This window comes from Brachionichthys hirsutus, chromosome 2, assembly GCF_040956055.1.
Source record: "Brachionichthys hirsutus isolate HB-005 chromosome 2, CSIRO-AGI_Bhir_v1, whole genome shotgun sequence".
Classification (NCBI taxonomy): Eukaryota; Metazoa; Chordata; class Actinopteri; order Lophiiformes; family Brachionichthyidae; genus Brachionichthys; species Brachionichthys hirsutus.
This window is the reverse complement of record NC_090898.1, coordinates 2,016,340-2,085,872: the sequence shown is the minus strand read 5'-3', so window position 1 is coordinate 2,085,872 and position 69,533 is coordinate 2,016,340. Positions and strand designations below refer to the sequence as shown.

The following is a 69,533-nucleotide window of genomic DNA, read 5'->3' as shown; positions in this document are numbered from 1 at the left end:
CCTTTATGGTTTTGTGTCTGTAATGTAATGCAATGAAAAGAATTACAGATTTATATTCTTTTCCTGCATTTAATATATGCAGGAAACGATCAGGTCGATTAGGAAATGTTTTCGAATTTGAGAGGCATTTGAAACTTTATCCAGTGAATAAACATGGGGCTCTCATACATGTACTGGGGCTAATGACCCCCCCCCCCCCCGCCTAAAAACATTACAAACATGTTTACAGCAACACACATTACACATCGTCTTGAAGTCTTCACATAAAGTCTTCCAGACACTCGGTGACGCTCAGGTTTTGCCTCCCAAGGCAAGCACTACCTTGCAATCAACGCCGCCGTGCCCCCACCATGGAGGGGCTCTTATCACTGGCATCTGCCGGCAATTTCAGCCATCACACATGAACTATTTGATGGATTTTCATGAAATTTGTCAGAAGATTGGGGCTAGTGCCAGAAACAGAACTGTTTAATTTATGAGTTGATTCAGATAAGGAGGTGGAGTCGAGTTGGTTTCACTTTTACGTACTTTAACAAAAAACGTGAAGACATTTTGATGACACACATCTTGTGGGAATTTAGGTAAATTAATTTAATTTAATTTAATTCCAATGTAATTAAAAGGGAACTGTCGGGCCACAGTGGAGGTATGTGATATGACTCTTTATTTATCCATCCATCTAGTTTTAACCGCTTATCTGGAAGGAGTTGCGGAGGCAACAGTCTGAGCAGAGATTTAGGTGCTCCATGAATCTGGTTATTCTTATGAAGCTTTTTAAAGGCTTGTCTCCTTTTTTCTCAGTGGGTCAAGTGTTGCCTTTCATTGCTCCATTTGGAGACATATTCTGTACGCATTAGTTTAACTTTCTCTGATCATTTGTTAAATATCATAGCCAAACAGTTACTAATGATTGTGTAAATAAAATGTCAAAATGTCAGTATTTCATTATATTTTTCAAATATTAATATTCTATCCCCCTGACTCGAATATGTCTGAATTTACTGATAATATCCAGGCATCTACACTATCTCAATAAACCTGCCCGCCTTCACGGCCTCTCACTCTTGTATCTCTTCACGTGGGCTCTGTGAGGTTCCTGTGTTAGTAGCGACACCTGGTGGTGAGATGTGAGAAATGCACTCGGTGAGGCCGAGTTAAACAGTTGAGCACTTATTTTGATATTTCTCGCCTTTTGTTGACATCTATCTTTCTCATAGTTGTATTGCTTGAAAAAAAACATGCACTGAACATTTCTTGATAGTTTCATTTTCAGAAACAAAGACAGCGGCTCACTTATTCTGAACAGAAAATCACTTCATATGGACTGCATTTTGTTTAGTCCTTGCCAAACTATCTGCTCATGGTTGTGATTATATTCAATTTGTGCCAATCTGTGCACAAAGGTCCGTCCATTCCGCCTTTCAAAATTGTTATCCCATAATATTCCCAGAGGGCCCGACGTAATGCATGGAGAGTTTTTTCTGTCTGCCGCCTCGGCCTGTTAGTCATTTCCATATGTGTTAGACTGGGTTGCAGGTATGGAGGCTGTGCAGCATATCCCCACCAATCAGTGCACATTGTGAGTCATGACAGTGCAGTAATCCAAACCAAAAACAACACGTGCAGTAATGCAGTCCATTCCGTTGGCTCACAAAGCAAGAATGTCCGTCTCAAGACAGAAAAAAAAGGAGGGATAGTATGGTGGTCTTTGGGAGTTGAGTTGTTTCGGAGATGTTCACCCTCTCTATTTAAGATAATTAGTGATGATGATGAAGTTGCAGAGAAGAGATTCGTTCGGTAAAAAGGCATCAGAGGGGGCTGCGTGACGGAATAACAGAATCGGGGGAGACCATGAGAGACAGGAAACGGGTTCTTGGGATTGGAATGAGGGGTTGAGTCAGGGAGAAAAGTGGGGGGAGGGTTACAGCGCAAGAAAGATGGAGAGGAGGAAAGAAGCTCAACATCTTTAAGAATCACAGAAGAAAATACTTTGTGCATACTTTCTGTCACGTGTTCCTGCTAAGGGGGTCTCTTTTGTTGGAGGTGGGGTTTATCGACTGACTGAGGGAGGAAAAGGTTCATGCCTTTCCCTTGAGCCTTGATCAGCTTTCTTCTGCACGCTCGCCACACACAACAAAAAGCATTCCTCAGTTCCTGCTCAGAGTTTGGGAGACATCCAGCCTCAGGAATCCAGTCGATGCGAGCCACCCCTGAGTCTGGATCTTTCTTAGGATCGCACCATTTCCTCTCCCAAATGGAGGAATGTGATAATTACTCGTGCTTCTTTCCCGTCTAGTGTCTGTTGTGGACATTGAGTGGATCTATATTTAAGCGTGTGTTGGGTGTGTTTGTATGGAATGCCTGTGGCTCAAGGCCGCACTATTTTTCACGGCCAATGTAAACTTTTTTGCTCATGACAAATTACAGGGAAGCTAGACAAGCACATATAAACCCACAATGGCAGGCTAAGAACACAACTCGAGTGAATGGAGACGTATTTTTTATTCACACAGCGGGGTTAAGAGTCCTGAACACACTCCCACTAGTTGTGTGGAGACGGCCGGATCAGTGTCCGCTTCGAGCTGAGGACTACAGACAGACAGGGAAGAACTACAACAGGACCAATCGTCTTGAAGCTGCTCTGATTAGCATACTAATCCTGCTAGCTCCATTTCTTGTGAGGTGTTAAATATAATAAAATACAATCTTCTTTTGCCTCTTAATATTCTCTGCGTGCCAACATGAATACCTTCGCCTGTGCCTTAGGCTGCCGACCCCTGTGCTACAGCCAAGATGGCCACGCTGTGAGGCTGTAGTGCAGGGGTCGGGAACCTTTTTGGCTGAGAGAGCCATGAACACCACATATTTTTAAATGTAACTGTAAAAAATGAGTGTGGAGCCTTTTATTTACTGTTGTCTTTAGGACAACACCCAGATTATCACCCCGTGCTGTATGTAGGACAACACCCAGATTATCACCCCGTGCTTTGGGACAACACCCAGATTATCACCCCGTGCTTTAGGACAACACCCAGATTATCACCCCGTGCTTTAGGACAACACCCAGATTATCACCCCGTGCTGTAGGACAACACCCAGATTATCACCCCGTGCTGTAGGACAACACCCAGATTATCACCCCGTGCTTTAGGACAACACCCAGATTATCACCCCGTGCTTTAGGACAACACCCAGATTATCACCCCGTGCTTTAGGACAACACCCAGATTATCACCCCGTGCTTTAGGACAACACCCAGATTATCACCCCGTGCTGTAGGAAAACACCCAGATTATCACCCCGTGCTTTAGGACAACACCCATATTATCACCCCGTGCTGTAGGACAACACCCAGATTATCACCCCGTGCTTTAGGACAACACCCAGATTATCACCCCGTGCTTTAGGACAACACCCAGATTATCACCCCGTGCTTTAGGACAACACTCAGATTATCACCCCGTGCTGTAGGACAACACCCAGATTATTACCCCGTGCTGTAGGACAACACCCAGATTATCACCCCGTGCTTTAGGACAACACCCAGATTATCACACCGTGCTGTAGGACAACACCCAGATTATCACCCCGTGCTGTAGGACAACACCCAGATTATCACCCCGTGCTTTAGGACAACACCCAGATTATCACCCCGTGTCCCAGTAACGGAGGTCGTGTGTGAGAATAAGTCTCCCATCAATAATCAGATGCAGAAATATGAATTATACACAATTTCATGATGTTTGCTGAGATTTTTAAACATTTAATGGTCTCTCAGACATATTATGGCATGACATAAATATATACTCTCATCTAGTTTCAATACTTCAATCTAAAATGTACTTAGATGTATCCTACACTTATTTTTACCTACTTCTCCACAATATGTATTTTGGTTTATGCAAATATTGTATTGATTGTGTTTCAGAGGGTGAAATTAAAACATACTTTTTGTTTATTTGGGGCTTTATTCCTTTTGCACATCGCGAGCGCCTCAATATACCCATAATATCTCATGTTCACTAATATGAGTCACAAATGGTAAAACGTTCACATTTATTTTGTTGTTTTGAGAAATGTAATTGAATAAATGCCATTTTTTGTAAGGCAACCTCAATCTTTCATTGCTTAATTATAACATCTACTCTTACAAGCTTGTCAAAACAATGCTATTAATGCTTTTTTTCTTTTGTTTTTTTTTTATAAAGAATTGAATTCAGCCTTTTGGCCCGGCCCTCCAGAATATTTTCTGTTTCTCATGTGGCCCCATGGAAAAGATTATTGCCCACCTATCATATGGAATATCTCTTTGTGAGTTCATAATCCCAATTAAAAACAAGATAGCGAACAAATTTGTAAAATAACATCCACTCGAACAAAAACAGACAAAACTAGAAAGACAATCAGAGATTGCAGACCCCGCCTCCAATAGACTATTGGATCTCTGATCCGGAAGCCCTGTTCCGGATCAGAGGGGCCAAACCTGCTCTAGCTTGCTGCTGCGGAACGTACTACAAGACTCCTTCTGGACTCTTTTTCCCATCATGCCATTCGTGTCCCTCCCTCTTAAAGTGGCACTTTACAGCACAGGCACAATTCCAGATGTAAAAATAATTCTAGAATCTGGATCCAGATCCGGATCAACGCCATTCTCGGGGAGGACCGAGCCACGGACAGAACCCTGCTTGTGTAAAAATTTCAAGTCGATTTGGTTACTAGTTTTTGAGTTATGCGCTTGGACAGACAAACAAGCAAACAAACAAACAAACAGACAAACAGACAGACAGACAAACAGACAAACAAACGCACCCAATTGCAATACCCTCGCCTCCTCTTCGGCGAGGGTAATCAAGGCAGCATTTTGACAGATATTTCCGAGCCCCCTGCTCCTCATTGCTTCAGTGAACAAAATGTTTCTGGACCACGTGAGGTTTGAAAATTCACAAATTCCTGACAGAGCAGCAGTAAATGATCGAATCACTCACAGCATCATGAGAAACATTATATTCTGCTGCTAAGTGTTCCCAGTAAGGACTTGGCTCGTCTCGTACTTGTGAGCTGATCTGTTCTGCTCGTCCAAGGAAAAGCACTAAAAGTAATGGCAAGAGGGCAAGTTCTTCATACAGGCCATGAATAAATACATTTCCCTGAGGATAGTCGCTGGGATCTAACATCTAACTGGTTCCCATAGCCCTGTGGTGGGGGGGGGCACGGCCATTACATGACATCATACAGTCGCCTCCACATTCCCACACTGCTCAGCATGTGATACATGACACTGGGACTGTGGCGTATCCAAGCACGCTCACAAACACACACACACACAGACACACACACACGAACACACACACACAGACACACACACACACACACCCACACACAGAGAGAGAGAGAGAGAGAGGAAAAGCACTTTTTGCCTTTGGGACAGAATTCATTTGATTGATTCCACTTGATGAAGACAGGACAGAGGTCAGAGTTCATCATCTCCTCTTGATGGATCAGCACTGATCTCTGATCAGCATTGATCTCTGCTGCTGTCCAACCCACCTCTGTCACGTCACGCAACCTCATTATGAGGTCATCACAACGACGGCATGTTGCATCTGAGCAGACGTGACCTCAGCCCCTAAACTGAAGATAACCTTTGACCTCTCTTCAGAGCAGCAGCATTTCATCCAGTAGCAAAAGTATAGCAAGAATAGCTTTTCTAGATTGCCAAGTGCGGAATTCATTTTCTGATCGTAATTCATTACATTCGTTACATTCTTGTAACAGTGTTGGACTCAGGATGAGTCTGCCTTCCTCTTCCTCATCAAACCCTGGGATCGACATGCCTATAAGACAACCGCCACCTAATATTCTCTCTCTATGAGCTCAGACGGCTTCTGAAATCAGGTTTCATCACTGAATGATACGACTTTAATCTCCAGCAGGGCTCCACACGCTACGGGATTAAATGAGGACTCTCATGCCAAAGCCGACGTGAATGCACAGCTTTACTTTGGAGAAGCAGCCCTGCAGCGAGACAAAAGGAGCGTGGACGAGGAAAGGTCTGTGACAGAGGTGGGATTTGAACCATTTAAACACGTCAGCACTCCATGCTAGCTAAGGTTGGTCCTAAATCACCAGGGTTTGCTCGTCTGCAAACAGATTGAGCGGCGTGAAACCGGATCTGTAAACGGACGCCATTAAATCCTGCCCACTGGCCATTGGACTGCAGACGACTCAGGTGGAGCTTCCTCCAGGCCCTCGCCGCCACCTTCTCCAGTTCCAACTGGCTCCCACTCAAGTGACATCACAAAAGGCGACTAGAAAAGCACTCGGAGAGCACAGACCCCCCCCGAGCCCCTCGGTCTCCCTATATTGTGATTTACACCAAAGATAACGGCCCTACATTTATTTTATCTATATTTTTAGATTCCTTAACCATGAAAACACAGATTTAGAAATTGGATTCATGTTCGTTGAGAAGTTATTCACTAAAAGTACACTTTCAGTAATGGTGGCTTCTTCTGGATCTAGATCCAGAGCGTCTGACCAGTCGGATCAATCAGTAATCAACCGACATATTGAGAAACACATTTTGAAAGAAACACACTGCAATGCTAGCAAACATTTCAAAGTGATCCAGAATTCAGGATCCCTTGTGGGTCATCTCCAAAATGTAATCAACTGTTTCCGGTAACATTCCCAACATTTCCTGAAAATTTCATCAATCCGTCCCGAACATTTTGAGTTATCTTGCTACCAAATCAATGCAGGCAAATGGCAGAGATAATTATCATCCATGCATGCATGCATCCATCCATCCATGCATCCATCCATCCATGCATCCATCCATCCATCCATGCATCCATCCATCCATCCATGCATCCATCCATGCATCCATCCATGCATGCATCCATCCATCCATCCATGCATCCATCCATGCATCCATCCATCCATCCATCCATCCATCCATGCATCCATCCATGCATGCATCCATCCATCCATCCATGCATCCATCCATGCATGCATGCATCCATCCATCCATCCATCCATCCATCCATGCATCCATCCATGCATGCATCCATCCATCCATCCATGCATCCATCCATCCATCCATCCATCCATCCATGCATCCATCCATCCATCCATCCATGCATCCATCCATCCATCCATCCATGCATCCATCTTCTGTCGACAGCCGAGCCAACTGCCTTGCGGGTCACGGGTCCTGCCGGAGCCTATCCCAGCTGACTACAGGCGAGAAGCGGGGTACACCCCAGATGTGTCGCCAGTGCATCATGAGGCCATTCATATCGTCCTTAGAGAAGAGTAGCGCTCTCTTCCTGCGGCAGATGTGATGTGAGGAATGTCTCGCGGGTCCCGTGACCTCCTGGTGAACCCCACGCTCACTGACCTTTGCCGGCCTCATCCTGCCGCTGTCGCTCCTCTCCAGGCTCCTTCGCGTCAGAGAGGGGTTTCTGACCACCGGCACCGGTTGCACCTCTTCCTCCCCGCACCGCTCCGAACCCAGGATGCAACCCATATAGATGGACGGTTCCCACACTCGGGACTTGCTCCTCTTCCTCCGCCTCCTCCTCCGCTCTTCTCCTCTCCTTCTGTCTGTCCTCCCCTCTCCCTGTGTTTCCTCTAAAGAGACGCCAGCTGTTTTTGTCAGCAGGAGCGGAGGAGAGGGAGGCCCTTCCCCTTTTCCTGGCTCCCGTTCAGCCCTGCTCCAGGGACACTCCCTGGCCCCCGTCTTTCTACGCGCACTTTAAAAGCACCTTCCTCACGCGTGGACAACCTTCAACACAGCCTCCCCTGCTCCTCTTTGTTTCCCATTACATTACTTCTATTTCAAACACATAACGACATTCTCATTTCCTGTGCTCACACATGCTGTTTGACCTTTGACCCTCACATCAATTCGCAGTCATTTTCCTCGCCATCCCGTGAAGCCCGCTGCTATTTCTTCTCCGCCTTCAGCATCCTTTCTTCGTTTGTTATTCTCCCCCAGTCCGACCAGCCCAACAGCACATCTGTCCCTTCCTTCTGTCTCCCTCTCCTCCTGCTTCTACCCCTTGGCCAGCGTTGCCTCACTCTTACATATACAATTGCCTCTCTGTCCTCACCCCCGCCCATTTCTCCTCCTCCAGATCGAGGGAGTCTCTCCCTAACCTCGACACATGGCGGATATTGTCCCAAAAACACGCGAGAGGACCAACCAGGGACGGCAGCTGTCTGGAGACCGGGACAAACGATGGCTCAGCGTGGACTGAGTCATCCAGGAATGTCACACCTGACACAACGGATGTGACAAGGAGGACTTTTGCGTTGCTAAAGTGTGAAAAGAATTAGCATTGCTAGCTGTTTGCGTGTTTTGGCTGCTACGCCAGAGGTTTGGGAGAGTGAGACCGTACCCCTTAAAAGGCAAATTCTTGGTGACCCTCCAAAAAGCCTCCCTGCCTTCTGTTCACTACGTTCCCTCTTTCTTCTCTCGGCCGACAGAAGCCAGCTTGAGTCAGGTTGTTTTTGCAGGCATTTTGCCCCGGACAGTCCTCCCAGGTGTCCTTCCTCTCCCACCGTCCATCCACTGTCCTGCGACTCCCCCTCTCATGTCCCCTTTCAGTTAACCCCAAACCCTTCCTGCTACTTTGCTGGGATTCTTCCCCTTCACGTGTTTCTGTCAGGCAGTTTCAGACCGCTTTTACTGCCAACCCCCCTCCTGTTCTTTGTTTTCATGCTATGAAATTAAGAAAGCTTTATTGGTTGTCCCTGCAAGCACACAACAAAATGATGTTCATGTTAACCGTTCTAATGGACTCAGCTCCCACCAAAGTTGTTCTTTATCAAAACAGAGACCCAAGTTTCAGCATCAGTCATTGTTTACTCGAAATGCCAGGGCCAAAGACAAAAAAAAAAGGTTTCATCCTGCTACAAAATGTGTTCCCAGAAGAAATGAACAGCAATGTATTTACTGGAAATGATGGCGCGACCTTCTAATGCAGCGCACTGTACCTGGGATCTATTAGGAAAGATCAACAACAGAGTTCTGGTAGATTCAGGTTTGAGAAAGAATAACACCTTAAAAAAGGAGCCGAGAACGACGAGGAACACGATGTCCTAATATGGAGAACCCCGGAGAACAAGGAGTGAGTTTGAGCTGAAGAAACAAAGGCGCAGAGAACGAGTCAGCGTGGCGAGGATGTCAGGGGTGACGCCATGCAAGCCGTTTCTCACGACAGTCCTCAGATTGTCATCCATCATCCTCGGTAGTGAAACAAAGATATGTCCATTTTAACCCCCCCTTATGCCACACAACGCTCTCAGCCTCTTCCCAGCCGCCTTGTTGTGTCCATGCATAGCTCCAACGCTACACCAGACGTTCAGTGACAGAGCTCTGCGGCCAGAAAGGACGCCCATGCCAAGGGTGTGAGCGATGGTGAGGCTCACATCCAATCAGGCATGAGAATGAAATACTGCTGTACAAACAACTGCTATGTTGTTAGTACATGGGAACTGTTTTCTCTCGTTCTTTTGGAGTTTATCTGCCCTCTAGTGGACAAGAAACTGATTCACAAAGATATCTGGAATCACATTGGGGTCATCGTTTGTTATCACGCAGGAGTGAATGTCTTGTGAGCCCTAATTAAACATTCTGGCTCGCCAGACCTGCATTATTTGAATAAGCAATAGTTAAGATTATATTTTAAAATGATGGGTCAATTTAATGATCTGGAATGTTGCAAACATCTAATGGACTTCTGCAAGACGTAGTTTAACCAGCATAATAACTTGACTACTACATTCCATTCGCTCCCTTATACACGCTGCTGAAACCAAAAGTTTAACGTGATCCCTGACTGTTTTGACAAATGGGTCTAAAAACACAAGAATCTACCTCTACTGCGTAAATACATGTGCACAACAACGAAGTGTTGTGTGGCTCAGAAGAAGTGGGACATTGAGAGGAGAGAAGAGAGTAAACAGGAGATCAGGGAGACGAGATGCAAGGCAAAGGTAGAGGTGGCAAAGGTCAAACAGAGGTCATATGATGACCTGTATGCAGGTTAGATAGTAAAGAGGGAGAGGGAGATCTGTCCAGGCTGGACAGACAGAGAGACAGAGACAGGAAGGATGTTCAGCATGTTAGTGATGAAGAGTAGAGACAGGAAGGATGTTCAGCATGTTAGTGATGAAGAGTAGAGACAGGAAGGATGTTCAGCATGTTAGAGTGATGAAGAGTAGAGACAGGAAGGATGTTCAGCATGTTAGTGATGAAGAGTAGAGACGGGAAGTATGTTCAGCATGTTAGTGATGAAGAGTAGAGACAGGAAGGATGTTCAGCATGTTAGAGTGATGAAGAGTAGAGACAGGAAGGATGTTCAGCATGTTAGTGATGAAGAGTAGAGACAGGAAGGATGTTCAGCATGTTAGAGTGATGAAGAGTAGAGACAGGAAGGATGTTCAGCATGTTAGAGTGATGAAGAGTAGAGACAGGAAGGATGTCCAGCATGTTAGAGTGATGAAGAGTAGAGACAGGAAGGATGTCCAGCATGTTAGAGTGATGAAGAGTAGAGATGAAGGTGTTGACAGAGGCCAGTAGTGTGCAGGAAGACGGAATAAGTATTTAGAGGAAATAGAGAATGAGGGATATGATAGAGAACACCACCGCTTATCCGGGGCCGGGTCGCGGGGGGCAGCAGCCCAAGCACTCTTCTTGGGGGGGGGTCCCGAGGCGTTCCCAGGCCAGCGGAGAGACATCGTCTCTCCAGCGTGTCCTGGGTCTTCCCCGTGGTCTCCGACCGGTGAGCCCTCTGGGATTATTAAAGTACTCGGATTAGCCAGGTCTTCATCATTTGTGTTCTGTTTTGCTGGGGCCGTGCTCTTTTGTAAAAGCTGCCTTGCAGTGTTGGATGAAGCTGCAGCAACACTTTGACACCTTCATTAGCAGCTTCCATTGCTGTTCTTGTCTCCTCTCGTGGCACTGAAGGATGAAGAGTCCTCATTGTGGAACTTATTTGTCGAGCCTGCTCGATATGAGATCTTAACATTTGCAAAGGTTACATGTTTTCCTACGCCTTCAGGCGCCAGCAGTTTGTCTCTGCAAAGTACTCTCTCTCCCGTTCGTGCGCTGCATGTGCTGTGCGCGTGTCCGTGTAAGAACCCTCCCCCCGCTCAGTGGGCCCCCACACATCTTGCCCAATCACGTTAGAATTCAACAGAAAAAAAAAAGACGAGGAAAAAAACTAAACAATCAGCTCCCAATGAATGACGGTTCCCGGTTCCCGGTTCCCGGTTACCGGATCATTCATCGCCTGCTGCGCATCTCCGCGCTGCGCTCCGCCGCCTGTTCTGCGGGGCCACCTTTTCCGAAAGTCTCATGTCATCTCCGGGCTTGATGAAGACAGAGTGTGTCGCATCTCGGACCCCGTCCGCATCCGCTCTGAAAAAAAGATTCCTGAAGAGTAGAAGGGTCGCTCCGCGGGCGCAGCACGATGCTGGGGACGCGCTGGGGACGCGCTGCAGGTGGGGACACTCCACGCCACACTGCCAAGAACTTTGACTCCACCGGATCATTTGGAAAAACGAAATTCTGTCTGTTCGATAGGATAGGCGTTCAGCAAAAACAAGCATCATAAATGGTTTAGAAATGTATCCGAAAATATTTTTAAAAACTTGGTCGCCTCCCTTCATGTATTTCAGATTTTAAACTTGAATGACTTTAACTGAATACATTAGTTATGTTTCAGCTGAACGGAAACAAGACCGTAAGGGCTTTTTAGAAATGCTCCTCTTAGACAGGATGTTTGACTGTACTTGTACTGTAATACATGCTACTGTTTGACTGTACTTGTACTGCAATACATACTACTGTTTGACAGTACTTGTACTGTAATACATGCTACTGTTTGACAGTACTTGTACTCTAACATTCTATCTAATAAATATATTCATCATTGTCATGATGATTAGGAACTGCGCTCTCTCTCTCTCTCTCTCTCTCTCTCTCTCACACACACACAGCAGTCACATTGGTAATAGCGTTTGTGTAAGCTCCAAACGTAATTCAGTGACTGAATACTTTAGTAACACTGGGGGGGGGGGGGGGGGGGTGGCAGTAAGGATGGCAGTGAGAAGAAAAACACATGATGATGATGATGATGATGGGGATGAAGCATGAAATTATCGATAAACATGACCGTGGTGTCCACGTAAGGGATTTGTTACGACATTACGAGCGGAGAACATCGACAACATGTACAATCCTCAAACAGAAGGACGCTATCAAGAGCTCGAAGCCTTCCAAAGGCGCAACTATAATGTTTACGTTTATGTAAGAGTACCTGTAATGTACAATTACTGTATAAATGGTCTACCTACCATCCAACTCTGCTGTTTCAATTCTTTTTTACAGGTGTTCCATATTTCCCCTGTCTGGCAGTAGTCGCTCTGTTCATCGGATTCTGGCCGCCTGCATGCTTTCATTCCTGGCCCTGCTTGGCTCTGTATCCATGGATCTCAACTTGAACTTCGACTTGCTGCGTACTACGGAGGCTGCTTATGATGATCTTACTTCATGCAGGACTATAGCTATTATGCAGCTTGTCAGTAAGCTTCAAACGACGAGACATTTTTTTACTAAAGACTCTCGCAATGATACTTTTGAGACAAGTTTAGAGGTTACGTTTCCAATTTTTGGTAATTTCTGTGACAAAATGCTGAGTCATATTAAAAGGCATGGCGTCCCTTGCGGTACTGAGTTGACTGGATTTTGCCAGGAGATGAGGAGAAACGTTGGAGGATTTTTAAATGCTTCACTGGATACTATCGTCCCGAGTGAAAATGTTAATTTTCCTTACACTTCAGCTATTGGAAGACTTCTTGACATTTGGGGTACAGTCGAGGATTTTCTATTCAAAGTCAAACAGAATGTAATCTGGGGAGATGTACTGTCTGCAAGACTTCTGGTGACATTCATAGAACTCAACCACCAGCTAAAGGACTTCCACCACTTGACAGCCCATGGTGACTTCCAGTACAAATGGTCCCATGTATGGAGTTACCTTGGCTTTGCCAGGGCTTTGTCAGGACGATTCAGTGACTGCTGGTTCAACAACACAAATTCAAGTCACCATGTAAAGAAATCTTACATGTTTGACTCCAATCTTTGGCAAATCTCTGCAAAAAGAAAAGAGCTTCTATCTGGATCTCAAGCAAGAGTTGAAGCTCTGACCAAAACTCAGCAATGCTTGTTTGATCGAGCAGTTCCGGCTCTCAGGCTGGCATCTCGATCCATATCTTCAGAGCTTAGTGTGAGGTTGTGCTTGCTAGTCATTGCATGCCTCATTTACCCGGCCGTGATATTCTCTTTCAAGCAGATGACTGAATGGATACAGAATTTTGCCCAGAGTTTGAAGGAGAAGACAGAGGCCCTAAAGTACCAGAGGCAGCTGGCTGAGGATTTACTGCACCAAATGCTGCCCAAGTCAGTTGCAAAGCAGCTTCGCCAACATAAACATGTTAAGGCTGAGAGCTACGAAAAGGTTGGTGGAATCACATGTGTTATAACACAGATAAAAGAGATTGTTGTCAACTTCATGAGAGGTCATCGGCAGTACCCCCAGCTGACCATCGAGGGTGCTGTTGTGAATAGGGTGATCAGCACCAAGTTCTTGGGGGTGCATATTTTGGAGGATCTCTCCCGGACTAATAAAAGTTTGTCATTGAACATGAAGGCACAAAAACTACTTTCTCTAGAAAGTCCGAAAACAAGGTGTTTTTGTGACATATCGGAAAGCGAGTGAGCAAATCGAGTGTTCAACAGTTTCTGCGGTCTCACCCATGATGTCTACCAAGAGGAAATTGTCATTCTATTCCTCCTCTACAGTATTTTGCTGCAGCATAATATACTTAACATAATTTAACATGGGCCGACTTAATAAAATAATACTAAGAAAAGCAACAAACATGGGTTGAAAGATTACTTCTTTGTTGGAGTTAATTAAAGATTCTGGAGAATAATATATAAAAACATGTAATAAATAGATATATAATAATTATGAGGTGATCAAATCTTATACATGGTGTGTTCAGTTAAAGAGCAACATAAATCATCTGCTTTTAATTTTTGGAAAAAAAATTGAACGAAATCTTTGAAAAAAAGAAAAAAGAATTTGTTTGTGATGTTGATTGACTTGGAAATCATGAATTACCAATGTGATGACTATTTACACATTTATAACCAGGTTAACCACCTCATTCACACACATTTATAACCAGGTTAACCACGTCATTCACACACATTTATAACCAGGTTAACCACCTCATTCACACACATTTATTACCAGATTAACCACATCATTCACACACATTTATAACCAGGTTAACCAACTCATTCACACACATTTATAACCAGATTAACCACCTCATTCACACACATTTATTACCAGATTAACCACGTCATTCACACACATTTATAACCAGATTAACCACGTCATTCACACACATTTATAACCAGATTAACCACCTCATTCACACACATTTATAACCAGATTAACCATGTCATTCACACACATTTATTACCAGATTAACCACCTCATTCACACACATTTATTACCAGATTAACCACGTCATTCACACACATTTATAACCAGATTAACCACGTCATTCACACACATTTATAACCAGATTAACCACCTCATTCACACACATTTATAACCAGATTAACCATGTCATTCACACACATTTATTACCAGATTAACCACGTCATTCACACACATTTATAACCAGGTTAACCACATCATTCACACACATTTATAACCAGGTTAACCACGTCATTCACACACATTTATAATCAGGTTAACCACCTCATTCAAACACATTTATAATCAGGTTAACCACGTCATTCACACACATTTATAATCAGGTTAACCACGTCATTCACACACATTTATAACCAGATTAACCATGTCATTCACACACATTTATTACCAGGTTAACCACCTCATTCACACACATTTATAACCAGATTAACCACGTCATTCACACACATTTATAATCAGGTTAACCACCTCATTCACACACATTTATAATCAGGTTAACCACCTCATTCACACACATTTATTACCAGATTAACCATGTCATTCACACACATTTATAACCAGGTTAACCACGTCATTCACACACATTTATGGATTAATGGTTTGTGTAGTTAATCTCCTCAAAAATATCTTTGTGTATACTTAAATAGCAACAGCAAAGAACCAGATGGACGAAAACATAATAGTATGTCTGTTATTCTCTCCCAGAACACGCCAGTGGTCCACATTATTGTGAGTCAGGGCAGCATCCTATTCAGTTGCAAACCCATCCGTCCCCCTTTTTTTGGTACACCTGCTTGAAGCCTCTCCAATGAAGAAGAAACACGTTTCAGCCATATAACTTTCTTTTATCTCCTGATGAATATGGAGCAGTGCAATTACAGGTAATTATGTCAACAATGGCAACAAAGGGAGCAAACATAGAAATTCATTCATTATGTTTGCAGAGCCTGCATCGGGGTCTGTTCATAGTAGCAAGGCTTAACCGAATGGTGCAAGCCCAGAATTAGTTTGGTTACGTGTACAAAGTAAATAGTGCAGCGTGTGTGTGGGGGGGGGGGGGAGTTGTCGAGTTCTCCCATCAGATGTTTGAACACTCAGTTCCCACCAGAGAGCTCGTTTTCTTGAATGCTCCTTTCTTTGTTCGTTGGTTAGTCACTTAACAAGTTGACACGATTCAAACTCAGCATTGTAGGGTGGATGGTGGCGCATGTGCTGGGCGAGAACTCATTACATTCTGCTGCAAAGTGGCTTTGCATGTTAATGAACTAAACACTAGCTTCCTGAAATTCTGTCAAATGTTGTGGAGGTATCACGTGTGGAACAGGCAACCGAAATAGACATGCAGGACTGTTCAAAAGTGAGTTTACTGTTGTGTTGTACAATTATTACATATTTATATTTGGGTTTTTTCCAGTAATTTAATGTTAATACTCTACTGTATTTCATTTTAATAATTTGCTACTTATTTAAAAAATGTATTAAGGCTTGCTACCAGATGTGTTTTTTTTTATCTTTATGAAAGCAGCACCATTTTGGTAGTAATTACCGTATTTTTTGGATTATACGTCGCTCCGGATTGTAGGTCGCACCAGCCAAAAAATGCATAATTAAGAAGAAAAAAACATATATAGGTCGCACTGGAGGATAAGTCGCATTGTTGGGGAAAATTTATTTGATAAAATCCAACACCAAACAACATATAGCACAAAGAACATGCTAACAAGTTTACCAAAATATCAGGTTTTACTCCGAATCACGAAATCCAAGGAAATCTTCATCCTCGGTGTCACTTTTGAACAACTCCCCCAACTCGGCAGGTAGACAAGACGCCGCTTCCTCTTCTACGTCGCTTACATCAGACTCGTCGTCAGTTGCAGTTCCAATTATTCCAGCCCTTCTGAATCCCGACAGGATGGTTACGGTTGTCACTGAAGCCCATGCTTTGTCGATCCATTCAATGACTTCCAGGAAAGTTGCATGGCGCATTCTCCCGGTTGCCGTGAAGCTGTGCTCTCCATCCGTCATCCACTGCTCCCACAGGTTACGCAAAACTGACTTAAAGCTCCTATTCACGGAGATATCAAGTGGCTGGAGTATTTTGGTTAAGCCTCCAGGGATGATGGCAGGTATGGAGTTGAAAACTTTTAATTTATTTTTTAACTGTGGTGTGATGTGCGCTCTCATGCTATCCATCACAAGCAGAGCTTTGCGTGCTCTAAAGAAGCCATCCGGTCGCTTATTGTAGCACTTTGTAAGCCACAAGTTCATCATTTCTTGATCAATCCACCCTTTCGCGTTCACGGCGACTTCAACTGAGGAGGATTGGATTTTTGGCATGGTTTTTCGTTTGAAAATGACCATCGGTGGCAGTTTTGATCCGTCTCCACAACATGCCAGCACCACTGTGAAGTGTGATCTCTCATGACCAGTTGTAACGATATTCACACTTTTTTGCCCTTTCTCTGCAACACTTCGGCCCATGGGGATGTCAAAAGTGAGGGGGACCTCGTCCATGTTAATAATATGATCCGGTGTCACGTTGTGATCACTTACATGCTTTTCAATGAACGCGCGGAAACTGTCAACCTTGGCTTGGAAGTCCGCTGGCAGTTTTTGGGACAGTGTCGTCCTTGCTCTGATAGAGAGGCGTTTGCGTTGCATGAAGCGGTAACACCAAGAAGGTCCTCCCGCAAAGCCGTTTATATTCACCTCCTTGGCAACCACCTGGGCGTGGAGACGCAACTGCACCGTTGACAAACCTCTCCCAGAAGCACGTTGTTCAAGCACCCATGCGTGAACTCGTTCCTCCAACTGTGGCCACCTAGCTTGTTGCCCGCGATTAGCTTTCTTTGTTTTCTTCATTTCAGTAAGCGTAACCTCCGCTTTTCGCCAGTCCCTTACAAGTTTTTCGCTCACTCCAAACTTTCTTTCTGCTGCTCGATTGCCGTTTTCGGCTCCATATTTCACTATCTGAAGCTTGTAAGCCGCGGAATATGACTTTCTTTTCGGCGCCATTTTCATTCAGCCCTTCTAATTTGTGTTTTTTGATAACAGGTGTGACAGATAACTCTGAACCTCCAGAAACCGCGACAGATTCTGACGGGTCACAGAGTTCCCTGTAACACCTGTTATAGAAATGTGTAGGCTACTGTCTCTGCGCTCACAGATTTTGTAAAAAAAAGCATATATAAGTCGCTCCGATTTATAAGTCGCACCCCCGACCAAACTATGAAAAAAACCGCGACTTATAATCCGGAAAATACGGTAATCAAATTAATGTATGTTATTTTAAAGCACCAAGTCACACCATTATCGTTACATATTATAGTTACTACATCACAGCCTTAAAAAATGTCTTCTCTTCAGAGACCCAACACAAGCCAACACCATGAGCCAGAACTCAGCAACAAAGCTGCCCGGCAGAAAGCTCAAGGTGACCCAACAACACAGATGATAGTAATAATGATGAAGATCGTTGGACGTGCTTCTCAGAATGAGAAATAGAAAGATTACGATAGAATACAGTGAGATATAAAGCATTAAAAAAACATTTACTCCTGAGTCATATTATTCGATTTGTGGGTTTACCCTCACAGAACTAGACCCATGGGAATGGAGACTTGCTTCAGTCAGTCAGTCAGAACCGCAGCGTTAGACGCAAGTCTCACAATCACAAACAAAAAAACAACACAATTAGCCACTGTTAGGGATAACGTCTCTAACATTGTGATATTAAATTTTAAACGCATCGAAATGAAGCAGGCAGAAGCAGGGATCCTTTCTCTCTGGCGCAGCCAAGACCGGGTGGTCTGGCGCGCTGCTTAAAACCAACTCCGTTCCGCTTTCCGGAACTGTTTATTTATCACCTTCGTAGCTCCACCTCTTGACCCAGTGACATCACAATACTTTTAGGGCGCAAACATCGCTGCCCACCAGATGGGACTGTTCTTCACCTAACGTTTACATTACATTGAAAATTAGCAAATAACCCTATCATTCCCTCCTGTATTTTCATTGTAAAACGTAACATTCTTCTGGTTTCTACAAAACATTCAGTGTTAACTAAACATGCTTGAACTAAACTATCAGAAAACAATCACAGAACAAAATCAATACAATCAAGATCAATACCTGAGTTATTACATTCATTATCTGAGTTCTTACATTCAAGATCTGACCTGAATCAGGGAGGAAGGCGAAAAACCCGTAGTTTGCAGATTCCATCTTCATATAGCATACATCTTTCAAACGGGAAAATTCCTTCCACAATCCAGCTGCACCTGCGATTATCTTAACGACCCCCAATCCAGGCATTTTAACAATGTTCCTAATACAATGTCAAACATCTCATTCATCGTCAACAAGGAAAACAAACATGAAAAAACATAAATTCAAATCCGTACAAAAACAATCAACATTCATTTCCACAATCTAAATGTTACTGTCAAACCCTTTATTCACAAATCCTACGTTAGAGCATTACGGATATTTCTCCTAGTTTGAATTACTTTAACATTTTACCAGCATTATCTTCTCTACACTGAAATTTGAAAACAGTGACATGATTATTTTATCTTTATTGCTCCAAAGTTTTAACACATCTGGAACATTCTGAACTCTAAATTAAATTATTACAATGTCTATATTATGGATGGATAACATGACTAATAGTTGAATAACTTTTACTGTCACTCTAATTTTGCTACATTTACTTACTCTAATGTTAACAATGTCAAAAGTCATATGCCTATAAACCTTTACGTTGTTGTAGACTTATTACTTCTATTTTAGTATAATTGTTAACCTATCTTTCTATTAATTTCATGCCTATTGGAATATCAAATAGCAATTGTTTAGTTAAATTTAGTTTATGAATTTAAATCTACATCCTGCTCATTAGTGTTATTTGATCTATTTTAGGATTCTAATTGCACCGTACGCTTCTCCACTTAATCATAAATTACTGACAGTTGCAATTAATACAGTATAACGATACCAGGTGTTGGTTAACTACTCCTATGAAACTCTCCTAATCTGCATAAATTACTTTATGACGTTCTTCTAGTCACACATCTCTAGACAAACATTCAAACAGATTACACTTTGGAATATGCAAACTGTTCTTGGTGTTAGGTCAGTCTCGTTGTTGTCGTTCCTTGTCCATCAGCAAATCTTTTTGAAGAATGATTCAGCTTCACTGTCAGTGTTCTTGTCCTGCGTTACACTGTGAGGGTCTCTTCCTCACGGATCTTAAAATGAGTGTGATTCAATCTCTCACCACCTCTCTCTGATCAGACTTCCTGTCTGCATCTCTGGATCAGTTCGGCAAGAGACGTTTCCTCCTACAGTGCAACGGATGGATTCAGGAAGAACTCCGGATGTTCACGTCTCGTTGGTGTCGTCAGCATGACCCTGAGTGGTCCTCCGTTCCTCGGTCCGGACCGTCTGCTGCTTCCTGATGGTTTCCATGAAGACGCCGACACCAAACACGCTCTGTAGATTCGCCCTCCTGTCGGGACAAAGAAAAACTTCGGCAGATCATTTGCTCTCTGGACATCGTTCAGAAAGAGTGTGCTTCATCTATTCACTCAACGCTTCCTCTTCACTTCTTCCCTTCACCAAATCGATGTACTGCATCCATGGCTTTTGGTTTCTTCCGTGCATTGGCCAAACCTCATCCTAGCCTTCTCTACACTAGCCTAGCGCTCTGATATACAGTGACATCTGATCTGCGTGTTGTTTCAAATCTTACCACCTGATTCACAAAATCATTACCGTTATAACTAGTTATTATGGCTACTGGAACAGGATTTAGTGATTCTACACATATATACAGCAAACAATTTTTTTTTTTGTATTATTTTTATTCTTCCAGAGTAATTATTGATTTAATTACTGCTGTGCAATCCCTCCTGTTTGAACTATGAAAGTATTCCATGGTTCAAACTCGCTTCCATTAGTAAATCTAGTCTACTCCATCAGCATTAGTCTAACTTGTTTAATACAATGTCTCAAAATAATTCCTACTCTTACATCACATTCACAACATATTATATACATCACTCAATTTGGGATGAAATAAGTTCAAAAGAGTTTTCATGTGCCTCTCACCCTATGCTTGTCTGAGATGCTCCTATTGAGGGTGCCATGCGTTGGCTGGAAGGTTCAACACCTCCAGTCCGTCAGGCTTCTCCTCTGCTGTTACTTGTCTGAGATGTTCCTTCGACCGTACAGCGCTTCCGTTGGCTGTTGTTTCTGCATCACAGCTTAGCAGTCTCTCCTGGTGTTCCTGGAGCTGCTATCGGCATTTGCAACTCAGAACAAAACACATTTCTTTATTGACACACGATAAAATCTTTGAACCTCTTCCTTCCTTCATTTCACGTTTCACTATTGAGAACCCATATGTTGGCAGAGTTTATCTGCTCCCAGTCCAGTCCGGGATCTCTCCTGCTATGGTAGAAAAAGCATTAAATTTACATGTTATATTCACAAATGTCAAGTTCCCAATTCACATCTGAATTGATTTATGTCTGTCTCTAGTCGTCTCATCTTCCTTCAGTCTGAAGTCAGTCTCTAACCTCCTTATCTGTCTTGTACCGTAGTCAAAAGTCTCTTTAGATGTGTGCGTGTGTTTGTGCAATTACCTGTCCGCCGTTGAATCATCACCAATTATTTTAGATTTTATTTAGATCCTGAGATTACTTTAGTTTTTAATCTATCAACAAACTCTGAACTCCTGCTACGTGTCTCCATGGATTCAGCCCTTGTTTCAGAAGACCTTTTGTGGCTATGCATTCCACAAACCATGGACATGGGTCTGCAACCAGCCGGTCTCTCTCAAACAAAAGGTGTCTCCAGAAAAATTTGCACATCAAATGGCTGTGCCGCAAGAGTTAGCTACTCTCTCACAGCACACACATGGATGGTTCTGTCATGCTAATTTGGAATTCACAAAGACTTTTTCTGCTTAAGGTCTCCATTTTGTGTTTGTCCTGGCCTCCATCTTGGAGGTGCCATGTGGTCTCAGCATGCTGTTTCGCCATGCTGCGTCTTTGTCTCTTCTGAAATGCTCAAAACAATCTTTACACATCATATTTCTTACATGTTACGTTTCCAACACTTACCACATTCAGGTTTCTTTTCCTCAACTTAGCTGTTCCTCCACACATTCTCAATACTTTCCGTATACTCACCGGTTCCTGCTTCTTCCTTCTGACGTTCTTCTCCACTCCATCCAAGCGACCTTCTCAATCCTTCTTAAATCTCCTCCATCATTAAACATCCTCTTGTACTTTAATTACTAAAACATCACTTTTTCCTTCTTCTCTGCTAGAAATAATCTACTTACAAACAATCTACCTTCCTAGATGTTTATCTTCAACTGGGAAGTTATCCCCCTCTTGCACGAATGTCCAGTCGAGGCCTGCAGAACTCACTGAGACATTCTGCAATCCAAGTTATCCTGTTGCTTACAATTTTTATTTTAGTTTTTTATAGCATGCTATTTTATGTTACAGTTCCCCATGTGCTCCTCTGCTTAAAAGCATTCAAGCATCCATACATCCATACATACACCCACGTTACTTGTCGTTACACTCATGGCCAAATATTCAATCCACTCTCCGGATCAGTTTTAGAAATCTGGGATTTCAAGGCAATCAAATAAAATGAGTCCTATTTTACAGTCTGCTCTTCAGACCAGTTTTAAGAATCACAAGGATTCTAAGGCAATCACAAACAAAATGAGTCCTATTTTACAGTCTGCTCCTCAGACCAGTTTTAAGAATCACAAGGATTCTAAGGCAATCACAAACAAAATGAGTCCTATTTTATATTCGGTCTGCTACTCCAAACCAGTTTTAAGAATCACTAGGATTCCAAGGCAATCACAAACAAAATGAGTCCTATATACAGTCTGCTACTCCAAACCAGTTTTAGAAATCTCACAGGGATTTCAGGGCAAACATAAATAACATGAGTCCCGTTTTAGTACTTCCTTCCACAGATAACGTTTAAGACGAAACCCGTCTACGTAACCGACAAGCACGCGATGCGCGCGCGACCTCCATTCTCACTCATTCACACACATAAACATCTTAATCCTACTTACCTTCGTCCACCGATGCGTATTTCCCGCTGTTCTTCCGTCACACGGATCCTCCGTCGGACCGAAACGTGAACGGGGCCTTCTCCGAGGACCCGCTGCGTTGCCGACTGGCCATCGCCATGCCAGCGCAAAAACCGCGTGCGTTCGCGCTTCTGCCGCACGTTCCGGACCGTGGATTCACGTGATATTGGATTCGCGGCTCGAGGACCAATAAATGTTAGGGATAAAGTCTCTAACATTGTGATATTAAATTTTAAACGCATCGAAATGAAGCAGGCAGAAGCAGGGATCCTTTCTCTCTGGCGCAGCCAAGACCGGGTGGTCTGGCGCGCTGCTTAAAACCAACTCCGTTCCGCTTTCCGGAACTGTTTATTTATCACCTTCGTAGCTCCACCTCTTGACCCAGTGACATCACAATACTTTTAGGGCGCAAACATCGCTGCCCACCAGATGGGACTGTTCTTCACCTAACGTTTACATTACATTGAAAATTAGCAAATAACCCTATCAGCCACACAATACACACTGAGACCTGCACAGCCCGACGCCTGTAAAGCTCCCAAGTATTTCTAGTACTTCGTCCTGAGTGGCTGGTCTGACATCCCATCCCAGATCACCAGAGAGTCCACACCTGCACCCACTGGTGATCTGGGTCTCCTTAGTGACTACACATCACAATGGACTGTCCTTTAACTGGCGGGCGGTGCTGGGGCCTTCCTCACACACATCCTTGTGTTTCTGTAACACAGTCTCCTCAGCTGCATGACTGTCTATCGATGCCGAGCTCTGAGGGAATCCGTTTAGCCTCAGTGTTATTATCCTCGTGCTGATTTCGTGTCTCTCCAACTGGCTGTTATTTCCCAGTAAACATGAACAGTGTCGTGCCGCATTTTGTAAGGAGGAGGTGCGATAATGAGTCTCTGTAAACACACGCTGAAGTGTGTAATAAGAACAGACCGGTGAGTTTGATGTTGTTGTTGTTTGTCTGAAGCGACATGCACCTTGCACACACCAAAACCTGAATCTTCATCCTCATCACTTTCTGTAGCTTCCTACCGAGTCTAATGTGTCCTAATGTAGAACTGCTTATGATGCAGTGTTGTCCTCTGTCCCCAAAATCCACAACCACACCTGGGTGCAGCTCACACGAGGGTGGGGTGGGGGGTGGGGGGCAGCAAGCCTTCACCTCATGGATGCCAATGACTCCTGAGGAGTCTTGCTGTCCTGTTGGTTTCGGTCCTTTGTGTGTTTTCTGCTCCAACAGGAGTTTAAGTATCTGGACTCTACCAGTCTCTCAGAACTGAAGAAGCCTCTTGGATGAAGGTGAAACGTCTTCAATCAGACTTGAACAAGTCCAGTTGATTCTTCGTTTTTGCTCTTCTTGATTTACCTCGACCTGACTGACTAAGAACCGACACACACACATCAGTGCTTTTGAAACTAGAAAGCTTCAGCAGCAAACTACATGCATGCATTAGAGCTCGGTCACTAATATCCTCCTGCGGTTGTGACATAATAACCGACCCTAGTTTCCTCCTTCCCTTGGAGAGCATCCTCCTGGGCTGGAGTCCGAGTCATTGTTGGCTAAGGTGTCGTCGTAGCAGCAGGCAGCGGTGCAGGTTGCGCTTCCTTTCATCCCTCAGCCAGTGCAGACAGTCCCCTCCCATTAGTCCAGCCTTCCAGTGACTGTTATCCTGTCTATGCTATCAGATGAGTTGTCTCCTTTTGTTTTCCAGTGCGCTTTGTCCCTATATGAGTCTGTGCAGGAACAATTTCACTGTTTGCTACCATCCTCTGATTCTCGCTCTCTTTGTGCTCATACTTCTGAATCTCTGGGTTTGGCTTCACCTCACACTCCTTTTCCTGCTCATTTTTTGTAGTTCCCCAGCTGTCGCTCACACTTTACCTTCTTACCAAACTTTGTCCTTCTATTTCATATTCACGCTCCCCATCTTTTAGTTTTGTCAGTGAGAATTGTCCGAGTGTAATTGGACTTTTGTCAGGGCAATATGATGCCATCTCATCGGAACATTTACGGGCAGTTGGACGTTGCCCCTGTCCCCTTCCGGTTTCATCTTCTTTTTGTACCTTGAAAAACGGCCTTCTCTCTCCCTTCTTCATCTGTAGGTGTTTTTGCATGAATCACCCTAACTCCTCTCGCTCTCTTGCCTGATTAATTTCCCTCTTCTCTGTGGTGTTTTTTTTGTAATGTTTTATCTTGGGTAGAGGTGAAACACTTTTGAACAAAGGTTCTTTTTTGGGTCATCGTAATTTCTCTGGTGTGCCTTTATTCTATTTTATGATGCAATGTTGAATTGGCTGTTTTGATCTGAGCGTTACTTTATTCTAACTGTAATGCAGTTGACATTTTGCTGTCTCTCTTTCTCAAGCAAGAAGAGTAGAATTGTTGTTTCTTGCTTTTTCTTCTTTTTACAGGTCACCATTTTCTTCTCAGATATTGTGGGGTTCACTTCCATCTCGGCATCCTGCACTCCTTTGCAAGTCGTGGAGATGCTCAATAACCTCTACATGTGCTTTGACATGCGTATTGACTCCTATGATGTCTACAAGGTAACACTAAGTTTACATATAAATAAGTATACATACTTTTTAGGTGGCCACACGCACACACATACAGTGTATGTACACATAACAGTGACATGCAGTCAGGGGAGGCAGGTGAGACTGTACCTCACCTGCTATCATGCAAAAAGTCCACCTCGGGATGAAACGCTAATGAAATGGTTATAAACATGTCAAAAAGAAATGCAAGTCATTCCTTTCTTAAAGGTTGGATTCAGCTTTCAGTGTGTTTTTTTTACAGTTTCAAATTTTCTTTGAGAAAAGTGTTGTCAAACTATGAAAACAGGTGGAGACAATTGGTGACGCGTACATGGTGGTGAGCGGTCTGCCCGAGAGGAATGGGGACAGACATGCAGATGAAATCGCTAAGATGTCACTGGACCTGGTGGCAGCTGTCAGACAAGTCTCCATTCCTCACATGCCTGAACAGAGACTGGAGCTCCGAGCTGGCATCCATACAGGTGAGAAGAGAGGAAGGACCTCGCTATAAGGTGCACGCGGTGAAGGCAATTTCTTTTGTTTGGTCATCTGGCCCGATCATTTGGGATCAGCAATAATTTTCTTTCTTGATGTTTTGGGCAACCTCTGGAAAAGGGAATTACAACAATCTAAACAGCTAATTAGAAAAGCAATTTTGAGCATGTCAGTATCTTTCTGAGTTACAAAAGGCATCACTTATTAATTTATGAAATTAAAGAGACAGTATATTTTAATGAAAACAAAATAACTCGAGTTTGTGAGATGACTTTTGATACCAGTGACTATGAATTGGTATTTTATTAGTGCTGAGTAATAAATAGCTTTTGCCTTTCAGACAGCTTTCCTATCCGTGTGTTTTTGTAGTAGAACTAAAGCACTGCACTAAATGTGGCTTAAGAGTCGTCTGTCCTATGAAGAATAAACTCTGACAAATAAAGAAAATAAAAGCATTAAAATAAGAATAAAACATTCATAAAAAACATAGCTAAATAAGAGACATAACCACTAATTAAAACATTGTAGAGATTTTCACGGTATTGTTCTATAGTATACATTTTGTCCAGCCAATGTCCAAGTAGCAGCCGATTTTTCATCCATCTCCTAGTAATGACCTTCTTATATGCCATAATTAAGATCTTAAATAAACATCCCCTTAATCTACTACTTTCTCAGGTATGATCCCCAAATACATTGTTTTTGGGTCTCTTTGAAAAGAATCAGCACTGTTTACTTTAATATTCTTTTTAACACGGTTTTATATATTAGGTCCATGTGTGGCCGGGATAGTGGGCTACAAGATGCCAAGATACTGTCTGTTTGGAGATACCGTCAACACAGCCTCGAGAATGGAGTCCACCAGCCAGCGTATGTGTACCTGGAGACATAATGCATGAACATCAGTCGACTTTAGTTTCGACAGAACTCACACAAACACACAATTACTGCAGTAAAAGTACTGTAAAATGAACTTATATATATATATAAACCTGTATTAGAATATTTTGTCCCAAAAGATATGAGGCAGACGTGTCTACAACTGAAATGCAGGACTTGAACAAGAGACACAGAACTAGGCCCTCACCGACAGAACGCCAACAATGTTCAGTTTTCTATGATTTTAAGCCACGCTGAAGCTTCACTCTGGGGAAATCTCCGTTCGGTTTTGTAATGCTGATCGTTGCTTGTGTGTCAGCTCAGAGAATCCACGCCAGTTCAGAAACCTACTTTGCCCTGATCAAAGACAACGCCTATGAGCTGCAACTTCGGGGAGAGATTGACGTTAAGGTAAATGGACAATTATTTTGAACCAATGCTGGGAAAATATTATTCTGCTATCATGACTCTTTCCCCTGCCAGGGTAAAGGTACAATGAATACATACTGGCTGATGGGCCATAAGAACTACAGTGTGCAGAACAACAGTCTGGTTTGCAACTGGAATCCCAAAATGGCAAGAAAGAAGAAAACAATGGGTTGCAGCATGGGCTCTGTGAGCAAAGAAAGTTGAACCTGCTGTTTCCTGCGAGAGGGAGACAATACTTTCAGGGCATTTGTTTTTCTCTGTCTTCCCTAATATTGTTGATTCTGACGTCTGCATTCTGTGATAACCAGGTAACCTTGTGTCAGCTTGTTTTGGTGGTTACATGTACAAAATCCTGAAATGTTCTTTGTTATATTTTTTTCCTTTATTTTTTAATGAGGTTCTTTTATGTAAATACTTTTTTTCCACTTTGCCTTCTGTGTTTTAAGATGAGTATCTATCAAATAACATTAGGCTACAGGTCAATGCAATCATTTAATTTGCATATTGTCCATGTATTTCTTTAAAATCTCAAATTGCAAACATTTATTTGTTTAGTATATTGCCTTTTAATTGTGTCTTCGTGCCATATTGTGTAAGTACAACAGAAAACCAATTTTCAGATTAAAGAGGAGCAAATCTTTTAGGCAAAATCATATTCTTCTCCTTCTTTTTCTTTGTTTGTTTGTTTTTGTGTGTGTCGGCCACTCCCCTTAAATACTGTTCAGTTGGGATCTGGGTTTTTTGTCATGTGTATACTTTTAAGCTTGCAGTGTTTCCTTTTGTGTACTTGCAGTGCTTTTTTGTATACGTTTAAGCTTGCAGTACTTTCTTGTATACTTTTAAGCTTGCAGTGTTTGGCCTTTGCATGTTGGCCCACTATAGTGTGTTTAGATCTCCAGAACATCGGCTGAAACAGTGACAGTGAGGGAAGCAGACCAGCTTTATCTGTGTTAAAGCAGCTTCCTCGTTAGTATAGTGGACAGTATCTCCGCCTGTCACGCGGAAGACCGGGGTTCGATTCCCCGACGGGGAGAGTTTTTGTCAACAAAAGTGCTCTCCGGACGCTTGCTGGAGCCTCGTTCAGCCCCTCTTTGACTATGCTAGCACCTCCTGGTATTCAAACATCAAAATGTCCCTGAAAACCAGGCTCCAAACCTCCCAAAACAAACTGATTCGGCTACTCCTCAATCTGGGGCCCATGACCCACCTTCTTCCTGGACATTTTGCTAGCCTAAAATGGCTCAGGGTAGAAGACAGGGTTAAACAACTCAAAATGGGATTGGCATTTAAAATAGTCAATGCAGCTCTGCCCTCAGTCCCCTCAATCCCTGCATACCTGACGGAACACCTCCACAGATTTAGTGACACCCACAGCCACAACACTAGAGGGAGCTCAAACAACAACCTGATTACCCCCTCCTATAGGACTAACATGGGTAAATCATCTTTTTGCAATACGACCACCCAAGGGTGGAACGGTTTGACTCCCGCCCTCAAAACATGCACCTCTTTGGCCTCCTTCAAAAAGGCCCTAAAAATACACCTTTTAGGGGGACAGAAACGGAGATAGTCATCACGACTCTCTCCGGATCAAACCCCCCCCCCCTCCTTTTTTTTGTCCACCTATGTTGCACGTATTAATTGCTTTAGTAATTTATTGTAATTTATGTAAGTTATTTATTGTCATTTTGCATCAGTGGTGTAATTTATTTTAGATTAATTGTTAGTTTGCATCGGCGGTGTAAAATCATTTTATTTTTGTCTTTCTAATGTTACGTTGCATCAATTGAGTTATTGAATATTGGTTTTATTTTTATTTGTATTGTTACATTTGTATTGTTAATTGTGGATGATTTATGTACGAAGGACTTTCAACGGAAACAAGCCCGCAAGGGCTTTTTTGAAATGCTCCTCTTAGACAGGATGTTTGACGTTATTTGTACTGTAATACATGCTACTGTGTGACTGTACTTGTACTCTAACATTCTATCTAATAAATATATTCATCATCATCATCAATAAATATTATCAACTTTATTTGGGATCCTCGTTTTATTCTGCATCTCTGCACGGTTAGGGTTAGGGTTAGGTCTCCTCTTTGGCCTCCCTCTTCTTCTCTTGCCTGGTGACTTCATCCTCAGCATACCGTAACACCTTCCTAGTCATACTACTACTGTACTTTCTTCTTGTCCCGGGAGGGGTCGCCACAGCAGATCAGCGTTCTCCACTTCACCCTGTCCTTTGCATCGTCCTCCCCAACACCAGCCACTCTCATGTCCTCCCTCACTACGTCCATGTCTCTTCTCCTGGGTCGACCTCTAGCCCTGTTCCCTGGCAGCTCCATCCTCAGCATCCTTCTACCGATATAGTCCCTGTCTCTCCTCTGGACATGTCCAAACCATCAAAGTCTGGTCTCTCTGACCTTGTCTCCAAAACGTCTAACCTTCACTGTCCCTCTTATTGTCTCATTTCTAATCCTGTCCAACCTGGTCACTCCCAAGGAGAACCTCAGCATCTTCATCTCCTCCACTTCTTGCTCCGCCTCCTGTCTTTTCCTCAGAGACACTGTCTCTAAGCCGTCCATCATGGCTGTCCTCACCACTGTCTCTAAGCCGTCCATCATGGCTGTCCTCACCACCGTCTCTGAGCCGTCCATCATGGCTGTCCTCACCACTGTCTCTAAGCCGTCCATCATGGCTGTCCTCACCACTGTCTCTAAGCCGTCCGTCGTGTCTGTCCTCACCACTGTCTCTAAGCCGTCCATCATGGCTGTCCTCACCACCGTCTCTGAGCCGTCCATCATGGCTGTCCTCACCACTGTCTCTAAGCCGTCCATCATGGCTGTCCTCACCACTGTCTCTAAGCCGTCCGTCATGGCTGTCCTCACCACCGTCTCTGAGCCGTCCATCATGGCTGTCCTCACCACTGTCTTGTAGACCTGTCCCTTCGTCCTATCACAGAGCACACCTGATACTTTCCTCCACCCGTTCCAGCCTGCCTGCACACGATTCTTCACCTCCTTTCCACATTCTCTCCATCACTCTGTTCTGTTGACCCGAGGTACCTGAAGTCCTCTCCCTTCTTTATGTCAACGCTAACATTGCATCTCTGGTACTCTTCCTCAGCATGAAGCCATACTGCTGCTCACAAATACTTACTTCTGTCCTTAGTCTAGCCCAGGGGTGGGCAAACGTTTTGACTCGCGGGCCACAATAGGTTCTAAAATTTGACAGAGGGGCCGGACCAAGAACAGATGGATGGAGTGTTTGTGTGAGCTAATATAAATGACACATGAAAGCTATTGCATTCAATGATTTGGCCTTTTACAGGTAGCATTACAGAGAAAAGGTAAAATGAATGAAGTTTAATTACAATAAAATTTTATTTAATGATATAATTTGGACAAGTTCGGCGGGCCGGATTAAAAAGACCAACGGGCCGCATATGGCCCCCGGGCCTGGGTTTGCCCATGCCTGGTCTAGCCTCAACCACCTTTTCACATAACTTTATTTTATGACTCATCAGCTTTATCCCCCTATATTTTCCACAACTCTGTATGTCTTCCTTCTTGAAAATAGGAACTTCTCTTCCATTCTGGCGTCTTCTTCCCCTCTAGGAATGTATTCAACAACCCCGTTATAAACTCCACAGCTACCTCTCCTAGACACTTCCACACCTCCACAGGTTTGGAACTGCCTTCCCGTTCTTCATTACCTTTCTAACTTCACTCGTGCTAATTCTTGTCACTTCCTGGTCCACAACAGGTTCCTATATGAGAGTTCCTATCTGAGATATCGGTGAACCCATCGCACAACCATGTTTCTGTCTGTAGTAGTTTTCTCTGTACTGGAAGCAGGTGGTGGTCAGACAGAGATCCAAAAGCATAGAAATGTGGTGTGGGCTGCGTTCTGTCCCGTAGAGTTTGGTCTTGCTAAAGTTTTCTTTTCACTGCTCTAACTGCTTCTGTGGTTGGAATGCAAGTAAGATTTCGGCAAATATTTACGCCGGATGCCATTCCTGACTAAACGTTCTGCATTTATCCAGGCTTAAAATAAATCAAAACATGGTTTATATTTGAAATTCTTTTAAAGCCACCATTTTCTTTGATTGCTGCTTCTCTTGATGCAGTCTTGATGAGCTTTGTGAGGTCGTCACTTGAAATGGTTTTCCAACACTATTGAGGTTTCGAGCCCTTTTCCCTTTGGTCCATCTCAATCGGGCTTAGGTCATGTGACACACCGCTCCTTCACTCTCCTTGGTCAAATAGAGCTGGTCCTCACTCAATGATGTTCTTGTTTAACCATGACTCGGAATTACAACAGGCTTTCCGAAATGTTGGAATATGCGATTAGCAACAAGGAATCGCTGTTATGACGAGCGGAAAGCACTGGCTGTGGAGTTGTATGTACATGTACAGTAGAAAGGTCCTCCTCCATGTTGAACGATGGGAACGAGGCATGCAGAGACCATTCGTTCACCTTTTCTGCGTCTCACAAAAACACGGAAGGTGGAGCCATGGATCTCAAATTGGGACTCAGAGCAAAGGACAGATCTCCACCGGTCTAATGCCCATTTCTTGTGTCGTTTCTTCTTCTCTCGGCTTGTCCCGTCAGCGGTCGCCACAGCAAATCAACTTCCTCTTTGTCCATTGCATCCTCAAATCTCTTCTGCTTGTTGCCTTTCCTGAGTCATGTTGGTGTAGGTTCTGTCATCCAGGTCATGGTAAACCACAATGAGTAAGAAAGGAGAGTCAACTGGACTTCTTCGGGTTAGATCAAAGGCATTTCTTTGTTTTCTGCTCCAACAAGAGTACAAGTATCTAAACTCTCTACCAGTCTCTCAGAACTGAAGAAGCCTCTTGGATGAAGGTGAAACGTCTTCGATCGAAGCAGAAGTCCAGCCGATCCGTTTTTTTTGCTGAACGTGATTTTCAATTCGAGATGGGGCATTTATCTGGCTCTCATCTGAGGTACTGTTAACCTTCAATTTCTCCACCTCTATTCCTGACATCACATCGATTTAAGCCCACAGATACATCCACATTCATTCACACAGACACTCTTTGTGGTTTTCAGTTTAGCACACAGCTGTTTGTACAGCTCGAGTATTATCATGCTGAATTTCAGACATAGGACCATTGTCATCGGTAAAATTGCAACGCTTTTATTAAGAAATGTAACATGAAAAAGTAGTCAAACAGGCAAAATATCTGAATCCTAGAACAAGGGAGACAAATAAGAAATACAAAGAATCAAAAACAACCGAAAGGGCCTGAAGCAGACTGATCACAGGTGGAAGCGGCCGGAGAAGTTCGGGGACTGTGGGATGGTGAGGGGAACGTCACTCCTCTTCAATTCCACAGATTTGTAATGTCTGATGGGCTGAGCCTTGTGAACCTGCAGAGGAGAAGAAAACATGTCAATCCATTCCGTCTATTGTGGATGGATATGCACACAGGCATTTAGAATCAGACATGGACACAGTTAGAGAATACTGCATAGAAAACTTTATGGTAACTGATCCGTCAGAAGCATTCCAGCTTCTTTCCATAGTTGTCACACTAAAGGCATTTATAATCGGGGGGGCGGTAATTGAATAAAAAAAGGGAACATAATCTTACCAATAAACAAGTATTACACCAATATCTACTCGTCATAAGTTGTGGTCTCAATAATTGCTTCAGTCCTTCATGTTCACGTTTTATTTTCCTTTCATAAATTCCACGTTCTTGTCTTTTAATTCAGGGTCGTTGATCTCTGCGCCAAAGCGGTTTTTAACCCTTTACGTATCACGTAAAGCATGAAATTTCACAAGCGAATGTTACGCTGGCAAAAATCCGGTCGTTTTTCAAAATAAAACACCCTTTAGAAGCTAATGATCGATACATTAGTTATTCTTTCTACGGTTGAGGACCGCTGCATTAGAAGACCAAAAACAAGATTCTCAGGACCAAGCATAGATCAAGAATGCATTGCATTCTGGAACGGCTCAAGACTGACTGAGGAAGACATTCTGCAAAGCTTTCTGGACAGCATGGTAAAAGCATTGATGTCTGATTCCGCTGGGTGGAAGGGACATGAATTTGCCATGAATCTTCTTCACAAATAGTGTTCTGCAGGTACCTGTTCTTGGCGCATCCTGGCAATGCCCTTTTTCTCCCCGTCTTCCGCCTCTCGTTTCCGCTCCTCCTCCGTCCATGTCCTTTGAGCTTCCTTCTCACTAACCATCTGCTCAAACTCCTGCCGCTCCAGTGCCCGTCGTTCTGTCGACAGTTCAAAAGCCTCTGGAACTGCGGAGGAAACGAATGCCTTAAATAAGATTTTCAGCTCAACTATTAAATTTAAAACAATGATGGAGAGTTATTCAGTCATCTTCAACCGAAACAAAAATCAGGCTCAAAACAAGGCAAAATATGAAATGAAAGTTTTTTTAATCCTGATTAAAATAAAATCATAAAAATCTCAAATATGCCAAAAACAGACGTCGGCAGATTGCAGAAAGTCGTTCTGCAAGGCTTCCATGTAGGGCCGGCGACTGTCTGCTGGTTTTTGAGCTGTGGATTAACCAGTTATGTTCCATTATGCACAAAGACGATCTCTGACATTCTAGATAAATAAAACGAAGCCTCAGCGATTTGATGGTGGAGGGGTGGCGTAGTGGTTAGAGCGGCTCGTAGCAGACATGAACCGTCCAGAGGAGACTGAGTGAATCACTACTTTGATACTGGGTGTGCTGCTGGAACCTTAATTTCCCTGAGGGCACCTTCCCAAGGGATCAATAAAGTCCTCTTCATGGCTATCAAATGGGTTCATTGTACAGCTCTGCACATCAAGCCTTACCAGTGACAACCCGGTTCTCCTTTTTGGGCTCAAAAGGCTTTTTACTGGTGACGGTGTTGGCCCTGGCTTTGAATACCGCCATTTCCTCCAATTGCTTCTGCTCCTTTTTCACCTATGAAGGCAGAGATGGGGGTTTTGTTTAAATTCCACTTTACTGGTGCTTCTCGCTGCAAATGAAACCGCTCGTCTTAAATATCTTTCCGTACCGTCTGTTCCCAGCGACTGCTGCTCGCAGCTCCTCGTTGCTCTGTGAGCAGTCTGAAGGGCTCTGGCTTTGTGGGCTCCGGCTTCACCTTCTCAGGGAGGACCACAGTGTCCAGATGTGGCAGCAGCTGGGCCTTGAACTGTGGAAACTGGAGTTAAAAGGAAACATGGTGATGAAGCCATTATCCTAGTCCTGAAGGTCAAAGGACATGAGTTGTCCACGCGGGGCTGCACCTCTTCATTTGGCTTCTCAATATTCTTCTCTTTCAACGCCCTCCGTTGTCGTTCCCGCTCCTCAAAGGAGAAAGGGCAGACTTCGATAGCGTGGTGCTCTGGTAAGCAGGGCTGGAAGGGGATGCCAAAGTGAGGCACTTTAGGGGCCTTGATGGATGGAGGCTGCTTCACCTGGAACAAAGCGGGTAGCAGGACTTTCAATGCGCGTCTTTAGTGGAGGAATTTTGACTTGGCTTGGAATTCAAGACAATCAAATTGCGGTTACCTCATCAAGCTTGGGTTCCTTATGAATCATCCTCTTCTTGAGGGCAAAAGCTGGAGATTCCGGGACAGTTGGAAGCAGAATTCTCTTTTCTGGTAATCCCTATTAATGGGAGGAGCCTATATTTACCTCTCAAACTGAAATAGCCATTAAAGGCCCAATAAACGTCTGATTTGACACTGAACTCGGCAGCAGCATTACAACATACCACAACCCCTTCCAGGATATTCTTGGGAACAAGCTGTGCTTTAAAAGTGTGCTGCTTCTCTTCCCCTCCCTGAGGCTTGACGGCACGCCGCTCTTGGAGCCTTTTTTCGATCTCCAGTTCGAAGCCTTCAGGTACGGTGGGTTCCTTCGCCGGTGGCTTCTTGGGGACGTCTGCATCCTTCAAGATTTTCAATTTCAGTTCCTGGGCCTTGAATTGGAACCTGTCGTTAAAAACAGTTTGAGCTAAAGGCCGTCACAACGCATCCAATAAGAGGAAAACACGTCAACACAAACAAAGAAATAAAGACTAATTCAGCGTCTCAAGGTTACCAACGGCAGCAGGACTCAATCTGCGGTTCTTACTTCTGAAGTCGGTCCACCTCCTCAGCCTCCAGGTCAGCAGAGCTCTTTACTGTGGCCGGCCGGCTCCTTTGCTGGGTCATCAGGCATGGTGTGTGAGGATGGGTGAGTTTTGTCTTGTCCCCCTTCACTGGGGACGGTCCTGAGAAACAACCCACGTTTTAAAACACACATCTGTCAACCTGCGCATCTACCAAAAAGCACATCTGAAGAACCGCACCTCTCTGGCTCTTGCGACTGCGCAGATGATAGCGGGCAGGAGTTCGTTTCTGGAAATCCTCTATTTGCTGAGCCATCGGTACGTAGACGGACGACTCCTCCAAATTTCTCTTGCTGCCTGATGACAGGTTGAAGGGTCGGGGCACTGTCGCACCTTTCGTAGAGTTCCCCTGAAACAGGATGCAGACGTAGAATTTACACACACACACACACACACAAACATTCATGTTATGGCAACAGCCAATCAGACAAGAGAAATGACAGACCATAATCACTTTAAGAACTGAAGGTTCTGAAGTGCAGCTTCAACAACCATCGAGCACTACAACGAAACCGGCCCAGGAAGAGAAGGTCATGGGTCACCTCTGCTGCTGAATCAGGCCTTGCTGGTCAAACAGCTGCTGAGAAACCACTACTTTTTAGACCGCGTGTGCTTCTGACCCTGTATGCTGCCAAGAGACGCTGCTGCAACCTGAAGTTCCCCGACGTCGTCTTCCCAGCGGATTATTAAATATTCCATCTCCGTTCAAGAAAAAGCAACAAGCAGGAGAGATTATTGGAGCCAAGAACCACAAGGAATGGACGTTAGACCAGTGGAGACGCTCGCTTTGGTCCGGACCCAAACACACATCCGGTTTGTGTTGGGGCTATCCCACCCAGAAGGAAAGGGATGGAGGGCCGTGTCACATGACCTAAATCCAACGGAGATCTTTTGGGACGAGATGAACTGCAGAGTCCTTCAAGACTGTTGAAACCATTTCAGGTGACGACCTCATGAAGAGCGTCGAGAGAATGCAGAGAGTGAAAAGCAGAAACCAGAGCAAAGGACAGAATCTCAAACAGGAAACGTGTTTCTCTTTACTACATAATTCATGTGTTCATTTACAGTTTTGATGACCTCTGAGAATCTACAGTGTAAACAGTCATGAAGATAAAGAAACCATTGCAGAGAAGGAATCCAAACATCCCACCGGTAGCACAGCAGCCATTTTCATTCACCAAGGACTCACTGGGACCGAAGGTTTGCGGAGCGTTGCAACAAACTCCACTTTTTTGTCCGCTCCATCGGATGAAGCAGATGCCTTCGCTCTTGTGTTTGTGCCGAAGCGGAATTCTTGAGGCACAGTGGCTGACAGAACCGCCTTCTTTGGTGGTGGGTCTGAAACAGCAAGCAGGAACTAAGTATGCAAGTAACGGAGGATTTCAGCAACTCGGTCCGTCTGCAGGTCTAAAACGGAAACAGAACCGGTTTCCAGAGAACACTTGAGACCGACACTCACCGCCAGCCAGAGCCGCTTTGAGGCTGGCCTCGTTCTTCCTGCGGTGCAGAGCCACTTTCCTCTGGAGGTTTCTGATGCGCTCCAGCTCCTGTTCTTCGGAGCTCTTTGGCCTGATTTTACAAAACAGTAGCCAACAAATCCAAACTGCAACAGCATTAACACGATACTGATTTTGTTTTCTCAATTAATGTGAATCTACCATTTTAAGAAGTGATTTTATTCAATGAACGGACTGAAACACAAAACTTTCCTTCTTGGGCCCCACCGACCCGGCAGAGCAACACTGCTCTGGACTTACTCTGCGTTTCCCAGAGCGGATCCCACCGTCCCAGTCCTCTTAGGGGTCTTGGAATTTAGCAGCCCACTTCTGCGTCGGACACCGCTGCGTTTAGGGCGTGGTTGAGCCTCAGGAGACCTAGAAGAAAGTATTAGGACACATTTTAGGGCTCCAAGAACAGCTGTGTGAAAAGAAAATGAAGCTATAGAGTAACTGATACATACTTTCTGTATTTCTTTGAGGGTACTGCTGCTAGTACAGCGGTTTGCCCTTTCCGTTTGGAAATCCTAAAAGGAGAAAATCATTCAGTCGGAAACTATCGAAATGCAGTTCTCACAGAAAACCTCCTGCATCCGATTTGAGTTCTTGACAGTCGTCAACAGAGCAGATGTGAGCAGAGCGCTAAAGCTTTGGTTCCATCCTCCGGTCCTGTGAACTGCCTCCGCTGGAACCAGGCCCCCATATTTCCTGAGCTGGACTACTGAACATGGGCCGCCCGGGGTTGGAGGGTGTGCCGTGTGGCACCCATGCTTGGTGCAGGCTTAAGACTAGCTAACTTTGAAAGTACCGTAGCAAAAAAAAAAAATCACGAATCAATAAGAAATAAAAGAGAACGCCCGTGTTGACAGTCGTACCTGCGTGGCTGTGCAGGAGATCGTTCTGCGGTCGTCCCCGTTGGTCGGGAGGCTCCCCGAGTGTGAGCCGCAGGATTTTCACCGCCCCAGGATGTAACAATATTTGTCGTGTGAGGCTCAGATGGGTTTGAACCTGAAAGACCAGGATGTGAGAGCTCTTTGTCATTAAGCCATGAACAGTCACAGCGACGTCTGTGGAGACTCAGCCATCCAGCTCACGATAGACCTCCATGTTGAATAAAGCCAGACGGACTTGCAGCGGCTGCACCAGCTTACACATCTGGAACTCCCCTCCAGCCTCTCAGAGCCGATGAAGCCCTTTGGAACATCAAGCTTTTCCTACAAGTCCAGTTGGCTTACTTCAACACAGATCTACCGTGATCAAACTCACAGAAGAACACAAGTTCTGAATCTAATCACCGTTCACACTTTGAGATCCCTGAATTTGTAACAGCAAACTTACACTGTGCTAATTTTACGATCTGATGACCAATGTGAACAGACAGAGACGCTGCTGGTGTGCTGGCGACACCGGAGTCACCGGCATAGTTACAGATTGCTATCGCGTCTGCACACGAACCCGAGTCTGATTCCACGTCTCCACTGACGAGCGGGTTTACGACGGCTTTCGGCAGGTTGGACAAATCCCCTCTCAGGAAGGGTCGGTCCGACCTCTGAGGCGTTTCCAGGTTGGCATCTGCACCCAAGGCCCGTTGCTCTGAATGCAGGAGATAAGAGATGATGAAAGAGCGGGACGGTCCGGATTCCATTTACAGATCCTCTGAAGCCATCTTCGTACCACTCAGTCTCAGAGCAACACCACACACGCTTTGTTCTGACTCAGGATGACCCTTAACCCCTCAGAGCAGCTCGAATCCCAAGTGAAACTTCATATGCTCTACGCATACACGGTGAAGCAGGAACATTCCCTGCAGCTGTCCACGCGTCAACTGACTGTTGCAACCTGGGCTGGATGAAGAGCAGCGGACGTACTGTAATGTCATCATCAAAAGAAATCAGACAGAAAGAGTCAGAAGAGTAAAACGCTTTGACTCGTGAGTCTCGGCACGCATCAGCCTCCAACAGGAAAACAACTGAACCCGCTAGAGAAAAGTTCAACGGGACTCATTTCACAGGTAAAGGGCTGAAATCCAGCAAATGATTTAACACCTGCTTGTTTGGAGCAAGTCCAGAGTCGTTTGTGATGGATGAAAAAAGCAGAACAAATGACGAGTGCGATGATTTCGTTTACAGATTCGTCACAAAGGTGTCCTCTGAGGGTCAGGAGATGAGCGGCAGACGGATCAAACGGCCCAGTTATGGCACATCACTGAAGCTCAGGTCTACAAGCCTTGTCCATGTTCCTGATGTTCTGCTCTGGGTCACCGTTCGGCAGATTGTGGCCCAAATCTGGGGCCACAACACTTCTGATACGGGAAGACTGTCGGACTCACCGAACCACATGTCGTCGCTCTCCGCGTTATCCAGCTCTTTGAGGTCCACTACTTCGGACGGGGCGTCATATTCGTACCGAGGCGAAGACTCGCCCCCTTCAGCCATAGTTTTATTCTGATTCATCCAACATTCCACAGCACAACCAGGATAAGAAGACAAAAGGCGAATTAAAAATCCCCTTTAAGCAACATCTGCGTTTGGCTAACCAAACCAACCGAGACTTCTATAGCACCGGATTAACGAATATAACAAGCAAGACCTTTTCCGGTTAAAAACACTGCGTTCAAATAAAATCTAAATCAGTTGTTTATCAATGTATTAGACGCGTTTCACGTCCAGGTAACGTGATCGACGGACAGCATCAAGCTAGTTAGCGTTAGCGTTAGCGTTAGCGCTGCCTTCCTACGCACACAAGCAGCAGCGCGACTCTATTCCTGCTCAACACGCGGATAACGTGAGCACATAACCTGCAGCAACATTTATAGGTCTACTAATCAGGATATCGATTTAAAAACATACCAAACCCGCGTCCTCCCAGGAACAAAACAAACCCGCAGTTCGTTACCGGTCTAAACTTCGAACCTTTTATTTTTGAACCAACGAATGGCTGATGTCGCGTAAATGAGCTCGATGCTCATTGGCTCATACAAACCGTCTTCCGGTGACGCTAGGTCATAATAAAGTTTTTTTCAACATCTTTATTGATACTATCCTGAAATACAAACACTCCTGACATTTTCTTTGACAAAATCAAACACATATGAAACACATAGCAATAAAATAAAAATAAAAGAATAATAAATAAATAAATACATTCATAAATAAATATTTAAAAGCACCGTGATCTTAATGAAAAAGTAATATTTAATCTGCACAAAATGTTTTTATCATAAGTGACGCATTGACATCCAGGAAGCCGGAGCACTCAGATAGAACCCACACAGGCACAAAGAGAACAAAGTCCACACAGAAAAGTCACAAATGCATTTTAACCCGGGACCTTTCAGGGTGAGGGAGGACTGGTATCCATCGTGCTTCCAAATGTGACTATGAATTATTATAACAGCAAAATGTGAATTCTTGACAAGAGTTATAATGCCTTTTTCGTGTTTTTTATTTTATTTTAATAGGTAAAGAAGGGAGAGGACTTCAGATACCTCGGGTCATTGCAGATTGATGGAGAATATGGAAAGGAGGTGAAGAATCGTGTGCAGGCAGGCTGGAACGGGTGTATGTGTTTGTGTGTGTGTGTCTGTGTGTGTCTGTGTGTGTCTGTTCACTCTGTCCAGCACCATTCAAGTGGGCTTGGTGTTCCTAACACAAACAGATGAGCGTCTACGACACAGTGAGCTAACAAGCATCACAATAAGGGGAGTGTTCAGATGAATTTGTTCGGCTCTGGTGAGAATCAAGACATCTTGAAGGTGCAGCTGTTTCCCACCTCTGTCTCTTTGTGCCTGTGTGGGTTCTATCTGAGTGCTCCGGCTTCCTGGATGTCAATGCGTCACTTATGATATAAACATTTTGTGCAGATTAAATATTACTTTTTCATTAAGATCACGGTGCTTTTAAATATTTATTTATGAATGTATTTATTTATTTATTATTCTTTTATTTTTATTTTATTGCTATGTGTTTCATATGTGTTTGATTTTGTCAAAGAAAATGTCAGGAGTGTTTGTATTTCAGGATAGTATCAATAAAGATGTTGAAAAAAACTTTATTATGACCTAGCGTCACCGGAAGACGGTTTGTATGAGCCAATGAGCATCGAGCTCATTTACGCGACATCAGCCATTCGTTGGTTCAAAAATAAAAGGTTCGAAGTTTAGACCGGTAACGAACTGCGGGTTTGTTTTGTTCCTGGGAGGACGCGGGTTTGGTATGTTTTTAAATCGATATCCTGATTAGTAGACCTATAAATGTTGCTGCAGGTTATGTGCTCACGTTATCCGCGTGTTGAGCAGGAATAGAGTCGCGCTGCTGCTTGTGTGCGTAGGAAGGCAGCGCTAACGCTAACGCTAACGCTAACTAGCTTGATGCTTTCCGTCGATCACGTTACCTGGACGTGAAACGCGTCTAATACATTGATAAACAACTGATTTAGATTTTATTTGAACGCAGTGTTTTTAACCGGAAAAGGTCTTGCTTGTTATATTCGTTAATCCGGTGCTATAGAAGTTTCGGTTGGTTTGGTTAGCTAAACGCAGATGTTGCTTAAAGGGGATTTTTAATTCGCCTTTTGTCTTCTTATCCTGATTGTGCTGTGGAATGTTGGATGAATCAGAATAAAACTATGGCTGAAGGGGGCGAGTCTTCGCCTCGGTACGAATATGACGCCCCGTCCGAAGTAGTGGACCTCAAAGAGCTGGATAACGCGGAGAGCGACGACATGTGGTTCGGTGAGTCCGACAGTCTTCCCGTATCAGAAGTGTTGTGGCCCCAGATTTGGGCCACAATCTGCCGAACGGTGACCCAGAGCAGAACATCAGGAACATGAACAAGGCTTGTAGACCTGAGCTTCAGTGATGTGCCATAACTGGGCCGTTTGATCCGTCTGCCGCTCATCTCCTGACCCTCAGAGGACACCTTTGTGACGAATCTGTAAACGAAATCATCGCACTCGTCATTTGTTCTGCTTTTTTCATCCATCACAAACGACTCTGGACTTGCTCCAAACAAGCAGGTGTTAAATCATTTGCTGGATTTCAGCCCTTTACCTGTGAAATGAGTCCCGTTGAACTTTTCTCTAGCGGGTTCAGTTGTTTTCCTGTTGGAGGCTGATGCGTGCCAAGACTCACGAGTCAAAGCGTTTTACTCTTCTGACTCTTTCTGTCTGATTTCTTTTGATGATGACATTACAGTACGTCCGCTGCTCTTCATCCAGCCCAGGTTGCAACAGTCAGTTGACGCATGGACAGCTGCAGGGAATATTCCTGCTTCACCGTGTATGCGTAGAGTATATGAAGTTTTACTTGGGATTCAAGCTGCTCTGAGGGGTTAAGGGTCATTCTGAGTCAGAACAAAGCGTGTGTGGTGTTGCTCTGAGACTGAGTGGTACGAAGATGGCTTCAGAGGATCTGTAAATGGAATCCGGACCGTCCCGCTCTTTCATCATCTCTTATCTCCTGCATTCAGAGCAACGGGCCTTGGGTGCAGATGCCAACCTGGAAACGCCTCAGAGGTCGGACCGACCCTTCCTGAGAGGGGATTTGTCCAACCTGCCGAAAGCCGTCGTAAACCCGCTCGTCAGTGGAGACGTGGAATCAGACTCGGGTTCGTGTGCAGACGCGATAGCAATCTGTAACTATGCCGGTGACTCCGGTGTCGCCAGCACACCAGCAGCGTCTCTGTCTGTTCACATTGGTCATCAGATCGTAAAATTAGCACAGTGTAAGTTTGCTGTTACAAATTCAGGGATCTCAAAGTGTGACCGGTGATTAAATTCAGAACTTGTGTTCTTCTGTAAGTTTGATCACGGTAGATCTGTGTTGAAGTAAGCCAACTGGACTTGTAGGAAAAGCTTGATGTTCCAAAGGGCTTCATCGGCTCTGAGAGGCTGGAGGGGAGTTCCAGATGTGTAAGCTGGTGCAGCCGCTGCAAGTCCGTCTGGCTTTATTCAACATGGAGGTCTATCGTGAGCTGGATGGCTGAGTCTCCACAGACGTCGCTGTGACTGTTCATGGCTTAATGACAAAGAGCTCTCACATCCTGGTCTTTCAGGTTCAAACCCATCTGAGCCTCACACGACAAATATTGTTACATCCTGGGGCGGTGAAAATCCTGCGGCTCACACTCGGGGAGCCTCCCAACCAACGGGGACGACCGCAGAACGATCTCCTGCACAGCCACGCAGGTACGACTGTCAACACGGGCTTTCTCTTTAATTTCTTATTGATTCGTGATTATTTTTTTTTTTTTTTGCTACGGTACTTTCAAAGTTAGCTAGTCTTAAGCCTGCACCAAGCATGGGTGCCACACGGCACACCCTCCAACCCCAGACGGCCCATGTTCAGTAGTCCAGCTCAGGAAATATGGGGGCCTGGTTCCAGCGGAGGCAGTTCACAGGACCGTAGGATGGAACCAAAGCTTTAGCGCTCTGCTCACATCTGCTCTGTTGACGATTGTCAAGAACTCAAATCGGATGCAGGAGGTTTTCTGTGAGAACTGCATTTCGATCGTTTTCGACTGAATGATTTTCTCCTTTTAGGATTTCCAAACGGAAAGGGCAAACCGCTGTACTAGCAGCAGTACCCTCAAAGAAATACAGAAAGTATGTATCGGTTACTCTATAGCTTCATTTTCTTTTCACACAGCTGTTCTTGGAGCCCTAAAATGTGTCCTAATACTTTCTTCTAGGTCTCCTGAGGCTCAACCACGCCCTAAACGCAGCGGTGTCCGACGCAGAAGTGGGCTGCTAAATTCCAAGACCCCTAAGAGGACTGGGACGGTGGGATCCGCTCTGGGAAACGCAGAGTAAGTCCAGAGCAGTGTTGCTCTGCCGGGTCGGTGGGGCCCAAGAAGGAAAGTTTTGTGTTTCAGTCCGTTCATTGAATAAAATCACTTCTTAAAATGGTAGATTCACATTAATTGAGAAAACAAAATCAGTATCGTGTTAATGCTGTTGCAGTTTGGATTTGTTGGCTACTGTTTTGTAAAATCAGGCCAAAGAGCTCCGAAGAACAGGAGCTGGAGCGCATCAGAAACCTCCAGAGGAAAGTGGCTCTGCACCGCAGGAAGAACGAGGCCAGCCTCAAAGCGGCTCTGGCTGGCGGTGAGTGTCGGTCTCAAGTGTTCTCTGGAAACCGGTTCTGTTTCCGTTTTAGACCTGCAGACGGACCGAGTTGCTGAAATCCTCCGTTACTTGCATACTTAGTTCCTGCTTGCTGTTTCAGACCCACCACCAAAGAAGGCGGTTCTATCAGCCACTGTGCCTCAAGAATTCCGCTTCGGCACAAACACAAGAGCAAAGGCATCTGCTTCATCCGATGGAGCGGACAAAAAAGTGGAGTTTGTTGCAACGCTCCGCAAACCTTCGGTCCCAGTGAGTCCTTGGTGAATGAAAATGGCTGCCGTGCTACCGGTGGGATGTTTGGATTCCTTCTCTGCAATGGTTTCTTTATCTTCATGACTGTTTACATTGTAGATTCTCAGAGGTCATCAAAACTGTAAATGAACACATGAATTATGTAGTAAAGAGAAACACGTTTCCTGTTTGGGATTCTGTCCTTTGCTCTGGTTTCTGCTTTTCACTCTCTGCATTCTCTCGACGCTCTTCATGAGGTCGTCACCTGAAATGGTTTCAACAGTCTTGAAGGACTCTGCAGTTCATCTCGTCCCAAAAGATCTCCGTTGGGTTTAGGTCATGTGACACGGCCCTCCATCCCTTTCCTTCTGGGTGGGATAGCCCCAACACAAACCGGATGTGTGTTTGGGTCCGGACCAAAGCGAGCGTCTCCACTGGTCTAACGTCCATTCCTTGTGGTTCTTGGCTCCAATAATCTCTCCTGCTTGTTGCTTTTTCTTGAACGGAGATGGAATATTTAATAATCCGCTGGGAAGACGATGTCGGGGAACTTCAGGTTGCAGCATACAGGGTCAGAAGCACACGCGGTCTAAAAAGTAGTGGTTTCTCAGCAGCTGTTTGACCAGCAGGGCCTGATTCAGCAGCAGGGGTGACCCTTGACCTTCTGTTCCTGGGCCGGTTCTCATGTGCGCCAGTTTCGTTGTAGTGCTCGATGGTTCTTGTAGCTGCACTTCAGAACCTTCAGTTCTTAAAGTGATTATGGTCTGTCATTTCTCTTGTCTGATCGGCTGTTGCCATAACATGAATGTTTGTGTGTGTGTGTGTGTGTGTGTGTAAATTCTACGTCTGCGTCCCGTTTCAGGGGAACTCTACGAAAGGTGCGACAGTGCCCCGACCCTTCAACCTGTCATCAGGCAGCAAGAGAAATTTGGAGGAGTCGTCCGTCTACGTACCGATGGCTCAGCAAATAGAGGATTTCCAGAAACGAACTCCTGCCCGCTATCATCTGCGCAGTCGCAAGAGCCAGAGAGGTGCGGCTCTTCAGATGTGCTTTTTGGTAGATGCACAGGTTGACAGATGTGTGTTTTAAAACATGGGTTGTTTCTCAGGACCGTCCCCAGTGAAGGGGGACAAGACAAAACTCACCCATCCTCACACACCATGCCTGATGACCCAGCAAAGGAGCCGGCCGGCCACAGTAAAGAGTTCTGCTGACCTGGAGGCTGAGGAGGTGGACCGACTTCAGAAGTAAGAACCGCAGGTTGAGTCCTGCTGCCGTTGGTAACCTTGAGACGCTGAATTAGTCTTTATTTCTTTGTTTGAATTGACGTGTTTTCCTCTTATTGGATGCGTTGTGACGGCCTTTAGCTCAAACTGTTTTTAACGACAGGTTCCAGTTCAAGGCCCAGGAACTGAAATTGAAAATCTTGAAGGATGCAGACGTCCCCAAGAAGCCACCGGCGAAGGAACCCACCGTACCTGAAGGCTTCGAACTGGAGATCGAAAAAAGGCTCCAAGAGCGGCGTGCCGTCAAGCCTCAGGGAGGGGAAGAGAAGCAGCACACTTTCAAAGCGCAGCTTGTTCCCAAGAATATCCTGGAAGGGGTTGTGGTATGTTGTAATGCTGCTGCCGAGTTCAGTGTCAAATCAGACGTTTATTGGGCCTTTAATGGCTATTTCAGTTTGAGAGGTAAATATAGGCTCCTCCCATTAATAGGGATTACCAGAAAAGAGAATTCTGCTTCCAACTGTCCCGGAATCTCCAGCTTTTGCCCTCAAGAAGAGGATTCATAAGGAACCCAAGCTTGATGAGGTAACCGCAATTTGATTGTCTTGAATTCCAAGCCAAGTCAAAATTCCTCCACTAAAGACGCGCATTGAAAGTCCTACTACCCGCTTTGTTCCAGGTGAAGCAGCCTCCATCCATCAAGGCCCCTAAAGTGCCTCACTTTGGCATCCCCTTCCAGCCCTGCTTACCAGAGCACCACGCTATCGAAGTCTGCCCTTTCTCCTTTGAGGAGCGGGAACGACAACGGAGGGCGTTGAAAGAGAAGAATATTGAGAAGCCAAATGAAGAGGTGCGGCCCCGCGTGGACAACTCGTGTCCTTTGACCTTCAGGACTAGGATAATGGCTTCATCACCATGTTTCCTTTTAACTCCAGTTTCCACAGTTCAAGGCCCAGCTGCTGCCACATCTGGACACCGTGGTCCTCCCTGAGAAGGTGAAGCCGGAGCCCACAAAGCCAGAGCCCTTCAGACTGCTCACAGAGCGACGAGGAGCTGCGAGCAGCAGTCGCTGGGAACAGACGGTACGGAAAGATATTTAAGACGAGCGGTTTCATTTGCAGCGAGAAGCACCAGTAAAGTGGAATTTAAACAAAACCCCCGTCTCTGCCTTCATAGGTGAAAAAGGAGCAGAAGCAATTGGAGGAAATGGCGGTTTTCAAAGCCAGGGCCAACACCGTCACCAGTAAAAAGCCTTTTGAGCCCAAAAAGGAGAACCGGGTTGTCACTGGTAAGGCTTGATGTGCAGAGCTGTACAATGAACCCATTTGATAGCCATGAAGAGGACTTTATTGATCCCTTGGGAAGGTGCCCTCAGGGAAGTTAAGGTTCCAGCAGCACACCCAGTATCAAAGTAGTGATTCACTCAGTCTCCTCTGGACGGTTCATGTCTGCTACGAGCCGCTCTAACCACTACGCCACCCCTCCACCGTCAAATCGCTGAGGCTTCGTTTTATTTATCTAAAATGTCAGAGATCGTCTTTGTGCATAATGGAACATAACTGGTTAATCCACAGCTCAAATACCAGCAGACAGTCGCTGGCCCTCCATGGAAGCCTTGCAGAACGACTTTCTGCAATCTGCCGACGTCTGTTTTTGGCATATTTGAGATTTTTATGATTTTTTTTAATCGGGGTGTTAATCAGGATTAAAATAAAACTTTCATTTCATATTTTGCCTTGTTTTGAGCCTGATTTTTGTTTCAGTTGAAGATGACTGAATAACTCTCCATCATTGTTTTAACTTTAATAGTTGAGGTGAAAATCTTATTTAAAGCATTCGTTTCCTCCACAGTTCCAGAGGCTTTTGAACTGTCGACAGAACGACGGGCACTGGAGCGGCAGGAGTTTGAGCAGATGGTTAGTGAGAAGGAAGCTCAAAGGACATGGACGGAGGAGGAGCGGAAACGAGAGGCGGAAGACGGGGAGAAAAAGGGCATTGCCAGGATGCGCCAAGAACAGGTACCTGCAGAACACTATTTGTGAAGAAGATTCATGGCAAATTCATGTCCCTTCCACCCAGCGGAATCAGGCATCAATGCTTTTACCATGCTGTCCAGAAAGCTTTGCAGAATGTCCTCCTCAGTCAGTCTTGAGCCGTTCCAGAATGCAATGCATTCTTGATCTATGCTTGGTCCTGAGAATCTTGTTTTTGGTCTTCTAATGCAGCGGTCCTCAACCACCGGGCCGCGGCCCGGTACCGGTCCGTGAGGCATTTGTTACCGGGCCGCACAGAAAGAATAACTAATGTATCGATCATTGGCGTCTAAAAGGTGTTTTATTTTGAAAAACGACCGGACCGGTTGGGGGCTGCTGTTCTAATGGACAAAGAAATTCCAGCGGCGCCGTTCTCATCTTGGCAGATGTAAATGTGGTTTCCATAAACATCGGTTGTGAATGAGATTTGCTCGACTTTGCTCCATAACGTGTTCTTTGATTAGCTTAACTTTCTTGATTACCTTAGTTGCCAAGAACACAGCCCAAATAGACTGTAGTATTAAAATTAGTTTGACCTGAAACATTTTCGTGTGACAACTATGGAAAGAAGCTGGAATGCTTCTGACAGATCAGTTACCATAAAGTTTTCTTTGCAGTATTCTCTAACTGTGTCCATGTCTGATTCTAAATGCCTGTGTGCATATCCAACCACAATAGACGGAATGGATTGACATGTTTTCTTCTCCTCTGCAGGTTCACAAGGCTCAGCCCATCAGACATTACAAATCTGTGGAATTGAAGAGGAGTGACGTTCCCCTCACCATCCCACAGTCCCCGAACTTCTCCGGCCGCTTCCACCTGTGATCAGTCTGCTTCAGGCCCTTTCGGTTGTTTTTGATTCTTTGTATTTCTTATTTGTCTCCCTTGTTCTAGGATTCAGATATTTCACCTGTTTGACTACTTTTTCATGTTACATTTCTAATAAAAGCGTTGCAGTTTTACCGATGACAATGGTCCTATATCTGAAATTCAGCATGATAATACTCGCGCTGTACAAACAGCTGTGTGCTAAGCTAAAACCCACATGTATGTGTTGTACAGCTAGCAATAATATATATATATGAGTGAGAGAAAGGGACGGAAAATAATATATTCTAGCTAAACTACTAAAGGTGACATTCTACCCTTTCTCCACAAGCTAAAGCAGTTCTCAGACACTTCTATGAAATATCTGAGCCAGTCTTTGGTCAAAACGGCTGCAGGACAGCGTCCCTCATTTCTGTATCAAACAGCTCCGTCAGAGACTCTCTAAACCCGGAAGCAAAAGTACGTTCATAGCGAGCACGCTACCATGGTGAAGAGACGTGACGCCCACCAGACGCCTAACTGAGATGCTCGGGCCGCTTTACTGGGCTGCGCTCAGGGCGAGCAGCGGCTCTACTCTGCGCTTCGCCCAGATGACCAAGCGTCTCACCCGATCTCTAAGGAAGAGCCCAACCAGCCTACGGAGGAAGCTCATTTCAGCCGCTTGTACTCGCAACCTCGTGACCACAGGTGAGGGGAGGAACTCCTTGTTGACCTGGAGCAGAGACTGCTCTCCAGCGGAGATCGCCACGACCAACCTCGGGCCAGATCTTGTGTTGTGGTCCCCCTCAATTCGGCGCGTCTATCATAGAGCTCACAGTGCCTTGGGAGGATAATGTAGGCGAAGCCTTTGAGCTGAAGGAGCTTCGGTGTTCGGTATAAACGATTGTAACATCCAGTCCCATTCCGGGATGCGGTCAGGCCAGACAAGTTTGGCTCAGGGATGAGGATGCCCCTGCCGTGCAGAGTCTAGTGCACCTTGGGTAATGACATCATATCCTGTGTTTGTAAAACTTTAGCTGTTCTTGGGTTGATCACCATAATAGTTTAGAAACATGGGAAAAGTGAGTTTTTCATAATATGTCCCCTTTAATGTTGATTCAATGATTGGGGATTCTGAGAGTTTTTCAGTAATTTATAACTGATTCAGAAAAACAAAACGCAGACTTAAAGTTAGACAACATAATTAATGAAAAGTTAAAGTGGCCTCAAGGTCATCACGGGTAGTTAGTTAGTTAGTAGGAGCTAATGTAGCATTGCCAGTTTCTCTCTTGAGTCGGTCCCAAGCCCGGATAAATGCAGAGGGTTAGGGTTCAAATGTAACACGCAAATCACTGTAAATAAGAAGGTCATACTGGATCGCTCGAGGCCCGTGTAACCGACCGCCAGCAGCGTTGTTAACCCACAGGGCGCTGGTCGATTACTGTGGGTCAAATACTGAGATGAAGAAGAGGAAGAAGACGGGTGCAACAACAGCGAGAGACGAGGGAATGGAAGGGTTTAGGACTGAGAGTAGGGACTCTGAATCTTGGAACGATGATGAGAGAAGCTAGAGAGCTGGTGTGTCCAGGAGACCAGATGGAAAGGAAGCAAGTATATAGAATCTGAGGAGCAGGATTCAAGTTGTTTTATTCCAGAGGAGAGGAAAGAGGAATGGAGGAGGGGTTATCTTAAAGGAAGAGTTGGTGCAGAGTGTTCTAGAGGGGAACCGAGTGTCGGATAGACTGATGAGTCTTCAGTGAATACCAGACGTCATCTGCAGATGAGGTGGCTCGGGCATAAGGGGGGCGCCCCACCCAGGGGAGACCACGGGGAAGACCCAGGGCACGCTGAAGAGTCGATGTCTCTCGTCTGGCCTGGGAACGTGGAAGAGCTGGAAGAAGCGACCGGGGAGAGGAAAGTCTGGGCTTCCCTCCTTAGGCTGCTGCCCCAGCTGGCATTGAATGAGTTAAGAAAGGAGCCGAGTTATTCAATTTTCCTGTTGGTGAAAACACATGACCGAGTCGGCATACGTATAATGTATAACATAGATTCTGCATTTAAGTCTGACAAGAAGTTCATTTTTCAACTACATTCTAAAATTGATCACCAGATTTAGACGTTTCACAGAATTTATCAATTTGAATTAAAATTGGGGCAGTATGATGGCACAGTGGGTAGCACAGCAAGAAGGTCCACCGGGGGGGCTTTTCTGTGCCCCCCCCCCCCCCCCCCCAGCTTCCACCTACCAGCAAAACAATGTCATTTAGAATTGGTCACTCCAAATGGTTCGTACGTGTGAGCGTGAGCATGGTTGTCTTTTGTGTGGCGCTGTTTTTTGTTTTCTAACCAAATATATTAAAACAAATAGGACAAGTGAGAGACTGAGGACAGGAATAGCATGGGTCAACGTAAAGAAAAGAGGACTCAAAGAGCAAAAGACGAAGCAGAGCAACGCTGTCAATGATTTCTTTAATAGGGTCTCCTGCATCTTTCAACAATCTCAACATTTTAAGTCCGATCTTTATTCATCACCTTGTGAAAATGATTCCATTGACATGGCTGCATCAGCCTTCCGTTGTCATGCTTGATCAGTTCTTGAAGGATGAGCAGAGTTGGGTGTAGAAAAGCCGACTTTTGCAATTATCTGTGATGAATGTTCAATAAACCACAAAATAATAGATTTTGCATTGAAGCCTGACAAGTTCATTTTTCAACTTCCTTCTAATGTCTGGTGGAGTCCTGCCACAAAGTCCTGATAGCTTGGCTCTGTAATGAAACAGACGACTTGCTTAAAAAAGCAGTTCCGAAGTTGACATGATCAGAGAACATTCTGCAGGTGGACACAAACCTGTGTCTGGTTCAATGAAAGAGTGTCTAATGAGGAAGTCCAAGACCACCATGGCACAGTTGGGCTTGAATTCATCAGTGGCCACCAGCTCTTTCACCTGAATTCAGTTAAAGTGATCACACAATATGCAACAGGTGAGATGTATTGTGATTTCACTGGAATGGTGGTCAGACAAGGTGCTGTGGGTCAGCAGAACTGACCTTATCAATGGGCAGGAGGTAGAACTCTTGCACCTCTCCATCGCCTACTCTGGGCTTGAAATCCAGAGGAACTTCCAAATCAAATACGAATAGACTCTCTGCAAACACCTCCTCGTGATAACTGTAGGTGTAGCTAGAGAATATACCAAACAAGTTTGATGTGCGATCTAAAGAGGATCATCACGTCTTAACAGTCAAGTCTTCAACATTGTATGAGAATGAAAATGTTTCTGTTGAATGGAACAACACAGATCCTCCGTGGAGCTGAAGAGGGCCCAAGGGGCAGAGTCTGGGTTCTCCACTCAGAGACAAATTGAACAGCAGTCGCAGTACCTATTTTCATTTTCCTCTAAGAACAAAATATGTAGATTGTTTTGGCTTTGTCGATCTGCGTAGCGCTGCCCGGCTCTCACAAGCGAGTATCCAATCACAGGACGCGTACATGTCACGTTCAACGTGAGGCCAGCTAGAAGCGTTTAAATATGCACTACTGCCACTTCGATCGGCCAGTGTCCAACAATATTTCAGTATTGTTGGACACTTTTTGAGCAGCTTGGAGCTTGGATGTGATGTGATAGCGTATATTCTTAAATTAATAACTCTTCAATAGCTTATATTCATTTTCCAACACTTTCTCGGCTTTAGCGGGTCAGGACGTTGCCTCCGTTTCAGGGGAGAGGCGGAGCCCTTTCAGCAGACGCTCGCTCTCTCTCTGTCGGCATGGCGACTTCCTCACCGTCCTCACGTCGCTGCTGACGCCGTGGTTCCGACTGTAAAGGCTAAACGCTGTTTAAGCAGCAGTGAGCTGGGCGCTACAACCAAATTACGCCTTACGACGTAAACAACATTGGCGACCCCCAAGCAAAATGGATTTTATAGCTTCTAAGAAATAATGATATATTTTTGTACATGTATTTACGCAGTAGAGGTAAATTCTTGTGTTTTTAGACCCATTTATCAAAACAGTCAGGGATCACTTTAACTCCAGCAGAATTCTTTTGAAGTGCGTCGTGGTATGAAGCTCACCTTACTGTGCCTACAGGTCGGGCCTTTTGAGCAATGGCCACTGGGATACAAGCTTCCTCCAGACATTCTTTGACCACTGTTTGTCTGATGCCATCGCCAGCAGCCAGACCTCCTGCTGCCTTCCAGCGTAACACATACAGAACACGCAAGTCTTGATTCTGAACTTTTAAGTACTTTTCATTTTAAATATTCACAATGTCTGTATTTACTATGCCAGTATATGTGGACAGATTCACAGGGGTGTCCAATCTTTTTCAACAGAGGGCCACATACAGAGAAATATTCCAAAGGCTGGGCCACTATTATAGTTAACATAACAAAGTCAAATGTGTCCAAATGATGCCTGATAATTCAGTATATTATTTGACCCACACAGCGTTCCTCTCAGTAGGAGCTGTAGTGATGGGGTTTGGACTGTCTGTCCTTTGGGCTCTCAGTCTGCTTCCGATCAGCGGTAACAGAGGAAACGTTTGCTCACATACGGCGGGGCAAAAAGGTATTTGGCAGCCATCGATTGTGTAAGTTATCCCGGCCTGTCCCCCTCAGTTCCTATTTTTGACAGAGTTTTTTGTTTGAACATTATTAAAGACCTTGAACTGACTCTCTGTCTCCAGCTCGGCATTCTGGGGTTCATCTCTTTTGCATTTTAACAGCATCACCTTCACTCTCTTGCACCTTGACAGACATCATTGAAGCCATTCCTTTGCTCTCCTATCACAGTCAGAGCCTCATCCCTTGTAATTCCACACAGCTTGTTGATTACCATCGCCGAAGCGGAGGCGAGGGTATTGCAATTGGGTGCGTTTGTCTGTATGTTTGTTTGTCTGTTTGTCTGTCCGAGCGCATAACTCAAAAACTAGTAACCCAATCGACTTGAAAATTTTACACAAGCAAGGTTCTGTCCGTGGATCGGTCCTCCCCGAGAATGGCGTTGATCCGGATCTGGATCCAGATTCTAGAATTATTTTTACATCTGGAATTGTGCCTGTGCTGTAAACTGCCACTTTAAGAGGGAGGGACACGAATGGCATGATGGGAAAAAGAGTCCAGAAGGAGTCTTGTAGTACGTTCCGGAGCAGCAAGCTAGAGCAGGTTGGCCCCTCTGATCCGGAAGCCCTGTTTACTGTCTCACAAGATCCAATAGTCGTTTGGAGGCGGGGTCTGCAATCTCTGATTGTCTTTCTAGTTCCTTCTGTCACAGCTTTAGTGGTTATTGTGCCCTCTAGACTTCTGAGATCAAGCGGTTTGTTTGTTTGCTTGAAGGATTATGGAAAGTTGTTGGATGGATCGCTCTCAAAATGTTATGGTATCTAAGTTGCCTGTCTTGATACAAAACAACACAGTTGGCCCACAGGCCATAGTTTGGACACCCCTAACCTACAGCTCGTACTCACCACATGGTCCAGTAGTCCTGCGTATGTCTGCTTATTGGGAGAACGGCGTGCGAGCCACAAGCTGACCTGCCCATTGCCACTGACAGTGTAACCATTGATATGGACTCCGTACTGCTTCACCCCAAAAAGACCTGGCGTGCAGCACAAGATCAGGACAGCAGGAAGTAAGGAACTTGATATGGCACCGCCGCTGCGAGCCAAAGACTTACTTGTAGCAGCTCTTTCCATCCACATCAATGGAGGGTCAGAATACTTTGGCATCACATCGTACTTCTAAAAGATAAGAATGCATGAAAATTACTTGTTGGACATTGTGCTGTTACTGAGAGTGTAACTTTACAGCTTGTCTGTGGGTCCCTCAGTGACCTTTCTGTGAGAGAAAAACACAGTCATTGTCTGTTACCTGTGAAATAAATCATCTGAATCTGAATATAAAGGGTAATTACGTGTAATCCCTAAAATCCAACATGAAACCCAGCATAAGACAGGAACCATTAGAATTAGATAATAGTCAAATAAAAACAAAAAGTCTATTAAAGTTCTTGCACTGTGGATAATGGCGACCCCCTGAAACCTCAGGGTAGCGACACGCGAGGGCAGCGGATGAGGTTCTCGAGTTACTGCTATTACTCTGCATTGACTCTGGTGTTGCGTTCAGCGTCTTCGACATGGGACCTATGGTTGGCCCTTAACCCTGTAAGCGGCACGCTTTGTGCAGGCTTGGGTTAACACGGTGAACCTCCAGCAGGTTTGAGCAGCATTAAATACCATTCGGGGTGAATGACCCCGCCTCTCGCCTCTCACCTCGAGTCAGCTGGGCTCGGTTCCAGCAAAGCCTGCGACCCGCAAGGCGGATGAAGCAAATGCAGACGAGACAATCGTCTGATCTACAAGGGGAAGGATGAATGGATGGATGGATGAATGGATGGATGGATGAATGGATGGATGGATGGATGAATGGATGGATGGATGGATGAATGGATGGATGGATGGATGGAGGGTGGATGGATGAATGGATGGATGGATGGAGGATGGATGAATGGATGGATGGATGAATGGATGAATGGATGGATGGATGGAGGATGGATGAATGGATGGATGGATGGAGGATGGATGGATGGATGGATGGAGGATGAATGGATGGATGAATGGATGGATGAATGGATGGATGGAGGATGAATGGATGGATGGATGGATGAATGGATGGATGGATGGATGGAGGATGAATGGATGGATGGATGGATGAATGGATGGATGGATGAATGGATGGATGGAGGATGAATGGATGGATGGATGGATGAATGGATGGATGGATGGAGGATGAATGGATGGATGGATGGATGAATGGATGGATGGATGAATGGATGGATGGAGGATGAATGGATGGATGGATGGATGGATGAATGGATGAATGGATGGATGAATGGGAGGATGGATGGATGAATGTTTCTAAGGTCTCTTGGGTGGTGATTGATCTCCAGGTTTAGCTGTAGTGGAAGTAATTAAAAGCCTATTAACTGTAGTAATGTGTAATTACACATTAATTACATTTAGCACACTCCTCCCCAACACTGGCGCCTCCTCCTGCCTCCTCACCTCCTCTCACCTCCTCCCGCCTCCCCTCACCTCCTCTGTCCTCCTCTCACCTCCTCCCGTCTCCTCTCACCTCCTCTCCCTCTCACCTCCTCTCACCTCCTCTCACCCTCTTGCCTCCCCTCACCTCATCCCCCTCCCTCTCACCTCCTCTCACCTCCTCCCGCATCCCCTCACCTCCTCTCACCTCCTCCCGCCTCCTCTCACCTCCTCCCGCATCCCCTCACCTCCTCCCGCATCCTCTCACCTCCTCTCACCCCCTCCCGCCTCCTCTCACCTCCTCCCGTCTCCTCTCACCTCCTCTCGCCATCCTTGCAGGCAGCTGAGCGCGCCCTCCCGCCTCAGAGTCCGCAGGACGGCGTCCACGGCCTCGGATCGCCTCGCGTACGAGTCCAGATGGTCAGAGAGCGTCACAGCGCCACCTGGCGTCAGGTTGAAGACATCCGGGTGCCGTGTCAACAGTGAAGCAACGCGGGGATGGACCCAACCGACTCGAACTTTGTTTAGTTCAAATCTCGCGCAGTCTGCGCGACAGGAACCTGCGGAAACCAGACTTATTGTAAGGAGTTAAAAATGTCAAAGCAACAGACGGTTGGCCTACCTGGGAGATAGAAGTTATTCATCTTTTGAAGGAGTTTGAGTATTTTATATGACCAAGTACTGACGGACATTCTAGTATATCAACCAGTACAATAAAAGTAAATGTATTTCAAGTCGCCTAATAGTGACGCGAAAAGGGAAGGACAGAAAATACAGAAGCCTGAAACTATTTGATCGGCACAGAGAAAAAGGACCGAAAACTAGAAAAGTAACAACATAACACGGTTTCGGTATTAATTCCTCTGCGTGCAGCATAATATTCATCAGAGCTCAAGCTTCGTCTTCTTCTTTCATCTTCTTCTCGGATGCTTTGCGGCAGTAAATGTTGCATTACTGCCACCTAGCGGAATTAGTGAGCATCACTACAATCCAAACGGGCGGTAATAATGAATGCGAGCGCCACCCTCCAGTCCGATAGGTGGCGCTCGGTGCTCGAGAAGGTTCGTTGTTGAACCGCCATTAAAAGAAGAAGCGGCGGCAACGCAATAATAGCGTCCTGGAAATGGTGCGTTTCACGAGTATTCCGGTCAGAGTGATGGTTGCGTGAGTCACACGCACGTTTACCCGGTTCGCGGCTTCCGCCATGTCGGGCTGACCGCCCACGTTTTCTGACACGAAACCAGGTAAGATGAATCCAAGACTTCTAGATTCAACCATTGGATGAGCTTCATCCGGTAAAGTCCGGTCACGTCGCAGCGTGGGGCCGAAGCGAGCGCGTAAATACGACCAGTCAGAGCGGGACTCCACGCAGCACGCACAGATCAAACACACGGGAGCGTCGTGTGGTCGCGGCTTCCTACGTCATCACACCGTGTCGCATGACGTCATTTATTCTGTCACTGACGTGCGTTTCAGTCATCAAATAAAGTAAGAGCCGAGCGACATTGCTGCAGGAGGAGTCTTCCTCCCCGCAGGAGGAGGAGTCTTCCTCCCTGCAGGAGGAGTCTTCCTCCCCGCAGGAGGAGGAGTCTTCCTCCCTGCAGGAGGAGTCTTCCTCCCCGCTGCAGGAGGAGTCTTCCTCCCTGCAGGAGGAGTCTTCCTCCCCGCTGCTGCAGGAGGAGTCTTCCTCCCCGCTGCAGGAGGAGTCTTCCTCCCTGCAGGAGGAGTCTTCCTCCCCGCTGCTGCAGGAGGAGTCTTCCTCCCCGCTGCAGGAGGAGTCTTCGTCCCCGCTGCTGCAGGAGGAGTCTTCCTCCCCGCTGCAGGAGGAGTCTTCCTCCCTGCAGGAGGAGTCTTCCTCCCCGCTGCTGGAGGAGTCTTCCTCCCCGCTGCTGCAGGAGGAGTCTTCCTCCCCGCCGCTGCAGGAGGAGTCTTCCTCCCTGCCGCTGCAGGAGGAGTCTTCCTCCCTGCTGCTGCAGGAGGAGTCTTCCTCCCCGCTGCTGCAGGAGCTGCTTTGAAGCTCCGTCTGCCCTCCAGGCGTCCTCAGAGGTCAGAGGTCAGACATGAGCGAGGTACCTGAGCCAGCTGCCGGAGACCCCCCCTCTGGGATCGAGGAGGACGACGCAGCGCTGACTCCCGGGCAGGGGTAACGTTGACCTTTGATCTTTGGGATCGCCCCCCTTGTTCAGGTTGAATTTGAATTCAAAACTTTGATCTTTTGCTGTGATTTTTTCAGGGAAGACATTTTCTCCGTCGCCGCAGAGGAGGCAGATGCCGAGGCCGACCAAGCGGACTTGTCAAAGGAAGACGGAGTCATTGGTACGACCCGGGACACTTGCAGCCTGTTTGTCCCCTCGTCTCAAACTGCAGCATCAGTCAGCTTAGAGGTCGTCGTCGGATCGTTGGTTCTATTCCCGAACTCTAAGAATTCACCTGTAACGATTTAAATAAGAAAAGTGCTTCATCCTGTCCTTTGCATCGTCCTCCCCAACACCAGCCACTCTCATGTCCTCCCTCACTACGTCCATGTCTCTTCTCCTGAGTCGTCCTCTAGTCCTGTTCCCTGGCAGTTCCATCCTCAGCATCCTTCTACCGATATAGTCCCTGTCTCTCCTCTGGACATGTCCAAACCATCAAAGTCTGGTCTCTCTGATCTTGTCTCCAAAACGTCTAACCTTCACTGTCCCTCTTATTGTCTCATTTCTAATCCTATCCAACCTGGTCACTCCCAAGGAGAACCTCAGCATCTTCATCTCCGTCACTTCTAGCTCCGCCTCCTGTCTTTTCCTCAGAGACACTGTCTCTAAGCCGTCCATCATGCTGTCCTCACCACTGTCTCTAAGCCGTCCATCATGGCTGTCCTCACCATTGTCTCTAAGCCGTCCATCATGGCTGTCCTCACCACCGTCTCTAAGCCGTCCATCATGTCTGTCCTCACCACTGTCTCTAAGCCGTCCATCATGGCTGTCCTCACCACTGTCTCCAAGCCATCCATCATGGCTGTCCTCACCACTGTCTCCAAGCCATCCATCATGGCTGTCCTCACCACCGTCTCTAAGCCGTCCATCATGGCTGTCCTCACCACTGTCTCCAAGCCATCCATCATGGCTGTCCTCACCACTGTCTCCAAGCCATCCATCATGGCTGTCCTCACCACCGTCTCCAAGCCATCCATCATGGCTGTCCTCACCACCGTCTCTAAGCCGTCCATCATGGCTGTCCTCACAACTGTCTCTAAGTCGTCCATCATGGCTGTCCTCACAACTGTCTCTAAGTCGTCCATCGTGGCTGTCCTCACCACTGTCTTGTAGACCTGTCCCTTTGTCCTCGCTGACTCTCTCCTATCACAGAACACACCTGATACTTTCTAGAGCAGACCTCCACTTCTCTAGATTCTCCTCTACCTGCAGATCACAATGTCACCTGCAAACATCATATTCAAAGGAGCTTCCTGTCTCACCTCATCTGTTAGTCTATCCATCACCATGGCAACAAAAAGGGGCTCAGAGCTGATCCCTGGTGGAATCCCACCCCTACACTAAACTACACTGTCCTGATTTATCACTTGGCCATTCAGCCACACAAAGGTGCAAGTGGTGCATCAGTTATGATTTTATTTCGCAGCTATAACATCAAATCAAACTGTTTGCACGCTACTTAGCTGGAATAGAAGAACTAAATGACGTGTTTCTGATTGGTGTGCAGCAATATATGTGTAAACCTAACATGGTTTACGCACCTGAATCAAATCAGGAATAATGTTGATGACGTTTTTATATCCTCTTGAGACCCAGCCCGCCGGTTAGCATGTCCTCTGTAATGGACAGGTGTCCACTCAAGAGGACATGCTGACTGGCTGCGTCTCAGGAGGATGTAACTCAACTTTTTACTGCATTTATGCCCCTTTTTGTTGCAGCGCCTTTGAACCTGATGCTGCTGCTCCATCACCCTGTCAATGTTTCACAGATCCGCAGCAGTCATGTTCACCGTAGCACGCTGACGTAGCTTAGTGGGGATCCAGGTGGAGTCTTTCTGCAGCCCCACCGTCTCTTTCTTTCATTTTCATGTGACACTTTTGTTCACATCAGTGAAAGATTTCTGGAAAGATATCAATTTTTGAATGTCGCAATCCATCGCAAAGAAGAGTTTGTCTGTTTGATGTGACTCAGATGAGATAAACAGCGACGCTCTTTAATTCAGTCTCTCTTTCAAATGGCTTCATCTTTATAATATTACCATCATGTGCCAGTGATGAGTCGCATGAATGAAGGAACCTGATGCATATTTCGGGGGTCTTTTCTGTCCATGCAGTGAAGCTGATTGAGGAGGTCGATGTCGAGACTGATGTCCTCTATCCTGTCACCTGCGGAGACGCTAAAGCTGTGCTGGTCTGGAAGAAATTTGTCTGCCCTGGGATCAATATCAAATGTGTCCTGGTATGTAAACGATCATTTGTGGCAGCAGAGGCTTCTAACAATAACAGTCATTTTGTTGATTGGTGACATTGTGATCATTTTCTGCTCCTCAGTTTAATGACCAGCTGATCAGCCCGAAGGAGTTTGTGTGTTTAGCAGGGAAATCCACGCTGAAGGACTGGAAGCGAGCGATCCGCCTCAACGGCACCATGATCAGGTCTGGGCTCATTCGGTTAGTTACTGAACTCAATCGTTGGTTTTAATGTTACCGTAATAAATGAATGCTTTCGGTGAAAATAAAGGTTATTTATAACGCTGGCAAAAAGGCGACTCTGCAGTAAATCGTTTAGGTGGTGCAGTGGGTAGCGCTGTCGCCTCACAGCAAGAAGGTTCCAGGTTCGATTCCTGTCCGTGTGGAGTTTGTATCTTCTCCCCGTGTCTCCCTGGGTTTTCTCCAAAAACATGCAATTTCGGTGAATTTAGCACCTTCTGATCCGGATTGTCACTAGGTGTGAGTGTGTGAGCGGTCTGTCCCTGTGTGGCCCCAAGATGTGCAGGCGACACATCCGGGGTGTGCCCCGCCTCTCGCCCGTAGTCAGCTGGGATAGACTCCACCAACACTGAGTCTGAGAAATGGGTGGATTCAGTAATCTTGTTCTTGTCGGAGATATTTTTGGTCTCTTCCCTTTTTGAAAAACATTGTTTCTTTCAAAGTGCAAATGTAATTAAAGTGCGTTTCCTAAATGCGCTACGTTCCCACTGTTCAGTCGGTGCATCCTCAAAGTAGTTCAAGAGTAACCGATAATAACAAAATGCACAAAAAAGCCTTTTTTAAGAGCTCAGAAAAAGGTTTAAAAAAAGAAATAATAAAAAATCTGAATTCTGAATACAATTTTGACTGAATTAAAATTGCATTTCATTTATCAGTTATGATGTCAGATTTGAGAATGATGCTTGAAGATGTGTGATAGAAAATTCTCACCATGACCTGAAATGCTGGATGTTTGTTGGTCCCAAGTCAACAAGGACAATTTTAAAGGAGGTTCATTCATGAATTTTTGATTTTTGCCTCTCAGAGAAGAGACAAATGCAATAATATCGAGCGAGTGAGCGATTCGGCCTTTTTCCAGATGCGATTGTCTGTTTCTTCACACTTCAGGAACGGGCCTCTGCGTGGCGCTGTTCTACCACACGGGCCAGTATTTAGCGATGCTCATGTGACCCCTTTCAAAATGTTTATCCCACAGGAAGATCATGGACTCTGGGGAGCTGGACTTCTATCAGCACACGAAGGTCTGCTCCAACACCTGCCGCAGCACGAAGATCGACCTGGTCGGAACCAAAGTGTCCGTCGGCGGCGATCAGCCTGCTGAGCTGCTCCCCGCCAGCCTCGCATCAGCTGGTGAGTGGCTTCGTTGTGATCCCCTCCTACTGGCTCTGGGGAGCATGCATTGTTTTCTGGATTATGAAGAGCACCTCATTTTAAGATGCAAACACGACAGATTTAGTAAGACGTATCTGTCTGTCAGCTGCAGGCGTCCGCGTTGTAACGTGAGACATTTACACAGGAGGATAAAAACCTTTGATTTAAATAGAGATCTACACCAGCCGTCCCCGGCCTCCGGGCCGTGGTTGGGGGCCGCTGATCTACACCAGCCGTCCCCGGCCTCCAGGCCGCGGTTGGGGGCCGCTGATCCACACCAGAGATTAAACAGCTTTTTGTTTCATTTAGTGTTTAAGAACATTTGCTGTGCTGTTAATATTAATATTCTCCGCGTGCCAGTCGGTTTCTCAGGTTGCCGACCCCTCTTAGCCGAAGCGTGCTCTTTTTAGCCATTGCACCGCCTGCCTAGACATTATTACTGTACACCCTTTTATGGAAATGGTATATTACCTGACGGCGTTGCCCGCTGTCAGCAGGATTATGTGCCTTGCCACAAGGCAAAGGCAGTACAGGAATGGTTTGAGGAGCAAAACTACAAGTTTGACTCTAAATTCGTCCGGTTGGGTGTTCTGGACAAAAATACATGGAGGCCCCGCTTTGTAACTTCTTGGACTTAAGGATCTGCTGCTAATGTCTTGGTACCACAGCCCCCCCCCCCCCCATCATCTAGGTCTCGTTGAGTCAGTGCCTTCAAGGGGACCGACATGATATCTGTCGGTCCCCTTGAACCTCGGTTCTCGACCGACTCGGGGCTACCGGTGCGGCGAAAGCAACGATTTAGAGTTTTCTCAAGTAGACTGAGCTAAGCGGGATGAGGAAAGGGAAGCTGTTCCGTCTCGCGGCGCCTCTGCTGGCCCGGCGCCATCCTGCTCTTTATCCTGCTCTGGCTGCCATTCATCATCGGAAGCCTGGCTTTGTGCCTGCCAGTTGTCTCCAGCAGTTGCCATGGCAGCCTCCCCAATGGCCCTGCTGGAGTGAAGTGGACGCAGCATTAAGGGTACACAAATGTACTGCTCAAAGTATTTTCACTGGGCGAGACAGAATGGACAACATGGAGACGTTCAGGTGGCTGAGTTGGACCACCGCATGTCCACCGCCGTGGACATACGTAACCGGTCTGCTGATGAGAACGCTTTCCTGTTTGTGCTGCAGTGAACGGAACGGTCGCCTCATTCCCAGAGGCGACGGAGGAAACGTCAGAGTGGGTGACGGCCATCGGGGGTGGGTGGAACGCACACACACACACACACACACACACTCCATCGAGGAGCATCAAATGACTGAGTGTTGGACTCTGATGTGTGTGTGTGTGTGTGTGTGTGATATCTCCCATGTTTCTAGAGGACTCAATGGCGTTTTGGCATTCGGTGAAAGAGGGGGGGCTGCTCGAAGAGGTGGTGGAAGACTTTCAGAGGGAGCTGCAGGAAGTTCTGAAGGGACTGCATGAGCGAGTGTGTGACCCACCGCTACAGGTCAAAGGTTAAACCCAAAGCTCTTAGTTCTCATTTCATTTAATTACATTCCACTATGAACCGACGCGTTTTGTTTTTTGGATCACATTCCCTGTTCCTGAGCTCCACCTCGTTTCACCGGATGCCCGCATCCTATTGGATATAAACTCTCGTTTGCTTTTCAGATGCTGTTTTGCTCAACAGCATCGTACAGAACTTTGGCATGTTGGACCTCGTGAAGAAGGTTTTGGCCGGTCACAAGAGTCAGATGGACCGTTACAGGGAGCAGTACACGCGCAGCCTCGTGGGTCAGTCCGAACACCGTTGCTGCTCTGTGCTCTCGCTCTTGGGCTGAATAAACCTCGCGTGCGTGTTTTAAAGCGTTGAGAGGGTGCTTTCTTCTCTTCAGCTCTGGAGCAGCAGTGTGACGAACACAGGAAACGAGCCAAGGAGCTGAAGAGCAAATCGCAGCACTTGAACAATGTTCTGATGACCCTTACCCCGGTCCCTGCGCCCCTGGCACCAAAGCGTCCCCGGTTGACCCGCGCCACATCTGGTCCGGCTTCCATCAGTGCTGCTGCTCCCACGCAAATCGCCCTTCCCATCAACCAGCTGGCTGGGCTGCCGCTGGGCAAGGTGCTGACCGTGGCGGGAGCCCAGACCGGCGCCAGCCTGGGTGGGTACACGCTCCTGACCTCTGCCCTCTCTACGTCGGACGTGCAGTCCGATGCCTCTAACCTGGCCTTGCTGTCCACAACGCTGGGTCAGGAGGGGGCAGCCGGCGCCGGCTGCACGGCCTCCGCGGCCTTCGTTAAGGTGCTTGGCCCTCAGTACCAGCTGGTGACGCTCCCGCCCACGATGCAGGGCTTGGCCGCCAAACAAAGTGCTGCCGTGCAACAGCAGGTGGCCGGCGTCAGTGTGCTGGATTGCATAGCAGCCGATGCACGAGGGCCATGCCAGGACGTCTGCGGTGAAGGTCAGCCGGGTCACGGTGAACAGTGAGACGGAGGACAGTCTCCCGCGTCGCCGTCGATCTGCAGACTGAATGTCGCTTTGCCTCGGGAAAATGCTTTCGTCGGCACGATCAGTTGCGTTCGCATGCTTTTACATCGCTTTCACTCACTCAGTGTTCGGAACATTAACATTTGCTCATAGGAAATAGTTTATTATCATGTTTGAACTTCGAACTCAGTTGAGTGGAGACTGGACTGGACCCGTTCAGCATCGTTCTCTTCACCGGTCGAGATTAGAATTCCCAGAGCGTGTAAATGTTTCTGTGAAAAGAAATCAGTAAAATAATGGAATGATTTTAATTAACCAAAGTGATAAACTCTTATTTCTTAGAAATGTGCACACATTGTGAAATTAATTTACATTTTCCATAAACGGTATGAAGTGTCGATCGGTCAGGCCAGAGGACACTTGCGGTGTCTCAGGAGAGGACATGGACGCTGTTTTCCCTCTGTAGCTTGTATTGGCAATTGAATAATTACTAAGCATAATGACAATTATATCATTGATAATTGCAAGAGCAATCAAATAATCATTAAGTGGTGATTAAACAATGTTAAGTAACTTTGATACAGTGAAGGTTAATAGGACAATAACTGCCTGTAATAAGATGAAAAACAATATTCCATTCATGCTTCGATAACGACCTTCATGCCTGAAGGGAGGATGCCGCTTGCAGCTGGTCTACAAAACAGTTTGACAGTTAGTCTCCGCTCTTGGAAACTCCCTTGTATAAACACCTGTTTTCTGCTCTTAGGAACCATTGTCTGTGTGCCTATAAAAGCAAGATGTTTTCACTCAGGCAAGCGGACTTCTGCTTGTGTGGGTGAAGTCCCAAGGCCTTGGTAAAATAATTAAAGATGTAAATCATGTGTCTTTATTATGCATTATTCAAAGTAACAGAAAACTGCCAACACAAGCTGCAGAGACGGATTGTCCCACGTAATTATATACTTCCCGGAATCAAAAGGAGTTATTGCAGTCTGAAACGAGGGATCACTCGTTTGTCTTTTGTATTCATAAATAGTTTATTGTTTTTTTGCATCTTCTCATTTGCAGTCATTTCGGTCCATTCTCTGAATATTTTGAGATCGTGGACTGTAAATGCTGAAATCATTAAATTGTGTTAAATTACTAAACTACAATAGATCAGTATTTTAGATGCATAACCCTAAACCAGATGCTCAACGTGTGGCTGGAGCGTCGAAACAAACCAAAACCTAAAGTCTGCCGCAGCTTTCTTTAACTGTGTGGGAATAAAACACAATCATGGTTTCCTTCATCGGAGTTTTATTAAACAAGCACAGACATGTTCGGACTCTGCGGTAACCCGCACCGGCCTACGGGTTGAGGTCACCGGCGGAGTAGAACGGCTCCTCCGCGGAGCGCGCCGACATTTGGAACTGACGGCGCAGAAGACCTCCGTGTCTCTCGTCCCACTTCAGGCTGTTCAGCTTCGGTCGGATTCTCCTCAGGAAGCCTCCGTAGCGTTTCTGCAGCTGCTGCTCGGGGTCCCGGAGCTCCGCGGAGCCGCTTCTCCTTGATTTGGGGCCGAATTTGCGTAAAAAGCCGCCGTAGCGTTTATCGAAAGGACGCAACAGCGGATCCCCGAAGGCGTCCTCTCCCCGTTCCGGACCCCCCGGAGCGTCCTCTCCCCGTTCCGGACCCCCCGGAGCGTCCTCTCGGTGCCGTGGAGAGGCGAACATTGCGCTCTGGATGAAGCCGCCGTAGCGCTGGAGTCTGGACGGGCTCTCCCGGTCGGCAGGCTCCAGCCCCGGAGTCGGACCGCAGCTCCTCGGCTGCCCTTCACAGTCTCCGCTGCACGACTTTGACGCGCACACACACACGAACACACGCACGCACACACACACACACACAGAGAAACGTGTGAAACAAACACACCTGTGCTTGCACGAAACAGCCACGAGAAGACGCCGCTTCGCATTCTGTTCTTATTGATTGTGGATTGTTTTCTTCACATTGGATCAGAACCCTGCCCCCCCCCCCCCCCCCCAGTCAGAACCTTACCAGGCTGCTGAGGTCGAGGATCTCCTGCAGGCAGTTCTGACATTGTGGAGAACAATCTGCGTGGATGGAGGCTGGTAAGCTCAGAACCAGCAGCAGGACGTACCACGCCATTCTTCAGCAGATCCCTGACACGCACGCGCACACGCACACACGCACAACAAATTAACATAGCCGATGCACGAATGAGACAGGATAGAACGACCGGGTGGAATAATTCTCGGACTTGCTGAAACTTTTATTCTAGTTATTTATTCCGTGCACAGCGCGCGCGCCCGTTTATTCTGTCCACAGTAAGTGAGACTATTTTTGTTATAAAGCAGAGAAGCGTCGGAAGACAAAGTATCAGGAGTGAAGCCAGTACCTCGAGCAGTTTGACGGATTCTCGCAGAGGCTCGTCCACGCGCAGCAGGAAAGTGCGTGCCCGCCGTCCGACGCTTGATTCTCCTGCACGGCGCGACGCGCCCCTTTTTATCTCTGGCTGTGTGACCGCTGCGCGTCACAGGATCTGCTTTGGGGGATCAATGGGGAGGGAAATATACCGCGTTCATCATCATCATCATCATCATCATCATCATCATCATCATCATCATCATCATCATCATCATGAACTCGTTGGAGAATACATGGGTTTACATTGAAACCGCGCTGGACTATATTTAAATGCATTTTGTTGATGATGAATGTTACATGATGCAACAATGTATCAAAGTAATTCTGGTTTCGTCATTAATTATTCACATATTTCAATATTTGACACTCGAAGCATTTAAAAAGATGTATTGCTAAAATGAAGGCGAATGAGTTGATCAATGAAAGGATACATACATACAGAACATCAAAGGTAATAATGTCTGTGTGTTTGTCAAACAATTCAACAGCACCACACAAGCGATGTGTTCATTCCCATGCGTTCATATGCAGAGAATATCATGGCTCACACACACACACACACACACACACACACACACACACACACACACACACACACACACACACACACACAACCTTGCAATACTCTCTAATAAATATGTACAGTATAATCAAACAACTCTCAAAAATATATATATTTTAAATTGTCAGTGCTAAGATTCAACCCTTAATCTTTTCAATTTATAGTATATATATATATATATATAATGACAATACAGTATATACTATTATATATATTTATATATATAATACAGTATATACTATTATATATATAAATATATATATAATAGTATATACTGTATTGTCATTTTTAGTTAAACACCTTCTACCCTGACATTGATCATTATTGCTTCCTGGATCCAGGGTGCCATTTATGATTCATATCAATAATTCTGTCATTATTAACATTTCATTATTTTGATTAATAACTTCATAAATTATAGTAAGTTATAGTAAGATAAATATTGGGGTCATGCTATTTATAATAATTACTGCAGTAACATAAAGAAAATGTCCAATTTGATCAAGTGTTGATCGGCATGATCTTTGATCGTCTACGCATCAGTCCAGTTCAGTGTTTGCTGTTCCTTGAAGGGACAGTCGGTTTACAGCCACAAATGCAAATGCAACACACCGAAATCAAGCATGCAACAATCACAACAATAAAAACAACCACAAAGATAAAGTGAAGGTATTTGTGTTTCATCCATCCATCCATTAGACAAGACGACCTAAGCTGTCTCAGCACATTTATTGCAGATGAACAAAGAAAAGCCTAAACCGATAGTATTTGATCCTGGGTTGCCTGTCTTTCTGCCCAGGAGGGGGCGTGGTCACGACTGGCTGAAATGGACTGTCTTCTGGAAAACCGGCATCGAATGCTGCTGTGAAATGTTGTCGTTTTGCCCTTTTCATTTCATATCGGACTACTTTTTTTGGCTTCTACCCTGCCCCCCCCCCCCCCCCCCATCACCACGGAGAAAGGCTTTGTGCTTCCTATGCAGCTCATCCGTCACTACTTTATTCAGCCCAGGTTTATTTTTTGGGTTAGGATGATTCGCTCTTTTAAATAAATAATAGAAGATGATATGACCTTCGTCCTCTCATGAAGAAAGCTGTACCTTAGCCTTCCAGTGGCCTTTTGATTGGTTGTTGTGTCATTTGGCTTGAGAGCGAATGTACAACAAATTCAAGGGGGAGACAGAAGAGGCTCAGAGACACACACAGCAGCTGTATGTCTTGTTCACACCGTCTCTCTGACAGTGATCGATAATGAGGCAGACTCCTCCCCTGTGGGATTCCTCCGTGATGTCAGTGTCCCCGTCAAGCCTCACCAGCACAAATGAAATCCAGTAGAATAAAGCCAAGCAACAAGAAGAGCCCGACTGGATTATCGTTGTCAGCTCCAACTGCTTTATGCAGTACACAGTGTATGCTTTATGCAGTACCCGGCAGTGTACAATTAGTGCCGTCAAGCGCTAAAGGTTTATGAGCAATTAATTTATCTTTTTTTTCTTCTATTAACTTGTCTGCATTTGTGCTCAAGAGTGACAACGTACATAACGTCAGTCACTGCTAGAGTTTTATGCCATTTCATTTTATTGTGATTGTGACCATCACCTGCCCTCTTGGCAGACTCGCCTATTATATATTATTACGTTTTATTTCCTGCTTTGTGCCGTAGAGGGCTGTGCACACCAAAGTGAAACACGAAACATGGACAAACAAAAAGTGACAAATACAGTCACCAATGACCTTTTAATAGCATGAGGAGAAAGTGCAGTGAATTTATTTGTGTTCATTGTTTATATCCCTTTCATCCAACCATAACTGAGAATTATCCCAGAACAGGTTCTCATTGATCTCTAAAGGAAAGTCTGGATCATCAAGTTCTCAGGAGGTCTGAGGAAGAAGAGGGAGAGCATAGTGAGAGCCACAGACACTGACCCAGCAGCCTCCGCTGACTCAGAGACCTGTGGGAGGCCGTGTGTTCGGAGACAGGGAGGCTGTACCGGCGTGGACAGGGTGGGGTTGGCTCCTCCAGCACGTGCGCTTGATTCCACGTTGATTGGGATGTGCTTGGATTCATGCGTACACACGGCTTCATACATCTCGATTTCTTTGTGCGCATGCCGTTTTCTGGATTTGTGCCATGTTTCAGGAGGAAATCCACATTTCCACTTGATACATGAGGCCCCAGGCAAGGGAAAACAGTCCAATAATATTTAATAAGAATAGTAACAAAAATATACTTCAAAATACAACAAAGGACAGGCTGGTGTCACTACTACAACAAAAATACTCAGCCTAGAACGAGATAAAAGAACCAAAAGAACTTGCAAGTCTTAGAGGAAGGACTGACGCAGCAAATGGCTGAAGGGGCGAACGGGAGCACAGGGAAACACGGGACCTGCATGAACCGAGATGGAAGCATAATCTGGTGAGGGCGGGACTTGATGACGTCATCACGTCCACCAGCGCTCAAGCTTTTCCTGCCATCGTTTTGGATTAGCAATCGGCATTTATCATATGAAAAATAAACAGAGACAGAGATGGACACAATAACGAAACTTTGGAATTGGACAAATCAATGTTCTGTAAACAAACCAGAAATCTGCTCTCTGCACAGTCATACTGACTTCATCTTATAATGATTGATGCTCATTGCACTCTTGCTAACCTCATAAATGACCATATATGGCTTCCGGATTACGGATTATCTCAGACGGCAAATGTCATGCTGATTCACAGATAAGTCACTGTCTGAATCTCCCCTCGCACAATGGCTGAGACATGATGGAAATCCCTTTTTGGAATCTGTTTTGCCTCTTTATTTAACTGTATGTTTGAAGAAGATAACAGTGACGCACCAGTATTGTGAAACCCACTATTAAATAATGGACCAGACAACCACCTGCATGACTTCCCACGTTTCCTTTATGCAGCTTGCTGAACTGTGTCACTCAGACTCCTGCAATTTCCCCGAAACCATTTAATCGTTATCACACACCATTAAAGGGGACATATTCTACCCTTTTCCCACAAGTTAAAGCAGTTCTCAGGCACATATGAAATATCTGAGCCAG

At 45.6% G+C, this 69,533-nt stretch overlaps 7 protein-coding genes and 1 non-coding gene across 8 annotated transcripts in view; 4 read left to right on the top strand and 4 right to left on the bottom strand.

Moving 5' to 3' along the window:
- Positions 1-7,638, bottom strand: part of tns2a (tensin 2a) — a 57,569-nt gene extending 49,931 nt beyond the window's left edge. The window contains exon 1 of the mRNA XM_068753940.1: positions 7,403-7,638. Within this exon, the coding sequence (XP_068610041.1) occupies positions 7,403-7,531 (129 nt within the window). The 5' untranslated portion in view covers positions 7,532-7,638. The remainder of the gene's footprint in view (positions 1-7,402) is intronic.
- A 5,729-nt stretch (positions 7,639-13,367) lies between these two features.
- On the top strand, positions 13,368-27,270 carry LOC137906049 (atrial natriuretic peptide receptor 1-like). Its single transcript, XM_068750345.1, has 6 exons — positions 13,368-13,532; positions 25,138-25,272; positions 25,571-25,745; positions 26,530-26,628; positions 26,957-27,048; positions 27,121-27,270. The coding sequence occupies exons 1-6, from the start codon at positions 13,368-13,370 to the stop codon at positions 27,268-27,270; spliced, it is 816 nt and encodes a 271-aa protein (XP_068606446.1).
- Positions 27,271-28,027: 757 nt separating this feature from the next.
- On the top strand, positions 28,028-28,099 carry trnad-guc (transfer RNA aspartic acid (anticodon GUC)). The gene has a single exon. It is a non-coding gene; the product is annotated as a tRNA-Asp (tRNA).
- Positions 28,100-32,260: 4,161 nt separating this feature from the next.
- Positions 32,261-39,143, bottom strand: LOC137906001 (targeting protein for Xklp2-like). Its single transcript, XM_068750292.1, has 16 exons — positions 39,038-39,143; positions 38,164-38,301; positions 37,584-37,716; positions 37,173-37,235; positions 36,970-37,086; positions 36,672-36,781; positions 36,402-36,550; positions 35,393-35,561; positions 35,176-35,314; positions 34,814-35,033; positions 34,609-34,707; positions 34,344-34,514; positions 34,112-34,258; positions 33,906-34,017; positions 33,189-33,355; positions 32,261-32,462 (listed from the first exon to the last, which is right to left on the bottom strand). Exons 1-16 carry the CDS (start codon positions 39,141-39,143, stop codon positions 32,352-32,354), a joined length of 2,151 nt encoding a protein of 716 aa, XP_068606393.1. The 3' UTR covers positions 32,261-32,351.
- A 2,191-nt stretch (positions 39,144-41,334) lies between these two features.
- On the top strand, positions 41,335-48,269 carry LOC137905979 (targeting protein for Xklp2-like). The gene is made up of 16 exons (XM_068750270.1): positions 41,335-41,440; positions 42,177-42,314; positions 42,762-42,894; positions 43,249-43,311; positions 43,398-43,514; positions 43,703-43,812; positions 43,934-44,082; positions 44,927-45,095; positions 45,174-45,312; positions 45,455-45,674; positions 45,781-45,876; positions 45,971-46,141; positions 46,227-46,373; positions 46,468-46,579; positions 47,143-47,309; positions 48,039-48,269. Exons 1-16 carry the CDS (start codon positions 41,335-41,337, stop codon positions 48,147-48,149), a joined length of 2,148 nt encoding a protein of 715 aa, XP_068606371.1. The 3' UTR covers positions 48,150-48,269.
- Positions 48,270-50,593: 2,324 nt separating this feature from the next.
- On the bottom strand, positions 50,594-55,895 carry tpk2 (thiamin pyrophosphokinase 2). The gene is made up of 8 exons (XM_068751515.1): positions 55,794-55,895; positions 55,490-55,731; positions 53,809-53,872; positions 53,600-53,730; positions 52,206-52,324; positions 51,180-51,312; positions 50,980-51,076; positions 50,594-50,897 (listed from the first exon to the last, which is right to left on the bottom strand). Exons 1-8 carry the CDS (start codon positions 55,861-55,863, stop codon positions 50,842-50,844), a joined length of 912 nt encoding a protein of 303 aa, XP_068607616.1. The 5' UTR covers positions 55,864-55,895; the 3' UTR covers positions 50,594-50,841.
- Positions 55,896-57,231: 1,336 nt separating this feature from the next.
- gmeb2 (glucocorticoid modulatory element binding protein 2) lies at positions 57,232-64,748 on the top strand. The gene is made up of 9 exons (XM_068750213.1): positions 57,232-57,314; positions 57,405-57,487; positions 59,480-59,604; positions 59,697-59,800; positions 60,831-60,985; positions 62,180-62,248; positions 62,369-62,506; positions 62,664-62,786; positions 62,888-64,748. Exons 1-9 carry the CDS (start codon positions 57,232-57,234, stop codon positions 63,478-63,480), a joined length of 1,473 nt encoding a protein of 490 aa, XP_068606314.1. The 3' UTR covers positions 63,481-64,748.
- Positions 64,749-64,829: 81 nt separating this feature from the next.
- Positions 64,830-65,628, bottom strand: pdyn (prodynorphin). The gene is made up of 2 exons (XM_068750180.1): positions 65,518-65,628; positions 64,830-65,315 (listed from the first exon to the last, which is right to left on the bottom strand). Exons 1-2 carry the CDS (start codon positions 65,626-65,628, stop codon positions 64,830-64,832), a joined length of 597 nt encoding a protein of 198 aa, XP_068606281.1.
- Positions 65,629-69,533: the final 3,905 nt, after the last annotated feature.

Bases quoted from the DNA above. Each gene is read 5' to 3' on its own strand.
- LOC137906049 (XM_068750345.1), top strand. From the start codon at position 13,368: ATGACTGAATGGATACAGAATTTTGCCCAGAGTTTGAAGGAGAAGACA. The intron at 13,533-25,137 runs GTTGGTGGAATC...TTCTTTTTACAG, and splicing joins AGGCTGAGAGCTACGAAAAG to GTCACCATTTTCTTCTCAGA. The intron at 27,049-27,120 runs GTAAATGGACAA...TTCCCCTGCCAG, and splicing joins GGGGAGAGATTGACGTTAAG to GGTAAAGGTACAATGAATAC.
- LOC137906001 (XM_068750292.1), bottom strand. From the start codon at position 39,143: ATGGCTGAAGGGGGCGAGTCTTCGCCTCGGTACGAATATGACGCCCCG. The intron at 36,551-36,671 runs GTGAGTGTCGGT...TTGCTGTTTCAG, and splicing joins CAAAGCGGCTCTGGCTGGCG to ACCCACCACCAAAGAAGGCG. The intron at 32,463-33,188 runs GTACCTGCAGAA...TCTCCTCTGCAG, and splicing joins CCAGGATGCGCCAAGAACAG to GTTCACAAGGCTCAGCCCAT.
- LOC137905979 (XM_068750270.1), top strand. From the start codon at position 41,335: ATGGCTGAAGGGGGCGAGTCTTCGCCTCGGTACGAATATGACGCCCCG. The intron at 43,312-43,397 runs GTATGTATCGGT...ACTTTCTTCTAG, and splicing joins CCCTCAAAGAAATACAGAAA to GTCTCCTGAGGCTCAACCAC. The intron at 43,813-43,933 runs GTGAGTGTCGGT...TTGCTGTTTCAG, and splicing joins CAAAGCGGCTCTGGCTGGCG to ACCCACCACCAAAGAAGGCG.
- tpk2 (XM_068751515.1), bottom strand. From the start codon at position 55,863: ATGTCCGTCAGTACTTGGTCATATAAAATACTCAAACTCCTTCAAAAG. The intron at 53,731-53,808 runs GTAAGTCTTTGG...GCTGCACGCCAG, and splicing joins GATGGAAAGAGCTGCTACAA to GTCTTTTTGGGGTGAAGCAG. The intron at 51,313-52,205 runs GTGAGCTTCATA...TATATTCTCTAG, and splicing joins CGACCTGTAGGCACAGTAAG to CTACACCTACAGTTATCACG.
- gmeb2 (XM_068750213.1), top strand. From the start codon at position 57,232: ATGAGCGAGGTACCTGAGCCAGCTGCCGGAGACCCCCCCTCTGGGATC. The intron at 59,605-59,696 runs GTATGTAAACGA...TCTGCTCCTCAG, and splicing joins TCAATATCAAATGTGTCCTG to TTTAATGACCAGCTGATCAG. The intron at 62,787-62,887 runs GTCAGTCCGAAC...TCTTCTCTTCAG, and splicing joins GTACACGCGCAGCCTCGTGG to CTCTGGAGCAGCAGTGTGAC.
- pdyn (XM_068750180.1), bottom strand. From the start codon at position 65,628: ATGGCGTGGTACGTCCTGCTGCTGGTTCTGAGCTTACCAGCCTCCATC. The intron at 65,316-65,517 runs GTAAGGTTCTGA...TGCGCGTCAAAG, and splicing joins TCCTCGACCTCAGCAGCCTG to TCGTGCAGCGGAGACTGTGA.